General features: G+C 43.2%; 3 protein-coding genes and 1 pseudogene across 4 annotated transcripts; 2 read left to right on the top strand and 2 right to left on the bottom strand.

Moving 5' to 3' along the window:
• Positions 1–4597: 4597 nt before the first annotated feature.
• LOC102798929 (microfibril-associated glycoprotein 4-like) lies at positions 4598–18909 on the top strand. Its single transcript, XM_087845052.1, has 7 exons — positions 4598–4699; positions 8779–8832; positions 10148–10297; positions 11944–11979; positions 17838–17934; positions 18054–18221; positions 18445–18909. The coding sequence occupies exons 2-7, from the start codon at positions 8824–8826 to the stop codon at positions 18696–18698; spliced, it is 714 nt and encodes a 237-aa protein (XP_087701178.1). The 5' UTR covers positions 4598–4699; positions 8779–8823; the 3' UTR covers positions 18699–18909.
• A 3995-nt stretch (positions 18910–22904) lies between these two features.
• Positions 22905–26579, bottom strand: LOC148101868 (uncharacterized). Its single transcript, XM_087845208.1, has 5 exons — positions 26194–26579; positions 25186–26151; positions 24389–25107; positions 24165–24307; positions 22905–22924 (listed from the first exon to the last, which is right to left on the bottom strand). The coding sequence occupies exons 1-5, from the start codon at positions 26479–26481 to the stop codon at positions 22905–22907; spliced, it is 2136 nt and encodes a 711-aa protein (XP_087701334.1). The 5' UTR covers positions 26482–26579.
• A 5473-nt stretch (positions 26580–32052) lies between these two features.
• LOC102798631 (neoverrucotoxin subunit alpha-like) lies at positions 32053–39050 on the top strand (annotated as a pseudogene). Its single transcript, XR_015719434.1, has 5 exons — positions 32053–32350; positions 32907–33314; positions 34021–34110; positions 34614–36043; positions 38276–39050. The product of XR_015719434.1 is annotated as a neoverrucotoxin subunit alpha-like (transcript).
• A 3172-nt stretch (positions 39051–42222) lies between these two features.
• On the bottom strand, positions 42223–45204 carry LOC102798344 (hydroxycarboxylic acid receptor 2-like). Its single transcript, XM_006793381.3, has 3 exons — positions 45176–45204; positions 43861–44440; positions 42223–42976 (listed from the first exon to the last, which is right to left on the bottom strand). The coding sequence occupies exons 2-3, from the start codon at positions 44251–44253 to the stop codon at positions 42290–42292; spliced, it is 1080 nt and encodes a 359-aa protein (XP_006793444.1). The 5' UTR covers positions 44254–44440; positions 45176–45204; the 3' UTR covers positions 42223–42289.
• Positions 45205–60256: the final 15052 nt, after the last annotated feature.

The following is a 60256-nucleotide window of genomic DNA, read 5'->3' as shown; positions in this document are numbered from 1 at the left end:
TTTTCTGGATCCTGGGTTGGTGAGTTAAACAGAGTAAGAGACATCCTGGAAGAAATGCCCTCCATGGCGTTCTCCACCTGGTTATTCTGAGGTTCATCCAGCAGCAGAAAAATAAACAAGAAAAAACGACCAAGCCCAAGCTAAAGCAGAACTACCTTAGAAACAAAGAGCAAGAATGTATGCTTGAAACTAGGGATGCACCGATACCACTTTTTTGGAAACGAGTATGAGTACGAGTACTTGCATTTCAGTACTCGCCGATACCGAGTACTTAATAAAAACATGATTTAAATTTACAGGTAACAGCTTTAGTCCTATAATTTAACAAAAAAAACCCAAAAAAACAAGGGACTGGTTTGGAATTAAGAACATTTATTTAAAATGAAAAGCATGTTGTATGCAACATATTACAGAATAAATAATTATGAAAAAAAATTTAAACAGTGACAGTGCAACTCAAGTATTGTTTTCAGTTTATTGTAAACTCTGCCGCTTTGGACAACACAAGGGGCATTAATAAACATCTTTGCCATTTAGTGCACAATATTTGAATAAACTAACAACATCCACCAACATAGAACTGTGGCAATCAGTGCAACTGAGTTAGGTATTAACATCAAGTCTAAGATGACTCACTTAATGGAGAGAAAACGTTGTTCAGTTCACTGTGAATTCTTCCACAGCATGTCTTTATCCTGTCTTCCTTCTCTCACCCCAACCAATCACAGCAGATGGCCCCGCCCCTCCCTGAGCCTGGTTCTGTCGGAGGTTTCTTCCTGTTAAAAGTGAGTTTTTCCTTCCCACTGTCGCCAAAGTGCTTGCTCGTGATTGTTGGGTTTTTCTCTGCATGTATTATTGTAGGGTCTGCCTTACAATATAAAGCACCTTGAAGCTCCTGTTGTTGTGATTTGGTGCCATATAAATAAAATTGAATTGAGGTTAAAAAAATCTTCCTTTAAATTGTGCGGCTGTATCTATCCAAGTCTGTGTGTCTACTGTATTGTCTACAGTCATGCTGCATGTTCCTAATACAGTGAATGAAAATGTTTCATGAGTTCTGTGTGGACGTGGCAGCAGCAGTTTGTGTCTTTGTGTTTCTAAAAATAAAAGAAAAATACAGAAACCTTCAGTTCTGTTCATAATAAACCTCCCAGCATTTCCACAGGCTGTATGTAAAAAGCTGGAGTTCCACACATGATCAGAGAAAAACGCAGCAGCAAACACTGTGATCTGTGCTGAGCAACGCCCTCTGCTGAGCAAACAGTGGAACTACAAAAGGTGGTAAATGAAAAGCAGCTCAAAGCACGGCTTTAAAGAGATTCACTGAAACACACAACAGTGTCCACATCTGCACTTTATAACAACATAAAGCATCATTATAGGAATAAAACTTTATTTATAAAGCGTACACAACAAAGAGAAGGACACCAGGAACAAAACAAGCCAATCAATGGAACGACACTGTCACGATTTGCGAAGGCAGATCGTGTGGAGATGAGAGAATGAGGACCCAAACGCAGGCACAGATACAGGGGAAGGTTTTAACTGAAGGCGAGCCTTTATTTATGGCTGTACGAAAAGTCTACAACACAACAAGCGAAGGGGAACTGAGAAACACTAACAAAACCTGAACTGGGAGAAGCTATAAAAGGAACGTAAAAAACAATGCAAAACCTGTAAGTCGGGAACGCGGAAGCTGAGACATGAGAACACAGATGAACAGAAGATCCAATGATGGGAAGCACACACAATAAATACACAGAGAGGAACCATGGAAATTCACAACAGGAAGGAGACGCAGCTGAACCTTATTAGACCTGACGAGACAAAGAGGAAGAAAACCTCAAAACACTGAATGTGGGACACTCTAAAGTAAAACAGGAAACAACACGAACATAGAAACCAGGAACACTAGACACAAGGGAGGCACACAGACAAAATCTAAGGGCTGGAAAATCACAAAAGTATTAAAGGATAACCAATGAGTTAGAAATACAAAAGACAAAACCACGAAAAAACACAAAATCCCAGAATATTAAATAAACCAGAGAAAGAGCAAATGAAAGCACTCAGACACACAGGGCTTACACTAGCAGAGCACACAGCTGGAAAAGCTTTACAAGCTAACTATGAGTTCACACTAGATAAAGCTGCCTAAGGAAAGAAAGCTGGTTTGGATCAATGAAGCTGCAAAATATAAACAGTTCAAACTGTTCTGTGAAAAGAAATCAGATCAAACTGACATGATGTAACCTTGATACCAGCATGTTCACTGTTGTGCAACTCAGTCGAGTTTATTTCAAACAGGAAAAGTGCAACGAGGAAGAGATTTGGTCACACACACCCTGTCTGTCTGATACAATAAGTTCAACACAGCCAGGCTTTCTTTGTGTTAGCTGGCTTAACAAAACCTAAAATTTCAGTCAGACCTGACAAGTATCACAATGTTAGTTTTCAGATTTCTTTGCTTTCTGCTTCAGGATCAAGCTCCAACTACCCTAATCAGAGACATTAGAATAGGTGATAGAGAAAATAGAAAATAGGGTTATATGGTCTGATCACCACAAGCACAAAAATAAATACTTGAAGTCAAACTCAGATACTTGCTCTGGACCCAGTTATGGGTGCAGCATTAGTTACCGGGGTGATACAGCCAGGTAAGCAGAGAGCTGCCTTCATGTTCAGGGACCACAGCACTGCCACAATGACACTCTGGTGTTTCGAGTTATTTTGAGTATTACTTCATATAACAGATATTTCCTGGTTGGTTCCTTTATGATTATATTCTCAGTGTAATTTATATGTTTTCTTAGTTTTGCTGCCATCTGTGATCTGCTTTCTGTTGTGGTAAGTTATAGTTCCTATTTAATTCATTGAGTTTAAGTTTGACCTGCCTCCCCTGTGTTCCCCCAGAAGTTTCTGTCTCCATATAGGCTTTCCCTTTCATTGTTACTTCCTGGTTTCTTTTGATAGTCTTTTGTGAAGGAAGCCAAGATTAAGAAACTACAACTTTACATTAGAATGTGCAGACTCCACCCTTTCATAATCAGTGCATAGAGCTTGTTTGCTCCAGTCCACTGAACTCTTCAGGGAGTTTTTAGGACTTCCTGATAATAACGAATTACAGTCGTCCAGCCTGGAAGTAATAAATGCATGAACTAGTTTTTCAGATGGAAGAAAGCAGTCTTGTTTAATATGTGTGTTGAAGGACATGTCCTGGTCAAAAATGACTCCAAGGTTCCTCACAGTGTTACTGGAGGCCAAGGTAATGCCATCCAGAGGAAGAATCTGGTTAGATACCATATTTCTAAGATTTTCAGGGCCGAGTACAATAACCTCAGTTTGATCTGAATTAAGAAGCAGAACGTTAGCGGCCATCCAGGTCTTTATGTCTTTAAGACATTCCTGCAGTTTAACTCATTGGTGTGTGTTATCTGGCTTCATGGACAGATAGAGCTGGGTGTCATCTGCATAGCAGTGTAAATGTATGCTATGTCTTCTAATGATGCTGCCTAAGGGAAGCATGTATAATGTAAACAGAATTGGTCCTAGCACTGAACCCTGTGGAACTCCATAATTAACCTCAGTGTGTGGAGAGGACTCTCCATTTACATGCACAAACTGGAGTCTATTAGATAGAATTTAGAATTTACATTTTTACTATTAGAAAAAACCCTGAAACAAAAAAAACCCCTAAAAACCACAGAAAAACAACTAAAACATAAAAAAAAAATCACAAAGGAAGAACAATACAGTATCCTTAACAGCACCACCGCGAAGCCTTCACTCTGTTCACTTTCTCCTCTTCTGATTCACCTCTCACTTTGGGCTACCCCTGGCTAGAGAAACACAGCCCTCACATAGACAGGTCAGGGAGGAAAATCACTAGTTGGAGCCTTTTTTTGTCTGGCTTACTGCCTCACTGCTATAGGATAGGCCATGCCACAGTCAACTTTTATAACAAATGCCATTAAACGTATGTTACTCTTGGAGCCAATCTGCCTCAGTCGCGTATTCTCTAACCTGTGTAATCTTTCATGGTTGACTCCTTGGCGCTGTTGTCACATGTTAATCGTAATACCTCTGACCACCTCTTAAATTAAGGTTTCAAATCCATGAGGTTTGGTGGCAGGTTTAACAGATTTTAATATTCAACTCGGATAAGCTCAGCAATCAAGTATTTGCCGTAAGTTAAGACTTTAAAATTCAAATGATGGGTAATTTTCAAAGGCTCAAGTTTATTTCCTTTCAGAGGTTTCAGTCTCCTTAGACTTCAGCAGTACGTTTTCCAACAGGAGTCCGTAACAGAGGAGGACAGTAAGTAAGCAACACATTAAAACTACTAGAGGTACTAAACAGTATTAGCACACCAAGTAGTAAACAGTCTGACCATAAACAGAAAGGTTATTGTCCCTTAGTGGAAATTTCACGTATTGATGGTACTTGGCCATAACATTCCTGCATTGGTTAAAATCACAACCCACAGTACGTGAGTAGAGCACTTGTTTCTGTAGTCATGTTATCTCACTGTGGCAGAATGTAAACAGACCCTTGGACCTGCTAGCCTTGAACAGTGAAGGTACTGGAGTCACTTTTTTCTGAAGCTCTTCCAGTAAATGTAACCTCTGCCTCCCTGTCCCAGTTTGAGTCTGTGCTGCAGCTGGAAGCCTGGTGTGGAGCTCAGAAGAAATCTGCCAAAGTAAGAGCAAACTAGAAAAGCAGCTGCAGATGCTTTCCTTGAATTTGTTAATTTATCTGAACTCTCACTGTTATGAAGCAGCAGCTCAAAACACCGCTTCTCTTTTTACTCTTTTCATTTTAAACTGTTTGAAGAGCGTTTGACAAATTATTTAAATCAGCGTTTTGTCTGAGAAGATTTCGGTTATTATCCCAATAACAAGTTTTTCTTTGACTCCAGAAAATGTTTGTCGCTTTTCTGGATTTTCCTTTAACATGAAGAGTACAGACTGATAAAGAATTCCTTTAGTCAAAACTATGCTTACATTTAACAGTTATTGTAGAAAAAACAAACACACACTTTTCAGAGGTGTGTGTTGATCGTTCCATTTAAACAGCCAAATGGTAAATGGCCTGCATTTGTATAGCGCTTTTCTAGTCCTTAAGGACCCCAAAGCGCTTTACACTACATTCAGTCACACACACATTCACACACTGGGGATGGCAGCTACATTGTAGCCACAGCTGCCCTGGGGCGCACTGACAGAGGCGAGGCTGCCGGACACAGGCGCCACCGGGCCCTCTGAACACCACCAGTAGGCAAACATGGGGTTAGTATCTTGCCCAAGGATATTTGGCATGCAGCTAGGAGGCAGCCTGGGATCGAACCACCGACCTTCTGATTAGTGGCTGACCTGCTCTGCCACCTGAGCTACAGCCACCCCAGGAGCATCTCCTGATGAGATGTTGAGGAAAATCACCATGGAAGTTCACTGCAGTTAGCTAAAGCAATAGAAAGCCAAACTGGAGTGACTGTTTTCCGTGACACCATACGGCGCACACTGCAGAGGAATGGCATGCATGGGTATCGTCCATGAAGGAAGCCTCTCCTAAAGCCCATGCACAAAAAAGCACACCTAGAATTTGCTAGGGCCCATGCTGAAAAAGATGAAGCCTACTGGGACTCTACACTCTGGAGTGACGAGACAAAGATCACTGTTTTTGGAACTAATGGTTTCAAAACTGTATGGCGTCGTAAAGGTGAGGATTTCAACGAGAAATGCATTGTTCCTACAGTGAAACATGGTGGTGGCAGTGTCCTTATGTGGGGCTGCATGAGTGCTGCTGGTGCTGGGGAGCTGCATTTCATTGATGGTATCATGAACTCAACAATGTACTGCTCTATACTGAAGGAGAAGATGCTGCCATCACTCCGTGCACTTGGTCGTCACGCACTTTTCCAACACGACAATGATCCAAAACACACATCTAAAGCTACTGTTGCATTTCTGAGGAAGAACAGGGTGAAGGTGATTGAATGGCCAAGTATGTCTCCTGATCTGAACCCAATCGAACACCTGTGGGGAATTCTGAAGCGGCAAGTTGAGCATCACTCTCCATCCAGCATCCAGGCTCTAAAAGAGGTTGTTCTTGAAGAATGGAAAAAGATAGATGTTGCAGTATGTCGTAACTTGTTCATTCCATGCCTAGAAGATTCGATGCTGTCCTTGAAAATCATGGTGGTCATACAAAATACTAGATGTAGTCGTTTTTGTTGCAGGGTGTATTCATTTTTGCTTCAACCAATTTTAGTAAAACTGAAGATTTTGTGATCTAAGTTATATTATTAACCTTAATTTCATGATATGGAGTTAAACAAGTGTTCAATAAAACTCAGCCTTGTGAAAATTTTGGAAATTGTTCTTTTGTTCATTGAGCTACTGATTAAATTTGTGCTTCTTGAAGGGGGTCTACTTATTTATGCTGAGCACTGACACGTAGCATTGACTAAATGTTGTCCTAAAAATGAATAACTTAAAAAAGACGGGTTGAGATGCACTTACTAGTAGCTGTGGTCCTAACAAATAGTACTGTGCACCAATAGTTTTACCTATAATAACTCTGGCATACAAGTCACTCCGTAAAGGGAATGGCAGACCCGCATTTCTTATAGCAGCCCAAGACCCAGGAACATGCCTGGGAAGAGTCCCACTCATCTGTTCAAGAGAGGTGTACGAAAACGGGTCAGTCAGTTATCAAAGGTGATTTGCTGGAAGCAAATGTTGTAGGCAACCACTGTGAACAACAACCTGTAAGCAGAATAATTCAGGGAAACCTGTAACAAAACTCTATGACCAAGTTTACAGGCAAGATCATGCAGGTAATGTGAGCATAACAGCAGATCTGAGAATAGACCACAGCAATGATGGCCACTGCAGGTTATACATCCTTAATTTTAAGAGTGGCTGGAACCAACACCAGCCACCGCTGGAGAAAGAACCTTAAAAATAAAATAATCACATTAGTGTATATTAGCGACCGGTTGGGGTGAGAGAAGGAAGACAGGATAAAGACATACACAGAGAGAGCTAATACCAAGTGACAGAGTCACCCAAAGGAGAGGAATTTAGCTGGTGGGAAAGCTAGCAAAGATTACCAGGCCGTGCCCTCTATAAGGTGGTCGGGATGGAGGGGATGAGATCAGAATTAGTAGTCACACTATTCCAGGAGGCATTCTAATCAGAAGCCTGAACTCCTTGAACTGACTCCTTTCGATGTTGAGGAGCAGCGGCTACTACTAAGAGCCCTTTGTGAATGACTGACTGTCTCTAAGGTAGAAACCTGCCACCCTTCAGAGCAAGCTAATTTCCACCGCTTGTATACACGATCAAGTTTTGGGTCACTTGTAACTACAGCTGAGAAAGGGGACTGTGGCGAGGCGTGGTTGGTGGTGCCGCTGCAGGGGTGGCGAACACACCTGCAGGGCATCCCCAATCATGCGTCGCTGGGTTAAAGGTGTGCTGGGTCCTGGATTCCCGTGTGGTTGTTGTTGATGTGAAAAGCATAAATATGTTGTCTGGTCTGTTGTCGCTTCATTACAGGGACGTAGATCAAATCAACAGTGTCACTTTTATGCTCTATGCTTCATCTCGACAGAGCGGTACAACAGATGCATAACTGCAGATGCAGCCTTAGTGCATTAGTAAATCTTGCACTCCCTTCTCCCCTAACTCGTGAACAAAACCTTGAGATACTTAAACTCCTCCACCTGGGGCGGCAAATTCTCCCAGATCTGAAGTGGGCACTCCACCCTTTTCTGGCTTAGGGCCATGGCCTCAGACTTTTAGGTGCTAATTCTCATTTCCATTGCTTCACACTCAGCTGCAAACCAGTCCAGTGCAAGCTGGAGGCCAAGCTTTGATGAAGCCAACCACATTATCAGCAAAAAGCAGAGATGGGATTCTGAGGCCTGGTGAAGAGGTGGTCCAGCATTCCTCAAAGCCTTTGGCCACTTGGCTAAAGAAGTATTCTGTCCATTAAAACCTATGAACTGAGTCAGTGACAAATGGCAGACCTGGTGGAGTCCAATACCCAGAGGAAACAAGTGTGACAATCAAGGATGTGTTTAACATCCTCAGTGATGATTCATCCCCAGACTCTTCCTCTACAAAAAGCATGTGCGTGGGATTGAAGAGGTCCTGGAAGTATTCCTTCCACCACCCTGACTATAACCTCAGTTGAAGTCACAAGCACCCCACGCCCACTAAACACTGTGAGTAGAGGCCCGCTTTGCTCTCCTGAGTCACCTGACAGTTTGCCAGAATTGATTTTAGGCAGATTGAAATTCTTTTTCCATGGCTTCACCAAACTCCTTTTGGTTTTGCTTCCACCACTGACAGAGCTACATTCCACTTGGCGTGCCATTAGCCGTTAGCTAACTCTGAAGTCCCACAGGCTAACCAACCTTGGACTTTTTCAACTTAACAGCTTCTTTCACCTGCAGTGTCCACAATCTGCTTCAGTGATTACAACCAAAACAATCCTGTTGCGACAGCTGATCCATGCAGTCACCTCAGCAAATGGAGGTCCAGAGTTGACAGAAAATACTTTAGAAATGAAGTAAAACAAAGAGACCAGAATGAGTCTGGACTGATTTAGCAACATACCACTGAGTAGAGCTCCTGAGTAAGATATGTGTTCTGTTTTGCAGCCTTCATTTGAGGCTTTGTTATGGAGATCTGTCTCCATGCGCTAATGAACTACTTTAAACCACATTTTTGTATTGTATCAGTAATTATTGATTTCTGCTTATAAATACAGCTCAGAGTCATCAGATTTTCATCACATCAATTCAACAGAATTGCAATGACGAAGGTAAGTGAAATCTTAAAATTTCTGACTGAATATATATCAGTCCTATAGAGGTTTTGCAGACATGTGACCGCTTACAACTTGTCAGCCATTTTGGACATGTAATAATCCCAAAACTTAATGAAACATTATGTAGATGAGATAAACTATGAGTAAACAAATTAGTGTATATACACTCTCCGAGGAAGCAAAGCTGTCATGGTCCCAGGACCTCTAACCAGTGTTTTGTGTTCTCTTGTATTTTTGTCATTTGGTGTTACATTTTAGGTCCACTGTTTATTCTAAAGGTTCCTAGGTTATTCTGTTTAGATGTCGTTTATTAGATTTCCCCTCATCTTGATCTCCTCCATACCTGCTTCATGCCCTGGAGGACGGGGCTTTCCTCGCCTTTAAACAATAATTCTGATGCAAAAGAGCCAAACGGGACAGGAAAAAAAAAAAAAAAAAAAAAAAAATTTCGTGTCTTTTCCCGTGTCTCCCTCTGTGTATCTGAGTTCTTATGCCTTGTTTCCCCTTGCTTGTATTTTATTCCATGCCTTCCCAGCCCATTATGTCCGTGTTCTCCCCATGTTCTCTCCCCCTCCAGTCCGCGTCTCGGTGTACTTCCTGTTTTACTTTGATAGTCTCCCGTCGGTGTACGTCATGCTGTATTTGCTCCTGCCCTGTCTCACGATTATCAGTGTTCCCCGTGTGCTCCCACCCCCTCATTATCCTTCGGTGTATTTATGTTGGCGTCTCACTCAGTTCTGTGTTGCGTCCTCCCTCATAGTTGTGTGCTGTGTTTCCTTGTGCGTTAGCTTTAATATTTCCCAGTTTAGTTTTTGTTTTGCCGTTCTGTAAATGAAGCGTCATTTTGAGCTTAAGTTTTGTTTCCCGTGAGTTTGCATTTGGGTCCTCGCCTGGCAGCAGACAGCCGTTTCATGACAAAAACACTTTCCTGACTAGCATCTCGCTCGTACTTTGAGGCGACTGTTGTTGTGGTTTGGCGCTGTATAAATAAAACTGAATTGAATTGAAAATTGAAATTTTTTAGCCCCAGCTCTTGTCAGCGGTCCAGCATGTCTGATCTGCTGACAGTAACTAACTGTGACTCATGTAAGCTTTCTTATGTTAGAACCCTAACGTCAGTTCAGGAGTGATCACTACCGCTGATCATGTTCAATATGGCGGACAGCAGTTGAGCGACATGTGCATGATGTCACATGCAGAACCTCTATAGTTTGTCTGTGTGGCACCATCACAGTCTGACAGTCACAAACGTTACAGCTCTACATGAAGCTTTGACTGAAGTAAAATAAGAACACCTCCTCTGTTCCAGCTGCTGTCAGCCTTCATCCTGCTTCCTCTGCTGACCGGCTGTGAACCTTTCATCCTTCCACTGGACTGCAGCGATGTCTATACCCAAGACACCAGTCGAACCAGTGGAGTGTACACCATTTATCCCATTGGAGCCACGTCTGCTGTCCTGGTAGACTGGAGTTATTTACTCTAATGATAAGCTGATTTTTTAGTGTTGTCATTTTCAGACCATCATGACTCATCCAAAGATGCAGAATCAGAATCAGAAAGGGTTTCATTGCCAGATGTTGAGCAGGTTTACAACATTAGGAAATTGCTGCGGTACTTAGTGCAATATATTTTTATATGCTGTCATATAACGCTTAAATAGACATAAAATAAGAAAAAAGTGCTAAGTAGATAAATACATACATGAGTGCAGGTGGTGATCAGTGCAAACATGGAATGATGCAGTGAACACAGCGTAGTGTGTTAGTGGTGGGAACAGTCATACGGTTATTGTTCATGAGTCCAACAGCAGAGGGGAAGAAACTGTTCTTATGGCGAGAGGTTCTGGTGCGAATGGACCGGAGTCTCCTGCCTGAGCAGGTCAAACAGACTGTGTCCAGGGTGAGAAGGTCAGCTGAGATCCGAGCTGCACGCCCCAGTGTCCTGGAGGTGTACAGGTCCTGCAGAGATGGGAGTCTGCAGCCAATCACCTTCTCAGCAGAGCGCACAACACGCTGCAGTCTCTGTTTGTCCCTGATGGTGGCTCCAGCGTACCACACGGTGATGGAGGAGGTGAGGATGGACTCGATGACTGCAGTGTAGAATTGCATCATCGTCCGTGTTGGCAGGTTGAATTTCTTCAGCTGCCTCAGGAAGTACATCCTCTGCTGGGCTTTCTTTATGACGGAGGTGACGGTGGGCTCCCACTTCAGGTCCTGGGTGATGGTGGTACCCAGGAAGCGGAATGAGTCCACAGAGAAGATGCATTTTCTTTGTGTTTTCATTGATTCATTTGGTTCATTTGGTTCTTCTGGCCAAAAATGCACCAAAATCATTACATTTCATTCTCCAGACCAGTGGTTCCCAAACTTTTTTGTTAGGCCCCTCTTTGTTTTTCCCCCCCAACCAGCACAAACACATCCTCCAACCACGCACACCCACCATATTTAGTTTTCAAACTTCATTGCAGATTATTTTACACCTCAAACAATGTAAACAATGAAACAAATAAAAGTAAACAGCAATAAATTGAAGGTAGCAATAAAATAAACTACTACCTCTTTTAAATAACAGAACAACGTAACATCTTTACGGTGTAATTATTTTAGGTGTAGTTTTCTTTGTTTTTTGTTTTTTTACTGTGTGAGAATATTCAACATTGCTATCAACACATTTTTCAAAAAATGAGTTTAAAAACATAACAACTGTGGGATGCTGTTTGTTTGTTGTTGATTTTGATTTGGACAGCCCACTGCGTGTTCCCAATGCAGGGGAACCAAATTCCTACCTTGGCACCACCATTGTGCAGGTGAAGCCAACGGCAACATATGCTTAATCATGTGTTCTAGTCTTTGGCTGGAAGGAAGTTGGTTTGGAAGCATATTTGGCGATGGTTTATCTTCTGCTTTGCTTTTGTGTGGGAGCCCCACTGCTCTAGACAAGACCTCCTCCAGCCAACCTGCAGGATGTTCACTCACCACCAGGGGGCACTTTGATATAGTGTATCACATGTTAATATGCATTATTGTATGTGTATTATTATTGTATTTATCTTTCTCTATTTTCTAATGATTGTGTGTGTGTGTGTGTGTGTGTGTGTGTCTGCAGGTATACTGTGACATGGACTCACAAGGACAGTGGACGGTGAGTATCTGAACTCCCAGCTTCATGTCTGGTTGTCTGAAGTGCTTAGACTGCTTAGTGATGGTATGAGAGCCCAATAAGAATCGATAAGAGAATCAAAATGAAGGAATTCTTATGAATTCCCATCCCTACTTACTAGGAATGGACCAATCAGATATAAAGTATCAGTATGGGTCCAATCCTGAGCTAAATGATTGAATCGGATATCAGGGAGAAATAAAAAAAAGTAACCTGATCCATTAAGTATCAGGAAAGCACCTCACCAAACTTGCGACATGTTGTAACCCAGCTCATGATCTTAACACGTCAGAGCAGTATGCGTCACGTAATAGAGCAGCTGTTGTGTGTGAGACCTCTCAGCGGTCTGGAGTTCACACTGGAATCCTCACTAAACTGGCATTTCATCTACGAGCAAGCGATCCCAGAGAAGTAAAGCAGGTGTGCAAGTTCATCTCGAATGTTTGTAAAGCAATCCCACGTTAAGCTTAACAACCGATATATGGAGCTTGGACTTCTGTGCGTTGTCATTGCTTAGTCTGACCGTACAATGGATAGGCTCAAGTTTTACTTTGAAAAAAAACTGCAGGCTAAACAGTTTCATGGTTCAAAAAAAAAACTAAGAAAAACACTTTTTTTCATACTTGTGTTAAGTTTTGTATAGAAATTACACAAAATTCAGTCTCAGGTTAAATGTGATAGAAACAGCTCACACTGACACCCATCTTGTTAAAAGATGAGTGTCGTGAAGCTGTGTTTGCATTTATTTGCACTGCTTTCCACTCTGGATGTCTGTTTATGTTAAGCTTTAAGTATAAAGGGTCCATTATGCAAGGTTTTTTTTAAGTTGTTGAATATAAACATTATTTTGTGCTGATAGTGCATTTCATTTTTTCAGAACCAAAGAGTTTTTGAAATCTGTATAAAATTGTATTTTAATTTACTTTCTGAATATTACTTACATACTTAGATTTCTGCTTAAAGTTTAAATAAAAACTTCAGTATTGCTTAACTGCAAAATATTTTGGGTTTATTGTATTTTTTGCATACAAGTATAATAGAATAGCTTTAGTGTTTTGTATCTTAAATTTGAGTGTGAACGTATACAGAATGCAGCGAAATATTAAAAAACTGTTTTATTGATCTTAACATAGACTATATTGAATTCATATCGGTATCAGCAGATATCCAAATTTAAGATATCGGACATAAAAAAGTGGCATCATGCCATCTCTACCACTTACCCGTGCACACTGTTTGGACTGTGGGATGAAGCCGGAGTACCTGGAAAGAAAGTGGAGAACATGGATTAAAACCAGGAACGTCTTGCTGTGAGGCGACACTCCATCATGCCACCTTCAGCCTCTCATTTTATACTAAATATTTACTGATTCAGTTTTTTTAATTGATGTTTTTAACCCTAACCCCACTACACTATAAATATACATCGGCTAAACTTAATCAAAAACCAAAGGTAACAATTTGCATTGATGTTTTTCAGTAATCCCAACTCAGCCACTACTGAGTAAATCCAATGAGACATTTTTATAATTAGCCCAACTCAATTACTCTGCTGCAGACATGATTTACTTTTTCCTCTAAAAGCTTAATTAAGGTCAAGCAACGTAAGTTCAGTAAAAAGGGGTTTTTAGTAATATTAAGTGATTAAATTATTTCAATTTAAGTCATTCTAATGTTTTTTCCTACTAAAAAGTGTCCATGAACATTGTTACATAAATATTATTGTTAGTAACTTTTTTAAAACCACTTAAGCCCACGCCCCGGTACTGGGGGCAAAAAGGAGGAGATCACGGTTAATCGGTTATAACACGGGGTGAGAATTATAAGTCCAGACGTGTGGTATCCACAGAAACCTCTGAATCTCAGCTAAAATGTCATATAGGCAAGGCAAGGCAAGGCAAGTTTATTTGTATAGCACAATTCAACAACAAGGTGATTCAAAGTGCTTTACAGAGACATTAGAAACAAAAACAAATAAAAAGCAGGATTTAAAATTGATTAAAACAAGCAAACTAACTAACTAACTAATTAACAAACAAACAAACAAACAAAACAGTATATAAAATCAAAACAGATAAAATCAGAACAGTAGATAAAATCAGTAGTTAAAATGTAAGTTTTGAAATTTAAGCTTAAGTGTGGATTTGGTGCTTTATTCAAATGCAGCTGAGAACAGGTGAGTCTTCAACCTGGATTTAAATAAACTGAGTGTTTCAGCTGATCGGAGGCTTTCTGGGAGTTTGTTCCAGATATAAGGAGCATAAAAGCTGAGCCGTGTCTGGTTCTGACTCTGGGAACTGATAAAAGACCGGATCCAGATGACCTGAGGGATCTGGAAGGTTCATACTGTTCATACTAAACCATTTCTACAACCACCAAACACATCGAAAACAAGCCATGATTAAACGAGCAGTTACGTAAATGCGCAGAAGTCCGCTAAACAAACAAACTCAACCAGAAATTCTCCAGACTTCATGTAACAGGCTAAATATGGGCTGGTTAGCTTCCAGGGCTATCACTGACTCCACACACCAAGTTTCACCACAATCAGACCAAAATTCACTGAATGAGCCACAAAAGAAGACCACAAAAACACACAGCGGCTCAAATGCGCTAAGACAGAAATTGGCTTACCGCCCCGATTTCCTCTGTTATTTTCGCCGGTAGCCACGTGATTATCAGTAGTTACCATGCCTACCTAGCCGCATCAGAGCCGTTTCCGTCAACAACCTCCATTTTAGACCCACCTACAGACACGTGACTGGACAGACGCCAAATGCAGCAAATTTGGGCCCACGTGGGTTTTGGCATTGCAATGTCTGATTGGTTGAAGTGACGTGAACATGGCATTGTTACTTTGAATCTATTGGCTCAAACGATTAAAAAGAGGTGTCAATCGTGCAAATTGACCAAAAGAAACCAAAGTTACAGCCCCTCGGAGTTTAAAGGGCCAGAGACCAATTAAACGCTTCATGCGCTGCAGAAAAGGGCCATTACCATGTAAATGTGTGGTGAATTCTTCAAAAATATATTTTTAAAAAAGCATTTTTTTAGGCATGTTAATAAAATTTATTAATTTCTGCTCTTTAATACCTAAAAGAATCAACTGGCATGGTGTCCAATTGTGTGCCAAAATTGGACATTTTTGTACAACGTCTGGATATTCATGTATTGACAGGGCTGTATTTTTTCACTGTTTCACTTTAGAAACATAAATCTTTCCACAGATGATGTTTATATGTTGGTTACTGAATTTCTGGAATCAAATGTTAACTGAGGCATATTTTTAAAAGGGTTATATGCTAAAAATTAAAGTCTCAGTAACTTTGACACAGTAATATCTGCTTCAATATTTACACATTTGATGAAATCGCACAAGTGTTAGCTTTATTTTGATACCAAGATTGTAAGGACAGAGTTTGTAATTGCAGAGAAATAATCAATTAAATTTGGGCATTACATTTTTGAGCAGGAAGCTCAGAAACCCCCGTGGGGCTTAAGAGGTTAAATGTAGTTACAATAAATTACAAATAGCAATTCCATTGTTATATTAATCATGTTTCTTGCAAAAGCAGTGTTCAAAACAGACACGTCCATGTTAAAAAATATCTCACGCAAAATAAGAGAAAAAACAAGCCATACAAAAATGTCTGGGAGATCAAAATAAATACATGAACTCAAATTGTCATGGCTGTGTGCAGGCAGGCAGGAAGAGAGGACCCAAAATGCAGGACTCACAAAGGCAGAAGTAACTCAAAATACTGAGCTTTATTGCTGGGAAGAAACTGAACAAAAGACTAACTAGACTGGGAGAATGGAACAAACTAAACAGGTTGGCAGGCTGGCAAACAGAACACACAGTGAAAGAGAGACGCAGACACTCAATACAAGAGGTGAACAGAGCTAAGAGGAAACAGCTGGGAGACACAGCTGACGCTGATTACACTGATGAGAGAGGGAGAGCACAAAGCTGAGCGCACAGACCTACAAAGTAAAACAGGAAGTACACGACAGACAGAGAGATCAGACACAGAACTAAACAGATGCAGACTCATGAGCAGACAGAATAACACCATGGACAGACAGAAGGAGCACAGAGAAGAGGGAGCACAGAATAAACACTGGGAAACCAAATAACAAAACTTAAAAACAAGAACTCAGGAAGTACTGCCAAACTAGGAAGCTGAAATACTAGGACAGAAACCAAAACAAACAGTCATACTTTATAACAGAATCAAAAGTACAAAACCAAAAACACTGGGTCACCGATCCAGGACCGTGACACAAATACTTGCAGGCTTTTACCAACAAGTTGTCCTTGAGCCAGAAACTAAAACAATGTTAATGCAGAGGACAGAAAGTTCAAATTCCAAAAAGCTGCTGTTAAGCAAAAGCACACTGATGGCTTCATGTATTCTAGTTAGTTTTAAACTATCACCAATACACAGCACAACTTTACAAATAAATAACAGGGCAAACTTGCTCTTGAACTTGATTCCAGCCAAATGCTTCACATTGTTTATCTCCAAAAGTTGATTCTGTTCATCTGGATGTAGCGTTTTGTGGGAGAAACGTTTCATCATCATCAGGTGACGTCTTCAGTCTCAGCTGACTGCAGGTTTCAACCTTATAAACAGGACATTTGCATAATGACTGAAACCAGCCCACTGAAGGAACAATGGGCTGGGAGGTCAGTTCCTTAATCTTAATTATACAAATTCTCATGACCATTGATCAAAGACCACTGATCAATAGTCATGAGAATCAATGATCCCGCGCCGGTGGGAGCTCCAAGACTCTCCTAAGTAGCTCCCCCGACGAGCCCTGATCAGCGGTCCCCGGCCCGGTACCGGTCCGTGAGTCGTTTGGTACCGGGCCGCGAGAGTTGAGGCTCAGGTGTGAAATGTATAGTTTTCAGGGTTTTTATTGGTTTTCAGCGTTATTTTGTTATCGTTTTTATCGTTTACTTGGTTTTCCTGGGTCTTTTCACGTGTGTTATGAATAAATCTTCTTTTTTTTCGGTACCTGTACTAGTTTTATTTTGTTGTATTTATCCGCGACACATTAAAGGCCGGTCTGTGAAAATATTGTCGGGCATAAACCGGTCCGTGGCGCAAAAAAGTTGGAGACCGCTGCCCTAGCAGGGCCACACCCACCAGGCCTGAAGGCACCTGTAAACAAGTGTTCAGACACACCTGCACCCATACACACACCCACACACACACTCATATCTACAAACATGGAGAAGAGGGGCAGCAACACCAAAAATACATATAGCATAACAAGTCCATAAGTACTGACAGGCACAGGTCCCATAAATATTATATTTTAAAAGACAGTTTTAAAAAAAACAACACAGTTTCTTGTTTGTTTGTTTGTTTGTTTGTTTGTATTTAATGACAATGTGCTCAAATTATTTTGCTCCTGTGGAGATTTATCTATTTAAAGAGCAACATGGACATTTAAAAGACAGGACTTGTTTTTCTAATTATGTGTAAGAAAATAAATGCTACCAAAAAAACTGCACAGTCATGGCTTTTTCTTTTGTTTTTCTTTTTTCAGAATACAAAATTTTAAGGCAAACAATACTGAAAGAAAAATTCAAACCTTTTTAACTATGGTGTTTAACAAAAACAAGCAAGCAAACAAGAAATAAATAAATAAGCAGTTGTTAGAACTGCAGCTAAATAGTTTTCAGATGGCCCAACCGTCTAAACCCAAACAGAGACCTAGAATGTGCCTATCTCTGAAGAACTTTGGGTAAGCATCTGATGTTTACATGTGCTGTGACAATTTTCATAGCCCATATTTGACGAATACTTTTCCTGCCTCCTCCCCAGGTGTTCCAGAGGAGGTTGGACGGCTCGGTGAACTTCTACAGACCCTGGGATCAGTACAAGACGGGCTTTGGTAACGCTGCTGGAGAGTACTGGCTCGGTGAGGAATGGGTGCTGTTTATCAGTCATTAAGTTATCTGTTCATAAAGTAGAACCTCTTATGGGACTTCAGGGGAAGTGGTATAAAAACTTGATCAATGAGTTTATGATTCTCTCCAGGTTTGGAAAATGTCTTCTACCTGACGCAGAGAAAAAGGTACGAGCTGATGGTCAACATGGAAGATTTTGATGGAAACAAAGTGTTTGCTCATTACTCCTCGTTCTCCATCGATGGGGAGTCTGACGGCTACAGGCTGAATGTGTCTGGATTCACTAATGGAGGGGCAGGTGGGTGAATACATATTTAAGTAAGTTTAAAGTGACATTTTGTGCTGGATTCTTGTGGAGAGTCTGTAGGAACAGCAGGTCATGAATCAGTGCCTGGGGAAAGGAGCTCAAATACAGGAGGCTGGTCCAAAAATAGTCCATTTAGAACACTCCCAGTACACCTGCTGATCAGTCTGACTGGGATTAAAGGTAATGTTGGGATTGTTCATCTGTGTTTCTGTAGGAGATGCCCTGAGTTATCACAACGGACAGAAGTTCTCCACATTTGACAAAGACCAGGACAGCTGGCCAGGAAATTGTGCAAAATCATTTCTGGGGGGGTTCTGGTACAGCAGCTGTCACTATGCAAACCCTAACGGGGTTTATCATTGGGGGGCTGATGGTACTATCTATGCTGTTGGTGTGGAGTGGTACCAGTGGAAAGGTCATGATTACTCTCTGAAGACCATCAGCATGAAGATCCGTCCTGTGCAGTAAATCTGCAGGACAAACAAATCTGTGACATGAATATTTAACAACAGCAGTCAAAGCAAAGATCGCTTTCCTTTGATTACGAGAGAGAGAGAAAGATTAGAGATCTTTAAACCTGTTTATGTCCTGTAATGTTACATGATGTGATCTCCTCTGAAATGTTGTCATCAATAAAGCTGCACCAAAAAATTTGACTTTTTCTTTCGCCCCTCCTTTCTCTCTGAGCTTTTCCACCACTCCATCCCAGCAGACACTCAGTAAGAAGCAGGGTCTGTTTTCCTACCATCAGCTGCACTCGAGCTTTATCACAAGACTGAAATAATCCCTTCGTTTCTACTCTCAGTCTGAACCAGCTGCTGTTGCTCGCTGCCTGAAGGTATGAAGGTAAGAACCTGCTGCCCCAGGTTGGGGGGGGGCGTTAGAGGGGAGATTCGCCCAGGGCACCAAACAGGCTAGGGCCGCCACTGCAGCTGAGTGGGCTGAATAATTACACACACCCCACTTTGCAGTTATTTATTTGTAAAAATGTTTGGAATCATGAATGATTTTCGTTCCACTTCTCACGTGTTCACCACTTTGTGTTGGTCTTTCACGTGGAAGTCCAATAAAACTGATTCATGTTTGTGGCTGTAATGTGACAAAATGTGGGAAAGTTCAAGGGGGCCGAATACTTTTGCATCCACTGTATCTGCCAAAAACTTCAACCTGTTGAGTACGATTTGATGGTCAATGGTGTCGAAGGCTGCGCTGAGATCAAGCAAAATGATCACAGAACAATTTCCTGCATCAGAAGACGTTAATAGATTATTATAGACCCTTAAGAGAGCCGTCTCAGTGGAGTCCTGCTTTTTAAAGCCATATTGAAAAGGGTCAAAAATCTGTAATCTGCATAGTAAGGACCTGAACTGATTTTCTACAATTTTTTGACACCCCCTTTATAATTTGCTTATAAATGGAAATTTTGAAATAGGCCGATTATTACCAGTAGAGCTAGGATCTAGATCCAGTTTTTTCAATAGAGGAGTTACCTCTGCATGTTTAAAATAAGATTCAACACAGCCTTGTATCAGTGAACTGTTGATGATGGATAGCAATGTGGGGCCAATACTGGTGTCCCAGACAGGACAGACGGAGGTAATATATCTAAGGAGCACGATGAGCATTTCATTTGACCTGTTACTGTAGTTAAGTCATTGAGTGTGGTTGGAGAAAAAGAAGTAAATGACCCAAGAAACACGGGGACATCTTCATAAGGGGAAGCACTTGAGGAGATTTTGGATCGCACATTCATCACCATATTTACAAACAGCATATTGAAATGTTGGAGAAACAATGCTGTTGATAGTTTCAGTTAGTGTCGTGGTTCTGAGTCGGATAATCTATAGTTTATGCTTTGATTATTAATATCTTTTGTTTTGGTTAAATTCCTGTTATATCTTGTGGAGTTGTTTAGTTCTTTAGCACTGCTTTTATGCCTGTCAGCTGTGTCCCCTTGTCTAGTCTCCTCTTTGTGAATTGTGGTGCTTCCTGTTGTACTTTGAAGGTCCGTGTCTTATGTCATTGTGTTCTGTTTTGCTTCCTCCCTGTCTCTTTAATGAGGCTCAGCTGTGTCCCCCTCCTGTGTGCCATTCCCTTGTTTCCCTCTGTGTTGAGTTGTGACAGCTCAAAGAGATCATCTGGCTTAAGAATATCTTTTTTAAAATTACAGCTGTTCCACCTCCTCGTCCAGATATCCGAGGTGCACCGAGAAATGAACAGACATTTTGTTGACTCTGAAAATTATCCATAGCAGATTTGTTCGCCAACAATGCATGAAAGAAAACTGAATGGTGATGATGCCAAACAAAAGTGTAGCAAAAACACTTGCACAACATGTAAACAAACACACGAACAAAGGCAGAGGTACAGTCAAACACAAGCGCCATCTTGCCTGCAATTTATGCCAAGATTCCTAACAGAGGATTTTGCCAAAGAACCAAGAGGTCCAAGTGTCTCCTTTTTCCCAGACATGCATTTTTCTGATGCAGTGATCATTATTTCAGTTTTGTCTTGATTTAATTGAACTGCCTCCCAACCACCATTTAACACTGTCTAGTCACTTTAACAAACTGTGGAGTTTAGACATTTCATTTAAATGAAATGACGTGTACAACTGAATATCATCTCCATAGCAGTGATAAAAGAGACCCTTAAAGGTTGACAGAATCTGCCCAAGCAGATACAATAAAAACAGCAGAGGCCCCAAAACACTTGTGTGCACCTTCCTCCACCCTTTTATGCCACACTGTGACATAAAAGAGTCACATTATTCAATCTTTGAGTCACAGGCTGTCCTCCCTCTTCACCACAGCCATTTCAATGACAAAATCCACTAGCATGCGTCCTTCTGCATTTCTCTCCTTAACACCAGACCTACCCAACACCACCTCATCAGCTCTGTTCCTTCAAGTCCATTGAAGTCTGTGTCAGTCACCACTCTCTCCCGCCTGAGGACTGTCTCTTCCACTTCATCCAAGTTACTTCATAATTCCTCTCAGTTTCTTTTGGCACCTTGTTCACAAACAGCACTGGAGGCAGTCGTTGATAATCCAGGCCCGACCACGCCAGTATAGAGATCTCATTTGTGCTGATCTGCATGTTTGCACTGGACGCCCTTTCTGACCCAATCCCAATCCTCATTTATCGAGGCTTGGGACTAGGACTACACTAGGAGTACACTATCTTGTGGCTGGGTTAAATAAGTAATCAGGTGTGATCAATTAATATTTTAACATGTGAAGAGAATGGAATATACTTACTTTTGTAATCTAGTAATGCAACTGTGATTACATTAAACATGTTACTATCCAGTTCTGTGCTCATTACATTCTAATTCAGTTTCTTTTTACTTTCATTTAGCACTCACTCACATACATCACCAATGCCATAACCTGCCCCCAAATAACAGCTTTGCCCCTTTTCCATTAGCACTTACTCCGATTGACTCATCATAGCACGATGATATACCTGCCGTGGCTTTTAATCAGACTCGGGGACCATGACTTTGTTTTTCTAGTGATTTCCCACGTCGCTGGGTTTCAGAAATGTTGGTTTTGATTTCCATGAACGAGGCACTCTCATGGCTCATCATTGACGCCACTGACCAGCCAATCTCGGAACATTTGGAGCGATCACTTGGATTGCTGGTACCGGGTACTATGACCTAATGGAAAACCTTGTAACCGTCGCAAGATGATTTGAGTAGGTACTAATGGACTTGTATGTCACTGAGTCACACCAGTGGGAATGAGAATGGCCTGCAAAAAACAAACCTCTGTAAGACTCTGCAGTTTTAATTCATTGTCACCAGTGTTTATGACCTTCATTTCTTGGTGTAATAACAGTCAGATTGAACGTTTGTAATTGAAAATAATCTTGTAGCTCTGAAAATTTTTTTGGTGTATGATGACAAGGTGTCTTAACCACAATATAGTTTCATGTTGGATTGAAATTATACAAACTGCTTTCATATTTGGTTAAACTGCCTACGTGGAATTGCCAGAAGAAACTCAAGAAATTCAAGGAAACACAATCCAGGGAATTTTACAAACATGAATCCTTTCCCTATTTGCCGCAGATGAATGAACTCCATCAGACAAGCACAACACTGCATTTATTATTTAAATATAGTTGTTGTTGTTAAAATGATAACTTTGGGAGTTTCTGTTTTGTCTGTTCAGCCAGTGCCTTATAAAACAACATTAATTAATGTGGTTTAGGACTGAAGAAGCTTCTTGGATGAGAGGTGAAACGTCTTCAAGAAAGAAGTCCAGTCGCTTTCTTGCAAAGCTCCTTAGACAACATTGGTTAATATACAAAAATTAGACATCAGTAAAAACATTAACTGAAACATTTAAAGGTTATCTTTGATATTTAGAGTTCATATTTAACGTGGCTATAAAAAAGGCTTATAAAAATGGTAGAGGGGATTGCAAATTCAAAACAGTCTATTCTGAAGTACACGTTTGGACAGAACCAACTGCTGACATCACTGAGTTTTTCACAACATGATCCACGATTTTTAGCTTCCCAGTTCCTTTCAGGTTTTAAATCATACTCATTGCACGTCCTGCATCTTTTTGCCCAAGTTTACAGATCCGTGTTACATGCTGAGTAGGGTTAGGGTTACTCTGTTGTCTTACTTCCTCTTTTAGTTGGTAAAATGACCAACTGTCAGCTGACTGCAGCAAAATCTAGAACCGCATACCACGATGTTAGAGGAATGAGAGCAACACGAAACTGTGGTGACTTTGAGTAAAATGTCAGTGAAGCACCAAGACCTCAGGGCCCTTGTTAGAAGGAGCTTGTGACTCAACCTCAAAAGGGACTCACAGCTTAAGAGTGATTTAAGGAAGTTCCCAGAGCAACTCTGAACATATTTTTTTTCAATTCTGATCTTATGCTTTACTTATATTAACGATCAGAATGGACAGTGAAATGAACAGAGCTAATCACAGCATTCAGTTTGTTTATACATGGTGTACTGTAGTTACAAATTCAATCTAATGTTGTCAATGTTTACTCTGAGGACTCAAACACAGGACACAATGGAAAAGAATGGTGAGATTACACAACTAGATACTTCAACCACTCTTAACCTAACATTAGCTGTTCATAACACTTCCTACGTTGGAATAGACGTCAGCACGAACTATCGCATGTACGCCATTACCTGCCAGAAACTGGAAGTAACGCCATTTTCATGTAATTTTTAGGGCCTTATAAGCCTATACCTGTCACGGCTGGCGGGGTGAGCCGTGTGGTGTGGAGGAAAAGGAGGACCCAAAATGCAGACAGCCGATATGATGATATGAGTGAGGGTTTTATTTACAGTGCACAAATAACACAACTGAGGGCAGGACAGAACATAAACCTAAACTGGGTGAGCTAAACAACAAACCGGAGATCATACGAACGGGGTGAGTGGCAGAGAGACGCAGACGAGGAACAGGACACCATGAAACACAGACGAGCCGACAATGAACACAGACCGACACCCACTATATATACACACACACGGTAAACTGGTAATGGCAGACAGGCGGGGACACAGCTGGAACCAATGGACATAATGAGACACAACCCTACAAAGTAAAACAGGAAACACACAGACTGTTTTACAAAACAACACGGGGACATGAACAGAGCACCGAGGGAGACGCAGGTAGGGAAGATAAACACAACCAAACACCAACAACCAATACAAGATCAGAAATAAACTAGAAAGTGATAATCATCAACCGAAAGCGCTGGGTCACCGACCCAGGACCATGACAGTACCCCCCCTCCAAGGGCTGGCTCCAGACAGCCCAAAACAAAAACAGACGACCAACCCAGGGCGGGCGGCGGGGGGTCCAGGACGGAGGGACCACAACCAAACAAAAAACAAGCTCCAGTGGGCCAAACGAATTGTCCAAAACACATCACACACACTGGAGTTCCCGAACAGGGTCCCAAAACAAAGTTCAGGAGGCCGGCCCGGAGGCTGACAATTCAGGTCCAAAAGCCGACCGCGCGGGAGGCAGCGGCGGCGAAGTGGAAACAGTTCAGGCGGCCGACCGTGCGGACAGCAACGGGGAAACAGTTCAGGCGGCCGACCGTGCGGACAGCAACGGCGGCGAAACAAGTCAGGCGGCCGACCGTGCACACGGCAGCGGCGGCGACGGGGAAACAGTTCAGGCGGCCGACCGTGCGGACAGCAACGGCGGCGGCGACACAAGTCCGGAGGCCGGCCGCGCGGAAGGTAGCGGCGGCGTTTGGGAGGACGTCCATAGCGACGATGACGCCCAACAAGCGGCCTGGCAGATGACCGCCGATGTCGAGGCGGCAGTTTGGGACCTGAAGGTCGCGTGGCCCCTGCAGCACCAGACGAGGCGGAAGCTGAGGCTGGACCAGGCGAGGCGGAAGCTGAGGCTGGACCAGGCGAGGCGGAAGCTGAGGCTGGACCAGGCGAGGCGGATGCAGAGGCTGGACCAGACGAGGCGGATGCAGAGGCTGGACCAGACGAGGCGGATGCAGAGGCTGGACCAGGCGACGACGATGCAGAGGCTGGACCAGGCGACGACGATGCAGAGGCTGGACCAGGCGACGGCGTGGGTGAAGCCGGAGCTGGACCAGGCGACGGCGTGGGTGAAGCCGAGGCCGCAGCTGGCGAGGATGAAGACACGGAGGCCGCAGCTGGCGAGGGTGAAGACACGGAGGCCGCAGCTGGCGAGGGTGAAGACACGGAGGCCGCAGATGGCGAGGGTGAAGACACGGAGGCCGCAGCTGGCGAGGGTGAAGACACGGAGGCCGCAGATGGCGAGGGTGAAGACACGGAGGCTGCAGCTGGCGGCTGGACGGGCTCCTCGGGCCCTCCAGCTGACGAGGCAGGAAGCTGGCTGGGTTCTCCTGAACCTCCAGCTGACGAGTCTTGGGGCTGGACGGGCTCCTCGGGCCCTCCAGCGGACGAGACAGGCGGCTGGACGGGCTCCTCGGGCCCTCCAGCGGACGAGACAGGCGGCTGGACGGGCTCCTCGGGCCCTCCAGCGAGAACACTCTCAGGACCAGCGGGCACAGGGGCCCCTGGCGGGCGCAGAACAGAACCAGCAGGCGCGGAGACCTCTGGCGGGCGCAGAACAGAACCAGCAGGCGCGGAGACCTCTGGCAGGCGCAGAACAGAACCAGCAGGCGCACGGGCCTCTGGCAGGAACAGATCAGAACCAGCAGGCGCACGGGCCTCTGGCAGGAACGGATCAGAACCAGCAGGCGCACGGGCCTCTGGCAGGAACGGATCAGAACCAGCAGGCGCACGGGCCTCTGGCAGGAACGGATCAGAACCAGCAGGCACGGTGGCCTCTGGCAAACACAAAGCCGACTGCGGCTGCACCGAGCATTGACTCAGCTCAGGCAGCGACAGCCGGGTGCAGTCCTCAGCTGGCTTCTTAACCTCCAGGGGTCCAGAGTCTGCTGGGGGCTGAAACCCAGCCTCTGGGGAGGCCCTGGAGTGCATCTCAGTCTCACAACTGGCCAGCTCTTGAGGAACGTTTGCAGGATTGTTTGGTTTGTCTCTCTGCCTGGAACAGATGGGTGAACAATAGTTTCTTTCAGATTGAATTGGCCTAGCTGGTTGTACAGGAGGAGTTGGCGAAGATGATGGCATAGATGACTGGGCTAGTGGGGATACGGGGGGCCGAGCTGAATGCTGCTGTGCAGCTAAACGAGCTTGCGGCTGTGCAGCAGGCTCAAAAAACACAGCCCCGGTATAAACCGTCACTAGTTCTGGTGAAACAAAAAGAGTGTCTTGTCCACTCACCACAGCCTGTAGTGTTATAGTCCTAGTATCTGGCTGTGGGGTGACGCGCCGACGGTGCGATCGTCGCCTCCTCCCTGCGGACGGCTCCGGCGGGCCGGGCAAAACCTCCGGCGGGCCGGGCAAAACCTCCGGCGGGCCGGGCAAAACCTCCGGCGGGCCGGGCAAAACCTCCGGCGGGAGAAGCTGACGTGGCTGTTCCGGGGCGGCCGTAGTCCGCTGCTGCTGGACAAAGTCTGTGGATTCCCGAGCTTGCACCACCTCCCGGGCTTTATGCAGGTTGCGAATTAAGTCCGACAGTCCCTTGAACCGGCAGAGGTAGGAATTTCCCTCCAGGATCGCCTCGATGGCTTTTAACCCCACCACCTTCGCACTTGCGTTGGTGGTGTGGGTTACCCAGTCCATCAGGCGTTGGATGCGTGCGAGGTCGCTCTCCCCAGACAAAGCTGCTGGATCCATCTTGTGGTCGGCTCGTACTGTCACGGCTGGCGGGGTGAGCCGTGTGGTGTGGAGGAAAAGGAGGACCCAAAATGCAGACAGCCGATATGATGATATGAGTGAGGGTTTTATTTACAGTGCACAAATAACACAACTGAGGGCAGGACAGAACATAAACCTAAACTGGGTGAGCTAAACAACAAACCGGAGATCATACGAACGGGGTGAGTGGCAGAGAGACGCAGACGAGGAACAGGACACCATGAAACACAGACGAGCCGACAATGAACACAGACCGACACCCACTATATATACACACACACGGTAAACTGGTAATGGCAGACAGGCGGGGACACAGCTGGAACCAATGGACATAATGAGACACAACCCTACAAAGTAAAACAGGAAACACACAGACTGTTTTACAAAACAACACGGGGACATGAACAGAGCACCGAGGGAGACGCAGGTAGGGAAGATAAACACAACCAAACACCAACAACCAATACAAGATCAGAAATAAACTAGAAAGTGATAATCATCAACCGAAAGCGCTGGGTCTCCGACCCAGGACCATGACAATACTGGCGTTTTTAAAAGTCATGTTTGACTTTAGGCTTTTCTGTACAGATTCTGGGATGCTTAGAACTCAAATTGCACTGCTGGAAATAGTTTATTTTGATCCACATGCTGTTTTTGTTTTTTTGTTTTTTTGCAAATTTGCATTATAATATTTATTTTTGTTTTTCCTGAAGTATATAAAAATTGGTGTGTCTCAAAAATAAAACTATGAAGACACTCAAAATAAATTTCCTGTGGTGGGAAACTATTTTGTGCAACTTTTTTGTATTTACAGTTTTAAGGGGTTAAACCTCTTAAGTTTCTCTAACTAGAAGTATATGTATAAAAAACGACAAAAATTTTCTTTTCTTTTTTTTTGTAGTTTATTGCACTTTTTTGCAATTTATATAGTTACTATGGACTTAATGCATACGTATTATTAAAATTTGGGCTATAACAGTTGTATTGATGGATAGCAACTTGAAATGCTCCCAAAAATGGCACTAAAGTATGTAAAAATAGAAAGATAAGGCAGGATTCAGCCACCACTGATTCCTTGAAATCGGGAATCAGTGGTGGCTGGTAATTGAAAGAGGATTCAAATGTTTAAAGGCCAGTAGTCTGTTTGTCTGTTATCTGAGGATGGTAGCTATACGACAGACTCACTTCAGCTCCTAAAGCATATCAGAAAGCTTTCCATATGTGGTTTGCTGTATGACAAGCTTGGCTGTTCCTAGAGACTGGACTGTGTCCACTGGACTGGACTGGTGTTGAGGAATCAAAGCACTTTCTCATGTCTCATTCATCGAATCAAGCACACATTTATACAGCACTTTAAGCCATGCTAAGCGCTTTCTAACATCCAGAGTTCAATGGATGCATTGAGGGAAACTCAGTTTGGCATGCAGTATGGAGGAACCAATGATCAATTGACCAGCCTTAACCTCCTAGGACCTGGCATCCACATATGTGGACATCACATTTTGGGTTATTTAGACCAAAATACTCAATTTTGCTTTACAAGGGCCTGATATGCACTCATGAGGACATTATACTGCTTCTGTTCTATCTAAATTTAAACAAATATCCTCATATGTGGAGCTCATTTTTCTTAGAAACAAAAATTAGGTAAAAAAGAAAAAGATCTGGTAATTCTTTGTTTTTACATTCTTCAGGTCCCAATCAGCCCAACTATCAAGGAGATATAAAAATTGCATGCAGTGGAAGAGTTCGGGTCTTAGGAGGTTAAGATTGAGTGACTACTCACTCTACTACTCTTCCATTTGAAGCACAAACAGGAATAACATTGGTGGGAAAACATGCACTTGCATCAACCATACTTTAAACTTTTTTCTTACTTTTTTGTCTTTTACTTAGTATTGTAGAGTGTTAGTTTGTTTAAATCGTTTTCTCTCAAAGATTAGAGTTGAGAGAGTTTTTGTTCTCCTCATATACCGTATTTTTTGGACCATAAGGAGCACCAAACAAAACAGTCAGATAAGTCAAACTTCACTCAACTCATTCTTCTTGCTTCCTCCACTTCTGTACCATTGATTCATTAATGCTGAAAGCATCTTGCAGCTGCTCTATTCCCATGTTGTTGCAGTATAGGAATGACTAACCTCGTATTGTGGATGGATTATCTCAGTTGTTCTCCTGACTGAAGCTTAGTCCGTTTACAGCATCCTGCCATGCGATTGCATTTGTCTCTAACCATCGGGAACCTTCATGTTAACTTTTATTGAGTGGAAAAAAGTTAGCGTTCATCCTCCAGCTTCACTGTGTTTATGCTATGCTATGCTAACATAACCCAACAACAGTAACCCTACAAACTTCACTGCTGTTTAGTTTTCTGTCTTCATTTATGTTGGAAGTGATTGCAGAGCTGTACGTTTGAATTTTTTCAGAAATCTCTCAGTCAGAACATGCTATATTATATATGTATATATATATATATGGTATATTATCTTTAGGTAGAAACTAACAAGCTAACTTCCTGCTAACTTGTAACTCCCTTAAATGTAATAAATTGTGTTTTCATGGATGCCTGGATGTTACTTAATTAACTTAATTGTTACACCCGGTAAAGCAGCATTGCTGATCACTTTTTTAGTGTGAAAAGTCAACCTGAAAAATCATCTGAAATTGTGGGCTGGCCAAAAAACCTCTCAAACTCTTTGAGAAAACAAGCATGGGTTACAGCTTAATTTTTTGCCAGAACTGCCAGCCCAATTTAAAGTAAATTTTCTCAGCAAACTCACTACTTTAACAAAGCTAGAGTACTCTGAAGTGTAGTATTAAGAGAGCTGACCAAAAATTAAACCATACTATATAATAATTTCTTCAGTCTTTCATCAATTGGATCCCATTCCTATAAGACTGTTAAAACGTTGTACCATTAATTAATGCTTCAGTTCTAAATTGGAACAATTAATCTGTTAACAGGATATGTGCAACAACCTTTCACAGTGGCTGGCAAACAGGGAAATGAATCATGTCTGTGTTTTCCTGAATTTCAGTTTCTACCACGTTGGCAGCTTACTCAAAAGTGGAAGCCAGTTTTCACCATTTCAATTCAACATGAAACTTTAATGTGGTTAAGACCTCCAGTCACCATAGTCCAAAATGACTTGTTCAAGGCTACAAAGTTTTGCAAGTACAAGTGTTTCAGCTACAGTTGTGATTACACAAAGAAATGAATGGCTCGTGCACTGCAGCTTTAGAGCAGGCCATTATTATTCCCATTGGGGAGGCTCGGTAACAGAAGATGTGATTCAGGGGAAGGTTATTTGGTTTTGGGGAGATGAGTCAGCCATTCCCAACTTTTACATTGTACAGGGTTACTCTGAACCCTTTTTTGTACGTAAACAAAACCAGTAAGTGAAAGAAAAAGTAACAAGCAAGAGGTTCAAATGGGACCCAAACCAGGATCTCCATCTCAGGATCTCTGTCAGACATGGGTAAGACACAGAATCCAAGCAGAGGAAAAGGTGAGTCTAAAACTTAATAATTTAAGTTATATTAAAACTTTACTTTACAATATAAAATGCTTTTTGATAATTGTGACTGAGTCCTAAATAAATATAAACTGTAGCTGAAACTGAATTGAAATGTAGGCCTGGTTGATTGTAATATATTTGATGTAACCAAGACATGCATAATTGGATTACAAAAAAGTGAATGCATTCCACTCTCATTACATTTAAATATTACTTACATTGTCTCTTTAAAATATGACAGATGACAAATATTAAAATATTATTTATGATATATACACAACACTGATTTTTTATGAGATAAATTGCCCTGACCTGCTGTAAGTGCCAATTGTGGAAGATGAAATTCTCCCAAGATGCCGAAAGTAAAGACATTTAAAAAATATTATGTTAAAAGTTTTAGAACTGATTTATCATTTTTTACTCAAATAATGGTAAAAGAAATGCAGACTCTGAAATGTACTCAAAGTTAAAAGAAGTTTTTTCAGGGACATTGCCACCAGCTATTTTTTTTTTTGAAAGCTAAGTAAACCTCATGTTTTATTTATAATAAAATAATAATACAATGAAATATAAACATCATTTTTAAAAACTGAATGAACTGACAAAACTTAAATATCTTATTTGTAAAACACAAGCAGAGAAAAAACACTTCTTCTTTTATAAAGAAAAAAGGTTATTGCGTCCATTGTAGGCCACTGACTGCCTCCAAACCTAATTATCTTTGGCTATCATGGTTCATTTCCATGTAACCTAACACTGACCATGAGCCCCACAGCTGCTCTGCACCAGTCCAGTACTCCAAACGTACTGGTGCAACATGCCATAAGCTCCCTTTTTATACAACGTTTGAAGAACATGCAAGTTAATAAAGTTCACTCTCTTTTGTAGGATGTATCACAATATGAAAAAAAATAACTTCACATCTTGTACAGATCCAGTGTCTGACAAACTCTAAAAAGAATGAGGACCTAATATTTAAGCTTTAAATTTGGGGTTTATCAAATGTCACTGAGCAGTCCTTAACTTTAACATTTCTCTGTTCTGTCTTTCTTATCTTTCTCCATCTGTGAAGTTCTCGCTCATTCTTTTTTCTCCCTGTGAAACACACTAGCTGTTCGTTTAGCTAGCAGACACACAGTGCAGCAATCTGAACACAAATTCTTTTGTCTTGAACAGATTGTTTGCTGATATTTGTTGAGAAATGTTTTGAAATGTTTGTTGAATTTAAAATTATCTGTAACTTTAAAAAAAAGTTACTTCCTTTATGCTTGCTTCTCTTCTGTAGCACTAGCTTTATGCTGAAATATTGTACAAGTTATGGGCATCTGCTCAAAAATTACAGTTTTTGCCAATTTAATCCCTGATTATTGCACTATAAATGCTGTATAAATTGTTTTTTGTTGGGCTTTTTTTGCTTCTTAAATCTCATTGTGTGTTATAAACCCTGGAAATGGATAGACAATCAGGATTTTGTTTTATGTGTTATTTTTCCTGCCATTTAGGTTTAAATTGATTTGATGTCTAGAATTTGAATATGAATATGTTGAGTGACTAACAATTTCCCTCAAATGCATTAAACCAAAAGTAATGAGCCTGTTGTGAAAATTCAGAATGGAGATATGTATCAGCCACCCGGACAGCTGCAGCAACAATCGGTTTGCATAACCAAAGAATTTCTGCACAAACTGCCAGAAACCGTCTCAGGGAAGCTCATCTGCATGCTCGTCGTCCTCATCAGGGTCGTCATCGTAACCGACTTGAGCGGGCAAACACTCACATCGATTTGGCACGTTGGAGAGGCTTTCTGTTCACAGATGAGTTTTCACTGTTTAGGGCAGATAACAGGCAGCGTGTGTGGCGTCGTGTGCGTGAGTGGTTTGCTGATGTCAGCGTTGTGGATCGAGAGGCCCATGGTGGCGGTGGGATTCTGGCATGAGCAGGCGTATGCTATGGACAACGAACACAGGTGTATTTTCTTGATGGCATTTTACCGTACTGTGACAAGATCCTGAGGCCCATTGTTAAGCCATTCATGCACGACCATCACCTCATGCTGCAGCATGACAACGCACAGCCCCATATTGCAAGGATCTGTAGGCAATTCCTGGAAGCTGAAAACATCCCAGTTCTTGCATGGCCAGCATACTCACCAGACATGTCACCCAATGAGCATGTTTGGGATGCTCTGGATGGGTGTATAGGACAGCGTGTTCCAGTTCCTGCCAATATTCAGCAACTTCACACAACTATTGAAGAGGAGTGGACCCACATTCCACAGGCCACGATCAACAACCTGATCTACTCTATGCGACGGAGATGTGTTGCCCTGCGTGAGGCGAACTGACTGCTTTTCTGTCCCTCTTTGTTGTTGCATGCTGGAAAGTGGTTCTGACACTCACTAGTCCTCAACCTCCTTTCTATCACTTAGCGTACATTCTCAGCTTACTCCTCCTAGCATTCACTGCAATCCTCATCCATGTAGCGGAGGTGGCTGATGTTAGGTCCATTCTTTAGTCAGTATTAGTTGCCAGTCTTGTTGATGATCTGGCTTAAATGATTCAGACTAGGGATGCACCGATACCACTTTTTTGGAAACGAGTACGAGTACGAGTACGAGTACTTGCATTTCAGTACTTGCCAATACCGATACCGAGTACTTAATAAAAACACGATTTAAATTTACAGGTAACAGCTTTAGTCCTATAATTTAACAAACAAAAAACAAAAAACGAGGGACTAGTTTGGAATTAAGAACATTTATTTAAAATGAAAAGCATGTGGTATGCAACATATTACAGAATAAATAATTATGAAAAAAAATGTAAACAGTGAGCCTGAGGCTGGAGAGAGTCCTACAGCTCTGGAAAACCTCCTGTGTTGTACCAGTGCCAAAGACTTCACCCCCTAAGGACTTCAACAGCTACAGGCCGGTGGCTCTGACATCCCTCCTGATGAAGACCCTGGAGCGGCTGGTCCTGGCTCAGCTTCAGCGCCTGGTGAGCTCATCATTGGACCCACTTCAGTTTGCCTACCAGCCTGGCATTGGAGCGGATGATGCCGTCATTCACCTCCTACATCGTTCCCTCTCTCACCTGGAGACCGCTGGGAGCACTGTGAGAATCATGTTCTTTGATTTCTCCAGTGCCTTCAACACCATTCTTCCCACGGTCCTGAAGGACCGGCTGGAGAACTCTGGAGTGGACCATCACCTCACTACATGGATCCTGGACTACCTCACTGACCGACCACAGTATGTGAGGACTCAGGGCTGCGTGTCGGACAGGGTCGTCTGCAGTACGGGGGCCCCACAAGGGAACGGTTCTGGCTCCGTTCCTCTTCACCATCTACACTGCAGACTTCTCTCACAACTCCACCCAGTGCTTCCTGCAGGAGTTCTCTGACCACTTGCCAATAGTCGGCCTCATCACTGATGGGGACGACAGGGAGTACAGAGAACTGACCCATGGTTTCACCAGGTGGTGATCAGTTGACAGCTTAGCCCATCTCTTTACCCGAGTGTCCAAAACATATGGCCTTGGGTCTGGTGATACGATTACAAAATTGATCATCAAGCTGCAGCCTAGAGTGTCCTGGGGCCACGTGCACTTATGGACACTCTTATGTTCGAACATGGTGTTCTTTATGGTCAAACGGTGGTTTGCACAGAAGTCTAATGACAAAACATTGCTCGGTTCAGATCCAGGAGGCCGTTCCTCCCCATCATACCCATCCAGGTCTCTCTGCCATTGCCCACTTGAGCACTGAAGTCTCCCAGCAGGACAACAGAGTCCCCCAGGCGGGGCACCCAGCGAACATCACAAAACAGACATCAGTCATAGGTTAGGCTTTAGAGGGTTAAAGGCCTACAAACAAAAGCCTACAAACAACATAATTTCACATCCACGTTTTATATACAGACTGTGTTCAAAGTGGGTTTGATCACATAAAAGAAGCTGAGTGGTCACATTGTAATTATGACCACATGTTTTTATTCATGTAGGAGCATCATCTGTTTTGGAGGTGGCTGCTCTGGGTCAACCTTTCAGTTTAGGGATGCTCTATGATGCCCGGAGAGGGAAACTCATCCCAGGTAAAATGTGATTTGTTGTTCAAGCAATCAGCAGTATGGCCAGCAAAAACCTACACTAATTTGTTTCTTAAATGACCTATCTACTTATAGGGTAAGTAGATGATCAAAGAAATATTTATCATATCAGCAATGAAATATTGATGACCATTTAATGGAAATACTGTATGAAGAAAATAATAGTTTAAATGAAAAGGGTGAGCAAAAAAAAACCCTTTAAAGAACAGACAACCTTAAGATTAATTCATTTGGAAATCTCTGAAAGAACAGAATAGATTCTGTCTCAAAAAACATTAACAGAATAAAAACTTTGAAGCATGTTTTTTGCAGAGTAAAAACCATGAGATTTCTAACTCTCTAGAGCTTTATGAGTGTTACAGTTTCACTAAAACTGTTTTGAAATTGAGTTTTACATTTTTTAGTACATTTCAAATACAATTTTAATCTATTTCGTTTCTAAACTTTTTAAAGACTTTTTTCCATTTTGTGGATTTTGTGTCTTAAAGGTGTCACACTGTGGAATAATAAAACTCTGCAGAAGAAGCCAGTGGAGCATAATCAGCACAGCAGTGAATTTCACATCAATGCAACGGATTCCATTGAAAAAAAGTCATCACTGCTGGATGTTAATGGTTCTCTGAAGGCCAGTTTCCTGGGTGGGCTCATTGAAGTTGGAGGATCAGCCAAGTATCTGAATGATAGGAAGAAATCACATCATCAGTGTCGAGTCACACTTCATTACAAAGCTACCACTAAATTCAAACAGCTGATCTTGACTCCTGATGAAACCAAAAACTCTCAAGAAGCAAAAAATGTGAAACGTTTGGCGACACATATAGTCACAGGAATCCTTTATGGAGCAAATGCTTTCTTTGTATTTGACAGTGAGAAGTTAGATGATAGCAGCATTCAGGTAATCCAGGATAGCATACAAGCTATCCTAATAAAAAAGATCACCTCATTTAATGTTGACGGGAAAGTTGACATCAAGCTGAGTGATGAAGAAAAAGCTGTGACTGATAAATTCACCTGCAGGTTCTATGGAGACTTCATCCTTGAAAGCAACCCTGTAACATTTGAAGATGCAGTGAAGACATACATCCAACTTCCAAAACTACTGGGAGAAAACAGAGAAAACTGTGTTCCACTGAAGGTCACACTGATGCCTCTGAAGAAATTACATCCAAAAGCTGCTTACATGATAAGCAGTGGATTTATTAGTAAGGCTGAAGATACCTTACAGGAGCTTCATAACCTCGACATAAGATGCAATGATCTGCTGGAGGACAGAGTGGTGAGAAGCTTTCCACAGATACAAGAAAAGTTGAGTAAATTCAAGAAGCTCTGTCAGTATTTCAGATCTTCACTCCAGGAAACAATGGCAGAGAAACTTCCCTCCATCAGGGCAGGTGAGGAAGATGAGCAGAAATTAGTGAACGTGTTTGATGACAGAGACAAGTCACCGTTCAGTCAGGAGAGATTAACCAAGTGGATCAAAGATGAAGAGAGAGAAGTCACCATCATCAGGTACTTTGTAGACATGATGGAGGGAACAAAGATCATCTCAGATCAGTCTGAGCTGGACAGAGAGGTGTTTAAACCAGGAGTAGAGGAAGTTCTCTGCTTTGTTTTCACCTCCCTGAAATCCACTGACCCATATCTGCAGAACATGTCTGACTACTTGGAGAAAAAGGAACTGGAAGGTACTGATGGTAACACTCCACCTGCCCAGGACCAATGGTACCGCTCAGATGAAGTGATAAAGCAGATGACAGAAAAGGCAGAAGCAGTGAAAAACTGCAGCAGACTGTTTATAACAGCCATTCAAAATGACAAATACAAAGGAGGAAGCATCTACCACTACAGGAACACAAACCTGGTCACTGATGATTTCTCAGGACCTGATGTCACTGATGTGGAAGAGAACTGATCTGGTGTAAGTACTAACAAAATAATACTCTTTCATCTTAAAATTATCTGAACTGTTTAAAGTGAAATTATTCCCATTGATCCATCCATCCATCCATCTTCTTCTGCTTATCTGGGGCCGGGTCGCGGGGGCAGCAGCCCAAGCACAGAAGCCCAGACCTCCCTCCCCCCAGTCACCTCCTCCAGCTTGTCTGGGGGAACACCAAGGCGTTCACAGGCCAGCTGAGAGATATATTCTCTCCAGCGTGTCCTGGGTCTGCCCCAGGGCCTCCTCCTGGTGGGAGAACACCTCACGCAGGAGGCGCCCAGGAGGCATCCTTGTCAGATGCCCAAACCGCCTCAACTGGCTCCTTTCGATGTGGGGGAGCAGCAGCTCTACTGGCCAAACTTCTCACCCTATCTCTAATGGAGAGGCCAGCCACCCTTCAGAGGAAGCCCATTTCTGCCGCTTGTATCCTCAATCTCATTCTTTCGGTCACTACCCACAGCTTGGGATCATAGGTGTGGATGGGGACGTAGATCGACCAGTAAATTGAGAGCTTCGCTTTTACACTCAGCTCCCTCTTCACCACAACAGACCTGTACAGTGTCTGCATCACTGCAACCGCAGCAACAATCTGTCTGTCGATCTGTTGAGCTCCCTTCTCCTGTTACTCATGAACAAGACCCCGGGATACTTAAACTCCTCCACCTGGGTAAGAACTTGTCCATAAAGTCCATAAAAATTATGAACAGAATCTGTGAGAAAGGGCAGCCCTGGCAGAGCCCATCACCCACCAGGAACGAGTCAGACTTATTGCTATGCGGCCCAAGCTCTTGCAACAGTTGTATAAGGACTGAATGGCCCATAATAATGGGCAAGACATTCCATACTCCTGGAGCACCCCCAACAGGACACCCCAAGGGACACAGTTGAATGCTTTCTCCAAGTCCACAAAATACATGTAGTCTGGTTGGGCAAACTTCCATCCACCCTCAAGTATCCTTGAAAGGATAAAGAGCTGGTCCAGTGTTCCATGACCAGGATGAAAACCTCATTGTTCCTCCTGTATCTGAGGTTCGACTAGCAGAGGGACTCTCCTTTCCAGCACCCTGGCATAGACTTTCCCAGGGAGGCTGAAGATTGTGGGTCACCTGTAGTAGAATCACACCCTCTGGCTCCCTTCCCCTTTGGTGTCCACCATTGTGCTCAGAGGTTACCACCATGACAGGCACCAACCACCTTGTGTCCACAGCTCAGGGCAGCAGCTACGATAATGGAGAAGTTGAACATGGTCCATTCAAACTAAATGTCCCCAGTCTCCCTCAGAATGCTATTGAAGCTCTGCTGGAGAAGTGCATTGAAGATCTCGCGGACTAGGGCCTCTGCTAGGCATTCCCAGCACACCCTCACTGTACGTTTATCCAGGCCTGTCCAGCATCCTCCCCTGCCACCAGATTAATGTATTTCAGGACAGGAACTATTAAAGCAGTGCTGTCAGTGGATCAGTCTGATTGGTTTAGGTTCCTAAACATGTTGTTGCATTTATTGACAACAGTAACTTTCTGTTAATGAAGCCTTTTGGTGTTTAGGCTGAACTGTGATTCTGATCAGGTCTCAAAGGCAGCACAGTGTGAAACACAGAATCAGAGAAACATGCAGATAAAATCCATCATCACAAAACTCAGACAAGCTGAGGCTTGAGGACAGAGATCTGATGTGTTAAAAACAGACTGCAAATCTGCAGTGGACAGATTCAGTCAGTGACATCATCACGAATAATTGAATGAATGAATGAATTGCAGCACGGTGGCACGGTGGTTAGCACTGTTGCCGCACAGCAAGAAGGTCCTGAGTTCAATTCCACCATCAGGCCGGGGTCTTTCTGTGTGGAGTTTGCATGTTCTCCCCGTGTCTGCATGTTCTCCCCGTGTTTGCGTGGGTTCCCTCCGGGTACTCCGGCTTCCTCCCACAGTCCAAAGACATGCAGCTTGTGGGTATAGGTCAATTGATTAATCCAAATTGCCCATAGGTGTGAGTGCAGGAGTGAATGTGGGTGTGAATGGTTGTCTGTCCCTGTGTGTTGGCCCTGCGACAGACTGGCGACCTGTCCAAGATGTACCCCGCCTCTCGCCCTATGACAGCTGGGATAGGCTCCAGCACCCCCCGCGACCCTGAAAAGGATAAGCGGAAGCGAATGGATGGATGGATGAATTAATGAATTGAATGAATTTGATCAGGTCTCGTTATTTCCATCAGATGCCTGTGGTCTCACCGTGGATCCAAACACAGTAAACAACAACCTCATCCTGTCTAAAGGAAACAAGAAGGTGACAAACGGAGAGTGGCAGTCGTATCCCGACCATCCTGAGAGATTTGAATGTTATCCTCACATTCTGTGCAGAGAGGCTCTGACTGGGCGCCATTACTGGGAGGTAGAACTGAATATGAATAAAGGTGCAGATGCTGCTGCTGCTGTTTGCTACAGAAAATTAGAGAGAAAGGGAAAAGGTAGACTGACTGGGTTCAGGTGGAATAACACCTCCTGGTCTTTGGGCTTTAAATGGGACCCAGACCCAACTTACTATGCAGAGCATGATAGTATGACCACTAATCACCCACTTCCACCTTCTGGCTGCCCCAGACTGGGAGTGTTTCTGGATTGGCCTGCAGGGACTCTGTCCTACTACACAGTCTCATTTAATAAACTGAGTCACATTCACACCTTCAGGACCAAATTCTCTGAGCCTGTTGTTCCAGCCTTCAAGGTCTGCAGCAAAAACAGCTCCGTGTCGCTCTGTCTGTAAACTTGATGCCACATAATTCAGTTCAGCTTTTGACACCAGAGCTGTATAAATGTGCCATCATGTCGGTAACATTTAGTTATTTAATTTATGACAATCAATCAGCCTGTATGATCACAGCTAACAGACACTTAGAGCATCTTGATTGTTTTTGCTAGACATATTTGGATTTGTGTTCACATAAATGGGGCCCCACATTAACCTCCGAAGACCCGAACTCTTTCATTTTGCATGCATTTTTAATTCCTCTTTCCTATTTGGGACCTGATGAATGTAACAAAAAAAACCAAAAAAATAATAATTACCTTTTTTGTTTTACCTGATTTTTGTTTCTGAGAAAAGTGAGATCTACATATGAGGACATTAGTGATGGTAATTCTTTTTACTGAATCAAGTTTTAATGAGTCACTCACCAAAGTGAATCAGGTTTCTTGAGTCATTTGAGTCACTGAGTCAGTTGACCAGAGAGTGCAAAAATGTATATTTTCACTCAAACTTAATTTGTTTCTCTTTTAATGTAAATCCTACTGCTAAAATGAATGATTGTAAAATAAAACAACTATTTTCTTTAGAGCAAAAAAAATTCTAAAGGGAACATTTATTTATTTGTATTTTATTTTATTGGTATTTTCCTTAATTGTGTCAAATATATATTTTCTCATCTAAATGTCCACTGAGCTGTGAGCCAGGGGGCGGTAAAGTGCCTTAACATTGGTTGCCAACCAAGAAGAAGAAGAAGTAGCTGTGAAGTGACAGTGAGCCAGGAGGGAGGGGGTGAGTGAGTGATTCGCTTATGCTATGATTCAGCACAGCAAGGGAGGCGGTGAGTAACTCAAATGTGCTGTTAGCATGTTAGCTGAGAGATGCTACTGTGAACCGTGTGAAGTAGTCAGACTTGAATGTCAAGGAAGGTGGTAGGGAAGCAGACTATGCAGACATTTCAGGTTTCCAAGGTGAGCAATTTATTTACAGTGAACTTATTTTAATGTAACTTAACAAAACTTCCTCCCCAAATAAACTCTATTAACAAATCTCAACATAACATGGATCTGGTGACACAGCTCACCTCTGCTCTCTGCTGCATCTGGTAGAGACTGGCTTTAAATAGGCATCAATTTCCCTCCAATTGCCCAGCCAGTACCACTCACTCAACTGAGGGATCTAAAACTCTACACAGATGATCCAAAAACACAAAACCTCTACACACTTCTAATATGCACATTTACACAACTAAATGGCAGTATTAACGAAAGGAAAAACATTTAACAAATCCCTTTAAACCTTAACACAAACAAAAGGAAGCATCTCTATGGAAAAAGAAACCCCTCCACTTGGTTTGACCTGCTGATGTCATATGTGACCTCATCAGGACTTTAAAATGAGGAAATGCCGGCGGGCGTTTCCCCACACCTGACCCTTATGAGGACTGAAAAGACAAAGTAAGTATGAATAAATGACTTAATCTGAAACATGATAAAATATAAAGAAACATAACTTAGTATTTGTCTTAATTTGCAGAATGTTTGATTTGCCAGCAACAGAACGCTTACACAAACAAACCCGGGATAGTGAGTGAAGCAATGTTACTTGACAAATAGCAAATCATAGCAAATAAATAGAAACAGAATAATGTGTACAATGTGCAAAAAAAGGTCAACACATATGGGACAAATGGAGAGCATTGCAACTGCTCCTCCACGTTGTCACAAACCGAGGAGCTATTGTCTTGATGTGAGCTTCTACTCAGGGTTTTTTCTTCCAGTTCAGAGCAGGAATGTTTTTGTTAAAAAACTGGCTGTTGTTGTTTTTCCCCACAATTTTAATCATAAGCTAGATATATTTCTGCTAATGGAATTAGTTTGCTAACAGCAACAGGGATGAGTCAGTGAGTCAGTTGCGCTTGTGAATCATGATTCACGAGTCAGTAAAGTGATTCTCGAGTATTGAACGATTCGTTCACGAATCGAACATCACTAGAGGACATTTGTTTAAAACTTCGATAGAACAGTGGCACTATAATGTCCTAGTAAGTGGATATCAGGCCCTTGTAGAGCCATATATAGTATTCTGGTCTAGACAACCCAAAATGTGATGTCCACATATGTGGATGCCAGGTCGTAGGAGATTAAGGCCTCACCTGCAGATTTCCATGGTTTCCTGCATGAAGCAGCTTTTGTGTTGCGTTGTTTGAGCCTCAGATTGATTGAAGTGATCCTTTTCTCTTTTTGTCATTTATTCTTTCACTGATCCTGCAGTTTAATCCTGATTAAAGCCTTTAAATAGTTCATGATTTGTTAAGTCAAGCTTTTTTTTTCTTGGTGATGATTTGATGGGATTCAGATTTTTATTTGCATTTTTTTCTTCCTGAGATTAGAATGAGTGGAAGTTAAAATAATTTGTCTGATGTTTTCTTTTTAACTTGTTGCGTTTGATCAGATGATGAATTAGAAGACATTATTATATATTTGAAGAAGTTTTTATTGTTGTGGCTGACTTTTCATATATCATTCCAAAATAAATGGTCTGTGTTGATAGATTGATATTCAGACATTTGATTTGCACCACAAATTTTCCATGTAAATTTGTTTAATTTCAATAAAGTTAAGAAAAAACTAAACAAATAATTTGAATGCATTTATTTCATGTACCCTCATTTCTTAGATCTCTTAGATCAAGCGATCTTTTGCTTTTAGCCATACCTAGGTCGAGGCTGGTTCATAGAGGTGATCGAGCATGTGCAGTCGTAGCGCCTAAGCTGTGGAATAATTTACCCCTATACATCAGACAGGCTCCCACTGTCAATCTTTTTAAATCTTATCTTAAAACACATTTTTATTTACTGGCTTTTAATACAGCATAAGAGTTATTTGTTATTAGAGATGGCACGATACCACTTTTTTATTTCCGATACCGATATCATAAATTTGGATATCTGCCGATATCCGATATAGTGTATTTTTTAAAATACCTAAAAGAAATTTACTGAATATACCTTTAATTCAATTTAAACTGGTAAATTATAGAAACATTTTAAGCTGACTTATGCACAGAGACCAAAACAGTTTCAGTATCAGGCTGTAAACATATTTTCTTCTGCTGCAGTTTAGCATGGTACTCTATGGGGACTGGCTCACTGCTGGAGCCTCTGCTGGATGTCAGAGGAACTGCAGGTTTTGAGATCTCAGTGATGGTTTTTTATTTCTGTTTTTAATATAAGTTTTTTTTAATCAAAATAAAAAAATATAAAAAACAAAAGACAAGGCATAAAACTTACACTTAAAGAGTTCAACAGGAAAAATATTTCAAACTTGACTGAATATGTTTACACGGTTATGTGACAGATTTTCAGATTCATCATAAAACAAGCCAAAGATGTAACTTTATGCAAAATTATACAAAAATAAAGGAAATCAGAGCAGGGAAAAGGTTTCACTTCTTGGTTTAGTCTTTATTAGCACGGAGCAGTTTACTATTTCGCCTCGCTTCCTCTATCAGTCCTCATGCATTTCATCTCCTCCTGGGTGGTCGACTGAGTTCCTGAAGAAGACGTCTTGTTGTCCTCGGCGTCCTGCCCACAGCGCAGTGCACAGGGCAGCGCACCCACCAGGGCCTTCCTGAACATGGAGCTGGAGAAGATGTAGATGATGGGATCCAGGGCCGAGTTCAGGAAGTTCAAGCCCAGAGACACGATGCTGAGCTGGGTGAATCTGTAGAAGCTGGTGCAGTCCCACGGGCGGTACGAGCGGATGATCCACACTCCGATGGTTGTCACCGTGGTAGGCAGAAAGCATACCATGAATACTGCGACGATGGCGATGCACACTCGCATCGCCTTGCGCACTTTGTCGGGTTTGCCCATACGTCGTTCCTTCAGGAAGCTGGAGATCCGGATGGAGCAGAACAGCAGCATGGCCATCGGGAAGATGAACTCCAGCACGGTGAGGATGCGATGCATGGCCACCAGGATGATGATGGCTCGCGACGCCTCTTTGTAAGACGTGAAAAAGAAGCACTGGGTTGTGTTGCCGCTGCCCTTGATGTGGTTGTAAGCCAGCATAGGAACCCGGGGCGTGATGACCAGCAGCCAGACAAACAGTGACACGAACACCGCCTGTCGCTTGGTCATGCGGTTGAAGCGGTGGTGAGGATGGACCACCTGGAAGAAAACAGCACTGATGATACTGGTTCTGAAACTTCCACCTGAATACAATTATCTGGATAAACAAGTAGGAACTGTTGTTTCTGTTCTACATCATCTGGTTTGGGGTCTCCTCCAGTAGACACACAAAAAAATCAGATTTGGGACTAAATTACAAACTAGCTCAACATTTCTCTCGCCAGTTGGTAGACCCACACCTGAAGTTATTTTGGCACACCCTGCACCGTCACCTGATGGGTTTTTCCTTGGTTTTAGGGGCAGAAGAACATCAAAACATGTTCCTGTTTTCGGTATGTCTGGATAGTGCCAAAACTAAAGCAGCAGTTTCTGTTTAAATCATCTTTTGAATCTTGAAAATGTTTGATGGTGAAATTAATTGTGCGCCTGGCACTGATTGGCCAATCATCATTGTTCCTGCAGCATTATTGGACCATTTGTAAACAGGAAACCAGTTTTCATGTCATAGTGTCAGGTGATGGATGGATTCAAAGATCTCAATCAGGTAAAGTTCCTAACTTCCTAAAACAGTTTCAGTCTTCCTTCCTTCAGCTTAATTTATAAATGACTTGTAGAATATGATTACAGCTATTTATCCATTAATTTAGCTGAATGGGCTACTCTTTATACCGCTACCTAACCATACCAGCTGTTTACCCATGTTGGCTTACCTTTAGTTTTACCCAGTTATGTCATCAAGCTATTTACATCAAGCCATTACTACCAACTTTTCCCTGTTTGGAGCCCCATCAATAAAAACATTCAAAAATATTAGAAATGCAGTCAGAGGTTTGTTCTCTTCACCAGGAATGTGGCCCAACGAGGTGCAACAAAAAACTTTGTTAAGCATTTTTACAACTCCATCACCACGAGGACTCTCTCACCTTAAAGTAGCGATAAATTGCCACCACGGTCATGAGTGCGATGCTCGCCGAGCGGTTGGAAAACATCAGGAAGAGGTTGATCCGACACATGCCGTCTCCAAACACCCAGTGACTCCTGAGCAAAGCGTCGATCCGCAGAGGTAGACTCACTAGAGCGAGGAAGTCTGCGATAACCAGGTTGAAGAGGAAGAGGCTGTTGGGGTTCCACGCCTTCAGTTTGAAGCAGAAGATCCACAGAGCGACCAGGTTTCCCAGCAGCCCCAGAATGACGTCGATGATGAGGACGGGTGGCATGATCTTACCTTCCAGCCCAATACCGACAGGTGGGCAGCCACCATCGGCAGTGGGGGTGGTGTGGTTTGAGGCGGTGGTGAAGTTTGGCTCGGAGGTCATTTTGGTGACTCGGGCAGAAAATTCTTGAAGTTTATTGAGGATTATTCTTAAGTTTGACTGTTAAAAATATCTGTGGGTTTGGTGGTTAAATCTGAGCGAGGGGGGAAAGTCTGTGTGACCACACCTTGGAAAGTTTCCAAACTCTTGAAATTTGAAGCTTCCTCTTTTCACGTTCTTCCTTTTTTTCCTGTTTTAAAACAGCAGAATTTAGATTTTTATCAAAGATGACATGAATCACTTCCACTCTTTCACAAGTCCTGGACATGCTGGGATCCAAAATATAATTAAACAATATTAAACAAACAGAAGAAAGACCTAAAATATGTTTAATTAAGTCAAAATACTTTCTTTTACAGTGAAACAACAAATGACAAAGTTCACAAGTTAGAGTCAAATGTCAATCAAATACATTCTCACGTCTGTGATATTCTTGTCAATATTCTTGATATTTATAATTGACTGATTTGTTTATTTTAGTGCAATTTCTTAAATTTGTAAACAATGTAACATATTATTTAAATAGCTGAGTCTGTTTCTGTTACTGTCTTGTAACCCACACAGTTTCCTTAAGGATTAATAAAGTATTCTGATTATGATTTAACAAAGAAGTGTGTGTGTGTTATTGTGCCATATAATATTCAATCAACATGAAGTTTTAATGGCCTGAAGTTCCCAGCTACAGGATTCAGTTATTAAATTACAATAAACACAGATAGCTCTATCATAGCATCACAGCTGTTCCAGGAAAAATAAACATTTTTAAAAACATGCATGGAAGGTTATTTATTTTTAGTTTACATGTGGCACTTTTAAGGAGTTTACACTGAGAATATATGTCAGCACACGCGGATTAAACAGGCCTGTGGATGTTTCCACATCTGATCCAGAGAATCAGAGGAGATTAGATGAATCCAGTACTCACCAGTCCCGACGTGAGACGTTCATTCATAAAGTGTCTGAGGAGGAATGATCTTTGTCGGGTATTTATGTCTCCCGCGGGAGGATCTTCCTCGTCAGCCCGTTGCCCCACAGAGGCTGGTACAGAGTGTGAACGAAGTCAGAGTCAAAAACATTTCACAACACATTTCACAAACTGAGGGGCCGAGGAAAACTACTGAGCCCAGAGTGCTACCAGTAACATGACATACTTTAGCACCAGCATTTACCTGGTTATACAAATATTTAGATTTTACAGGGAATCCTTTCCAGGCGTCCCAGTTACTGAAAACTTTACAGCCTGTTCTGCTTTTCACTGCTTTACTGCTCTTTATTATTCTCTGAGACTCCACCAGAGCTGCTTTCCATGATTCTGACCTCATGATGTTCTTATAAAGTTAGATATATATTAAAAAGCTTTGTTTATACGTGAGCTTTATCAGCGTTTAAGACCACGAGCACTTCCTTGACCCGTGAATCTGCACTCATAAACAGTCCAGTTTGTTAATAGTTTGCTTGGTTACCATGGAACCAGGTAACGAACAGACCTCTGTGGTTTTAGCTCGCGCATTTCTGGGTCAGAGGTCGTCACATTTACTGATATTCTCGCCGGCCAATGTCTTTGATGCGTCATTGCTGACGACCTGAGGGTGAAACTTGTTTCCTTCTGTGGGGACAAACACGATGAAGAATGAGGAAGTGTCGAAAGCTCGGTGTTTCTGTTGAGCTGTGGGTTGGCCGGATCCACAGAGGTGTGGAGTTTCTAAGACTGTTTTCTCCTGCCTTACACTTCCTGTGACTCACACAGATGAGTGTTTGATAAATATCAGCTAAACTTTAGAGATGAACCCTGACAGCTCAGAACTGGAAATATTTCATTAAAGAAGGAACTAAAAACTCACCAGCACCAGAGATTAATAATAATAATAATATTCAGAGTTTAGCTGAAAATAAAAGACGACTCAGCTGCTGCTCAAACAGAAACTGATAATAAAGCTGCAAAATCATAAAGGAAAGATGGTGAAGCTCTAAAACACTCGTGTCTTTTTCTGTCTCAATGAACTCGCCTGTAAAGAGCAGCATTAAAAATGACTCCAAGCTTTCAGTCTCAGTGAAAACAAAGACGCTGGACGTTAAAGAGTTCATAACAAATCTGAAATTTAAGCACGTCATAATTAATTATTATTTATTTAACCAGGAAAGACCCACTGAGATTTAAAATCGTATTTACAAGGTGACCGGAAAAAAACTAAATTTACAAATTATGAAACATCATTGATCACAAAAATCTAAATAAAAAGTTCAACAGTGTCACCAAATAATTCAACAAACAACACATTTGCATGCAGATCTTTGAGTGTTTAAAATATTAAGCATTGGTTTAAACAGACTCAGAGAAACAAGATCCTTGTAAAGGATTTATATCTAAGATCTGCTGCAGATCCTTTATAAATGAGAATATCCTAATGGTTTAATGTTCCCACTGATAAGACTTCACTCAAAAGACAAATCTGGATTTCGGTTTCACTTTTTTTTCCAACTTGTCATGGTCCAGGGTCCCAGCGTTCTCAGTTCTCTGGTGTTTTTGTCATTTCGTCCACTTTGTTAGTCTAAGGTTATTCTGTAGTACCTCGGTTGTTCTGTTGAGCTTTTCCTCCTTGTGTCTTTGCCCTCTGAGCATCTGTTTGTGCTTATGTGAGTTCTTGTGCCTTGTTTCCCCTCCTTGTGTTTTACCTCGCCATGTTTATCTGTTTCCCAGCCCGTCATGTCTGCTCTCTCTCTCCCTCGTGTTCCCTCGCTTCCTCTCGTCTGCCGCTCCTCCTGTCCTGCATCATGTTCCTCTGTTTCCTGTTTTATTGTGAAGGGCTCCTGTTTCCATGTTCGTCACGTTCATGACACCAACTGTTTGATATGAGACTTGGAGGGAGGAGAGAGAATCACCAGTTAAGAGTTAGATACCAAATCAATCTTCCAACCGTGAAGAGCTGTGATAGATGGAAAAGTCAAAGAATTTAATTTAGTGTTGGAAACAACATGTATTTAGTTTTTTGCATTGAAAAGTAATTTTGAACTGCACAAGTATTAAATGATTGTTGGAGCTGAGGTGTGGAATACATCACAGTGTCATCGGCATAAAAATGGAAATTAGTGTTCGATACTCCTTGATCAACATTAACATATCCGGTGAATAATAATGGCCCCGGGACTGAACCCTGGGGAACACCTTTAATCACATCAAGGAAGCAAGATCAAAAAATGATCAGACCTCAAAAAGATGTAGATAATGGGCAGTTACAATGTAATAATAACTTAGAGCTTGGTTTTTAATTTTTTTTAATATATTTGTAGCAATGACACAGTGTGTTACATACATTATATCCATCCATCCATCTTCTTCCGCTTATCCGGGGCCGGGTCGCGGGGGCAGCTGCCCAAGCAGAGAAGCCCAGACCTCCCTCTCCCCAGCCGCCTCCTCCAGCTTATCCGGGGGAACACCAAGGCGTTCTCTCCAGCGTGTCCTGGGTCTGCCCCGGGGCCTCCTCCTGGTGGGACATGCCCAGAACACCTCACCCAGGAGGCGCCCAGGAGGCATCCTTGTCAGATGCCCGAACCACCTCAGCTGACTCCTTTCGATGTGGAGCAGCAGCAGCTCTACTCTGAGCCCCTCCCGGATGGCCGAACTTCTTACCCTATCTCTAAGGGAGAGGCCAGCCACCCTTCGGAGGAAGCTCATTTCCGCCGCTTGTATCCGCGATCTCGTTCTTTCGGTCACTGCCCACAGCTCGTGACCATTGGTGAGGGTAGGGACGTAGATCGACCTGTAAATTGAGAGCTTCGCTTTTACACTCAGCTCTCTCTCCTCCACAATAGACCGGTACCAATCCTTCTGTCAATCTCCTGCTCCCTTCTGTCACTCTTCAACAAGACCCTGAGATACTTGAACTCCTCCACTCGTCCCGGGACAAGACCCTGACCCGGAGTGGGCACTCCACCCTTTTCCGGCTGAGGACCATGGCCTCAGATTTGTAGGTGCTGATCCTCATTCCCGCTGCTTCACACTCGGCTGCGAACCGTTCCAGTGCAAGCTGGAGGCCCTCACCCGATGAAGCCAACAGAACCACATCATCCGCAAAAAGCAGAGATGAGATTCTGAGGCCACCTAATTGAAAGCCCTCCGCCACTTGGCTGCACCTAGAAATCCTGTCCATAAAAATTATGAACAGAATCGGTGACAAAGGGCACCCTGGCTTCAATGCTAAGTTCTTTGTCAGTGATAAATGTGTTGAGTCATGGATTATACCTAAATATGAAAAAAGTCCATCTTGGGCAACAAACTACATACATTTAAAAGGAGAAGTCCAGTCTTTGCTTTAAAGTCATGATGTGAGTATCAGGCTCAGCAGAGTCGCGGTTCATCAGCTGGGAATGAGACAGTAAGCACGCCTGACACTTTGGTTTGATGTAAGCAGCTCGCACTGCTGATATTACAGCTGAAGGAAGCTAACGAGTACTGGGCCTAGATTTCAGCTGCAGTGGTGTGAAGAGTTCAAACTTTGTGATGACGTATGAACCAGGAGACCATCCTAACCAGTCTCCAAATGTGAGCCTGAACTGAACTTCCTGCCTTACAGGTGATCTTCACCCACAGAGGCTCCATTTCAACACATTTAATCTCCTGTTTAATGCTCTCATCCTGCAGCTGAAGGAAACTTTAAAGTTTGGTGTGTGTGTGTGTGTGTGTGTGTGACGGGTATCAGCACGGATTAGTGAGTAAAGGTAAGCGTGTCTCTCCCTGTCTAGGCGGATTTCCATTCCTCTCCTCTCTGTGCGGTCACACACACCGTCCCGGTTTGAACCGCCGCCGCCGTCTCTTCTCATCTCATCGTCTCCTCCTCTCAGGCGCCCGTCTCGCTCCTGTTTTTTTTCTTTGTGTGTGTGTTTGTGTGAGCGCTCTTGTTTGTCTGAGGCCATCGTGCGATGCCATTCCTCCCCCAAGACGCTGAGCGATTCGATGGGCTGTCTCTACTCTACTGGTAAGCTAATTCTTCCTCTGCTCCTCCTCCTCCTCCTCCTCCATCCTCTCTCTCTCTCTCTTTGTTTTAATGGAGAAACTTGTCTCCTGTACATGCTTCAGTGCTTTTGTTTTTCTGCCTCGTTCTCGCTCTCTGCTCATGTGGGTCGCAGATTTCAGAGGTGAAGCAGGTTTACAGGCTGTTTGGCGCCAGATGCCGCGGAGTTTAAGTCCACATGCTTGTACGCAGTTCTGGGTCAGAGACGCTTTAAAGGACAGTGCAGCGCTCGCTGCTCCACACGGATTTCCATTCTTATTCTATTGTTTTGCCTTCCACCAGATTTTAGTGGCACATACTTTTTTTACTCCAGTGCTCTGATTTACTCGTGTTGCCCCTGAAGGTCACACATTTCAGATAAAACAGTGCTGTCGTCGGGTGAAAGAGCAGAATGAACTCTTAGCTTATGAGAACCAAAGTTTGGCTGCAAGTACAGATGATTTAATCCTGTAATTTAATTTTAATTTTTTTACTCTTGTGAATTTTGTCTGTGGTTGTTACTCGTCTTTGCATCGCTTTGCTTTCGATAGGCCAAGTTAGAACTGCACAGTTTAACAAAACGTGCACAGCCGAGAAGCTCAAACCAGAGAATTTATTCTAAAATGAACAAACTAATAGCTGCACGGACTCTGAGATTATGGGCTCCTACTATAAAATAGTCCATCTCTGACCACCATCTCTCAGGTCACAGACCTACAACTTAACACGTCATCAGCCCTCCAATTGTAGGAAAACTTGATTGATTGTAGGAAAACAATCATATCATCTGTAGTTGTGGAAGGATAATTTAAATTAAAGGCATTAAAAGTTGACATAGGGTCAGGAATTAGTCTGGACCTCCTGCTGGTCTACCTCCACAGTGGGGTGAAGAGAGGTACAGGGATCAGCACACTCACGTGCCTCAGGATCAGTCCTTATGTAATGTTTTTCTACTCTAACTGATCCTTACTACCTCTCTCACGCACATTTGAATCGATGCTTTGTCTAAAACATGCAGGCACACATTCACAGTCACAGTCCGATGAGTCCATCAGGGTTCAGTGTCTGGTACTTTGGCATGCAGACTGGAGCATTGAGGGATCAAACCACCAAACCCTGAGTGACCCTGATGAAAAGACATCCAGTGACAGTCGTTCCATGGTTTCACCTACAGAACGCTTTGGTTTTGCCTCCTCTGGATGAATGTTATAAACCTCCGTTATTTTAGCTGGACCTGAAATAAACAACAACCACGTTCTGGGTTTAGAAAGAGATAAAAATCCACGGCTGCAAAGGGACCTGCTGCTGATGGGCAGACTAGCCAGGTTAGGCGTAAACACATGCGTAGATATCACCTGGATATCACCATCAGATTGCCTGATGGTTTATTGCAGGAATGTATTCAACAGCAACACGTTGATAGTTTCTGTGTCATCTCATCAGTCTATCAGGGGGTTGTGGAGGAGTTTTGCTCCACTCTTCTTTGCGGCGTTGCTTCATTTCATTGAGTTTTGCAGCATTCATTCATGCACAGCTCTCTGAGCTCTGCAGCAGCTCCATTCTTTTCTTTTTCAGTTGTTCTGTTGGAGATCTGCTGCGGTCCTGTTGATGACCCAGTTTTGGTCCAAGTTTCAGCTGGACCTTACACTGGCTCTAGATTACTTTGGTATACAGAGAAGTTTACGGTGCACTCAGATCATCATCCCTCCACCACCGTGCTCATGGTCGTATGAGGTTTGGTTTCATCCAAGCATGCTGCTGTGCATTGAGGACAAACAACTCCACTCTGGTCTTGTTCGCTGCAGAAGTCTTTGCTTTGTTCAGACACAGCTTTACAGATGTAAAGAACTTCTGCTGCAGTTCTGTGAAAACCTTCTGCTTCAGTCATCTGAGCATCTTTAACCTCCTAGGACCTGGCCTCCACATATGTGGACATCACATTTTGGGTTGTCTAGACCAAAATACTAAATTTTGCTCTACAAGGACCTACGAGGACATTACACTGCCTCTGTTTTATCAAAATTTAAAACAAATATCCTCATATGTGGCTCTCATTTTTCTTAGAAACAAAAATCAGTTAAAAATAAATTTGGTGATTCTTTGTTTTTACATTCATCAGGTCCCAATATGCCCAAATATCAAAGAGAAATTAAAAATGCTGCCATGGAAGAGTTCAGGAGGTTAAGCAGCTCTAATGTAGATTCACTGTTATTATACACACCATGTTAGGACCAGTGTTAGGGCTACAGAACTGCTTTAACTCTCCATGGCACAGATTCAACAAGGTGCTGGAAACATATTGAAGTGTTGAATGTTGGAGAAATCAAAACAGGAACTGCAGTTTTACGAGTGTTATGAAGTATTCAGCTCAACTGTATTAAACAGCATAGAATAGAATAGAATTCAACTTTATTGTCATTGCACATGCACAGGTACAGGGCAACGAAATGCAGTTTGCATCCATCCAGAAGTGCTTTAGTGATATAGATATATTACAATATATATTAGCAATAATATAGATATGTGAGTATATTACAGAAATGGGTCTATTATGGTATGTTATAATGTACACGGTATGAAGTATGTTAGGAATATTCTATAACTATAAGTATGTACAGGCTGTAGTGAGTACAAGCTATGTACAGCTATGTACAGGCTATGAACAGGATATAAATATGAAATAAAAAACTATACAGAAATCTGAGATATACAGTTATACAGAAATGTGAACTATGCAAGTTATAAACAGTTGTAGGATTGTAGGATTAAAAATTATCGTATGATTATTTACACAGAACTATACAGTAGTGCAGTTAAGATAAGTGAGATATGTGGATAATTTCTACAGAGGCTATATAAAGTGCTAGTGATTGTGAATGGTGGTTCAGTCCATGTTATTATTGTGTGTTTGAGGGTACGGTTGTCCATTGTGTGTGTGTAGGTGGTTGTGGGTGTGTGTATGTCCAGTCCATGAGTTTAACGTGGGTCAGATGTCAGGAGGCAGAGTTCAGGAGTCTGACAGCTGTGGGGAAGAAGCTGTTCCGGTACCTGGTGGTCTTAGTCCGGAGGCTCCTGTAGCGCCTCCCAGAGGGCAGGAGGGTGAAGAGTCCATGTGATGGGTGACTGGGGTCTTTGATGATTTTCCCAGCCCTTTTCAGACACCGCTTCCTGTAGATGTCCTTTATGGCAGGAAGTGGTGCTCCGGCGATGCGCTGGGCAGTTTTCACGACCCTCTGCAACGCCTTCCGGTCCGAGGCAGAGCAGTTCCCATACCAGACTGTTATACAGTTGGTCAGGATGCTCTCGATGGTACAGCGATAGAAGTTCACCAGGATGTCTGAGGACAGGTGGTTTTTCCTCAGAGTCCTCAAGAAGAAGAGGCGCTGGTGAGCCTTCTTGACCAGCTTGGAGCAGTTGGTCGTCCAGATGAGATCCTCGGAGATGTGGACTCCCAGGAACTTGAAGCTGCTCACACGCTCCACAGCCGTCCCCTTAATGTGGATGGGTGGATGTGGGTCAGCATTCCTCCTGTAGTCCACGATGAGCTCCTTGGTCTTCTCTGTGTTAAGCAGCAGGTTGTTTCTGTCGCACCACTCAGCCAGACGATCCACCTCCTCCCTGTAGGCGGCCTCATCGTTGTCACTGATGAGGCCAATCACCGTGGTGTCATCTGCAAACTTAATGATGGTGTTGGAACCATCAGCAGGTCTGCAGTCGTGGGTGAAGAGGGAGTAGAGGAAAGGGCTCATCACGCAGCCTTGTGGTACACCGGTGTTCATTGTGATTGTAGATGAGCAGTGGTTATCCAGCCGGACATGTTGGGGGCGGTTGGTCAGGAAGTCCAGTAACCATTTGCAGATGAGGGAACTGATGCCCAGGTCTGTCAGTTTTCTGATGAGTTGTGAGGGGTGGATTGTATTGAATGCTGAACTGAAGTCTATAAACAGCATTCTGGCGTATGTGTTGTTGTTGTCCAGGTGTGAGAGAACAGAGTGCAGTGCGATGGAGACTGCATCCTCTGTGCTCCTGTTCTGGCGGTATGCGAATTGGTGGGGGTCCAGGGTGGGGGGAGACAGGATTTGAAGTGTGCTAGGACCAGCTGCTCTAAGCACTTAGTGATGATGGGGGTGAGTGCTACTGGGCGGTAGTCATTGAGGCAAGATGGGTTGGAGTTTTTGGGTATCGGGACGATGGAGGTGGATTTGAAGCAGGCCGGTACCACAGCGTGGGCCAAGGACAGGTTGAATATGTCTGCGAGCACTCCTGCAAGCTCCCCAGAACACGCTCTGAGAACACGCCCGGGGATGCCATCAGGACCTGCAGCCTTGTGGACATTGATCCTGCTCAGCACCGCTCCTACATCGGTGGGGGAGAGAGTCAGAGGTTGGTGGTCTGGCGTCATGTCTGTTTTGGTTGTGGTTGTGGGGTTCCCTCGCTCAAAACGAGCATAAAAGTTGTTGAGCTCGTTGAGGAAGGAGACATCAGAGGATGCGGGGGAGGGTTTGGTGGTCCTGTAGTCTGTAATGGTCTGGAGTCCTTGCCACATGCGTCGGGGGTTGGAGTTGGAGAAGTGTTCTTCTACCTTCTTTTTGTAGTGGTGTTTGGCTTTTTTGATGCCCTTCTTTAGATTAGCCCTGGCTGTACTGTAGGCGTGTGCATCTCCTGACCTAAAGGCAGTGTTGCGGGCCTTCAGGAGGAGACGAACATCCCGGTTCATCCAAGGCTTCTGGTTGGGGTACATGGTGATCCGTTTCTGGGTGGTGACACTGTCTGTGGTTTCGGAGATGTAATCCAGTACAGATGAGGCGTACTGGTCCAGGTCTGTGTGGGTGAACATATTCCAGTCTGTGTTTTTAAATCTGTCCTGGAGCACTGCGTCTGTCCCCTCTGGCCACACTTTAATTGTCCTCACAGCAGGTTTCACACGTTGGATGAGTGGTGAATACCGAGGTGTGAGGAACAGGGAGAGATGGTCCGATTGTCCAATGTGGGGGAGGGGTGTTGCTTTGTAGGCTCCAGCCAGGTTGGAATACACATGGTCTAAAGTCTTGTCTCCTCTGGTGTGGCAGGAGACATGTTGGTGGAATCTGGGGAGGACTGTCTTTAAGTTGGTGTGGTTGAAGTCGCCAGCAACAATAAAAGCAGCCTCGGGGTGTTTATTCTGGTGTTTGTTAATGGCTGCAGAAAGTTCTTTCATGGCCAACCTAGCATTAGCGTCGGGGGGTATATACACTGCAGTGAGTATGATCGAAGTGAGTTCTCTGGGGAGATAATAAGGTCTGCATTTGACCATTAAAAACTCCGCATTAGGTGAGCAGTGACTCTCAGTAGTAGTGGAGTTCATGCACCAAGCATTGTTAATATAAATGCACAAACCTCCACCTCCACCATGACTCCTGGTAATCAAACAAACACACTCCATGATAAGCATCCCTTACTTCTTTTTATGTACTGGCTATGAATGAGACATGGAAGTGAAACGTGAGCCAGCAGTTCGGGTTTCCTGCACAGCTTCCTGTGTCTGGTAATAATCTGTCAGCGTATGGATGCATCCCCATCACTCATGCTGGGGAACACATCTGCTGCGCTTCACCGCAGGGAGTCTCCTCTTTGTGTTCCCCCTCTCGTGCTTTTATTTGACACTTGAACACACAGAGAAAGACGGCAAACAGACAGGAGCAGATTAAATATGCAAACACCAAACAGTAATCCTCACGCGCTGCAGCTCTCTGCACATTTGCATAGCTCACGGATCAGCGTGCATTTCATCAGTTTAGACTAAAGAAAAGAGGTTATCTGTTCATTTGGCTGCACAGATATTTAACACAACACTGAAAGCAAACATTCAAACCTGAACTCACTTCCTTCTCTTCCTTCATTTTCATGTGATCCTCTCTTTGCTGGAACATTTGAATGAAATTAAATCCTGGCTTTCAAAGCTCTTGGGGCAGGTGGGGTGACGCTCAAGCAGCAACTTCAACGGCTGAAAAATGAAGTGGAATGAGACAGAAACTGCAGTTCTTTTAATGTCCACATAAAGGATGTTCAGCTTTAAATGTCCAACTTTACAGCAGAAGTTACGTATGAACTTAAACCTTATTGTCCAGCTGAGTTTATTTCCCCAAACTTTAGAGGAGACTTCACTAAGTGGAATTAGTCTGTGTGATGAAATCAAACAGTGCAAGGATGCAGCTAATCAAGAGGAAGACAAATAAGGATTCGGCTGTTTTTACCTTTCAGTTCTCAGTCCTCATTGGTTTTTGGATTAAAAGAAGCATTTTGCTAATGTGACATCTCAGATACAAGTTGGTGTAACTCTCCAGCTGGTTGCTGCAGAGAGGTGCATGGTGCTGCTTTGGTCTCTAGCAGAATCAGCATCACCTGTTGTTCACGTGGAAGAATGATTCACCAAGTGCTAGTGACACTGTGAAAATGCTGACTGGAGACCTTTCACCTTCAAAGTAAAAGTTCCACCTTTGCTGGTTTGCACTGCATGTTTTAAAGTTACACTTTTGCTCAGAGTGTAAATGTTAATATTTTGCAGAAAGGTCTGCATCTTCCATTAAAAACTTCAGCTGATCGCAGCCGTCTGCCTGTGATCAAAGCAGTTGCAAGGAGGTTTTTGGTGCAGCAACCTCTATGCAACCGATCTCACCCAGCAAGCCTCCTAAAACCATCCACAACCACTGCGGGAACACACGTTTTTCCCAAGTGACCGGAGGTTCCAGGGGTGTAGTCTACTCCTCTGTAGGCCTTAACAAGTGGACAAAGAGCTGATGATGACTGTGAAGGAAAAACTAGAAGACTTTAACCTACCATCAGGTAAAACACTCAGTCATCTGTGCCTGTGGACAAAGTGGGCTCAGTTAATGTTAAAACTTTGTCAGATGTTGGAACATCTGAAATATGTGCCTCACTTTAGAAGTGAGTGTCATGATCCTGGGCCATGTTGGCCTAACCCTAACCCTGATGTCCAGGAAGATCCACTTCCTGCCTGCCACACAGCCGAATCATGACAGTGAGGGTAAAAGACGTTTTCAGGTGGAGAATACGTGACCAGGCTTCTCTTTAGATATAATTTTATTGTACATGGAATCAATCGCTTTAAACCAGCAACATTAAACTGGTGAAAGTTCCATTATTTCATTAATGACCAGTTACTAACAATAGAAAAAGGTCAGTTAAAACTGTGACACATGGATCTGTTTAATATCTACATAACAGCACAAAACCTCAGGGACATCTCTTTCAGTTTCATTGATGCAGCCAGTAAACTATACTGCAGGTTTAAGTGGAAGGTTTGTTTCTTCTGCAGGTAAAGCTACAGATGAGGTGCGTAGGTGTAGGCCATGGTGGTCTGGAGGCTCTGCAGCGGTGTTAGCGTGTCCTCGCTGGCGCCCGGCCTCTGTGGGATGTTAATCATTTGCGACAGGTCGTGCAGATTATCAGGTATTAAGTGATCAGTTTAATTGCTCCCTTGTGTCCCAGCAGTTGGCTTCGCTGCACATTGTCAGCTGCTGTCGTCTGTTTGTGGGCCTGGGGGAGCTGCTGCTGTCAGGTTACTGATGTTGAAAGGTACGTTTGTTTTACGTGTAGTAGACAAACTCACGATAATGACTCTTCATCGCTGAGCCGGGGGCAGGCGGAAGCCAAAGGTTATGCAGAGTGATCAGATCTGGCAGCGTCTTGCTGTACTGATCCAGGCTTACAGTGAATGCATCAAATACCCAAGTGAGTCTGAGCATTTAGATCTGAGTTCATGCGTGCACTGATGTATTTGACAGAAGAGATTCTCATTGGCCAAAAGAAAAATCCAACTATAAATTAATTATAATGGAAATCTATAAATGGAATAAAACGAGACTCCACACCATCTTTAGGACACAGAATTTCACTGTGCACAAAAACTGGAGCTGTTAGCCGTAAAGCAGCCATATGATTGGACATTTTAACATGACTGAGTGGCTTTTTTTTTTTTTGCCTGTCCCGTTTGGCTCTTTTGCATCAGAATTATTGTCTAAAGGCGAAGAAAGATGCCCAACGGATTTACTTTACCAAATGGACCATCCCAGCCTTGCCGTAATGGTCTATTTGATTCACCTTTTATTGTTTATTTTATTTATTTTTACTTGTTAAATACCGGACCGACTGGGGAAAAGAAAGGGGAGAAAGAAAGAGTGAAAGAAAAACAGCGGAGAAGAGGGACGGGGATAAAGGGCAAAAAACGGAAAAAAAACAAACAAAATAAGCAGAAAAAAAATACATATATCAATCACCTGGATCACCTGTTGGAAAAAGAAAAAAAAGAAAACAAGCAGAAGAAAACGAGAGTAATACAATAAACAACATCACGATGATATATGGGAATATAACAGTAAATACTAAATATTAAACATTATTGTGCAGCACGTAAGATCGACAGCACAGTGTGCTTTGAGGTAGGAGCCAAAAAGGGTGTAGTTTGTGTGTGTGAGCACCCGTGTGTACACCTGTGAGCATGGACGCGCTTGTTTTAAAAGGTTCCTTCATGTAATGATCTGCTAGAGGGTGTGGGGGGGCCACAGCCCCGTCCTCCAGGGCATGAAGCAGGTATGGAGGAGATCAAGACTCCAGACATCCAGAGGCCCTCAGAACACAAGAGACCAAGGAAGACCAACAGAGGGGCAGCTGCACCACTGTCCCAGAAAGAGCTGAGGAGAGTCCCAGATGAGGGGTCACTCAGCAGCCGCGGAGCAGAAGCCGTGACGTGACGTGCCCGTGAGCTCCGCCGGCAGCCAGCTGTGCCAGAGTGACCGAGCCCCAGGCCGAGAGGCCGAGGGCACCCCACCCCCGAAGTGGCCCGAGCGAGCCCCAGGCTCCAGGCCCCGATAAGCAGCCATCAAGGAGTGAGCCAGTGTGTACCTGGACGCCCACCCCCGGACACAAAGAGCCACCAACGCACCGATGTCTGAGGGCATCTGCCACTGGCAGGGGGAGTGGTGGGGGGAGATAGGCCTCCACACCTTGGAGGGCCTGAGATGTCCCCAGAGAGGTGGCGTCTGATACCCGACCTGACATATAGACACAGACATACAGGCACACACAGATACAAACATCCATTCCCACCCTCATGCTCTCATATGCAATTACTCAACACTCAACCAACGTGGAGACAGACATAAAGAGACACTGTACACACAATCACACTCCCCAAGCGTACTCTAAGAACCGGGTCTAGGTACCCTTGCATCTAAAACCCAGGAGGGCATGGAGCTACCTGCCAGAGAGCAGCAGGTAAGCGCATAGCCCCTCCTGATAGCCCTCAGTGTCTACGTGTATTTAAAATTGAGAGGTGAGCAACGACGCCAGGGGTGAGGTTGTACACCCTGATGGTCTTTTGGAGTCCATGTAGCGTGCCCACCCCCAAGGTCCTATATGTATGTGTTATGAGAGTGTGAGTAATGTGAATGTCTAAGTTGTGAGATAAAATTGAGGCACAGGCAGCCAGAAGGGGACAGAGGGGGGGATGCCTCCCCTGCACTCTGGTGACACACCTTTACCCCAAGGCCCTGCATGTGTGGGTGATTGTGGTGGAGTGGGAAGAGGGAGGCAGCTGGAGATGGGGAGGGAAGGAAGGGAGGGATGAGTGACCCCTCCCTGGGGCCAGCTCCCCCGCTGACCCCAGTAGGCACCCCCATACTCTGCAACCCACCAGGGAAAGGGGGGGCCAGGCCCATCTGACCCTGGCGCAGGGTTCCGCGCCAGGGCCGGGCCCCCATACACCCACCCGCCCACAACCCCGGCAACACACCAACTGGGACCCAAGCCCCCAAGGCCCAGCCAGGGCCCCAGCCCAGAGACGGAGCACCCTCAGAACCTCACGCCCATCCTGGACCCACCCAGGGGCAGCCAGGCTACCAGGTCAGTACACGCAGCCACGAGGAAACCGTCACCTAAGAGCCAACAGAGCCCTTAATAGGCCATGACTGCAACCCCGGGTTGAGCCCTCCAAGGAAGATGCTCCTGGGGAACCCCCCGATGCCCTAAGCCTGTCCCTACCCCCACACCAATCACAACAGCGAAGGTGGGACTAAACTATGACCCCCCACCCCCACTAGGTGATGGAGCTGATCAAAGGAGCCCAGAGCAATTGATCTGATGTGGTGGCAGAGGCTGTATCAAGACTAATGTAATCTATTAGATAATTTCTATATTGGTTAGAATTAAGATTATTTTTATTTTTCCAGTTCATGAGGACTGTTTTCTTGGCTATGCATAGGGCAGTGAAAACCATATGGGCTATATTCTTATCTGTAGTGACATTATCTAAGCTGCCCAACAAACACACTAAAGGGGAAGTTGGAACGTTACATTTCAGACACTTCGATAAGTCTTCACATATCTCGCGCCAAAACTTCTGAACTGGTGGACAGAACCAAAGCGCGTGGATATAGTTGTCCGGTGAATTGGTTTGACAGTGTGAGCAGTTGTTGGTAGACGTAAAGCCCATCTTGAACATCCGATGACCTGTATAGTGCACTCTATGTAGTATTTTGTATTGAATTAATTGAAGACTGGGATTTCTAATTAAATGAAAGGTTTTTAAGCAAATCTGAGACCAGAAGTTTTTCAATTCAATCACCCCAGAGATATTGGTTTGTGAGTTTTGGAGAAAAAGTAACACATCATCCACATAAAGGCTGATTTTATGTTCCACGTTCTTGCATTTTATGCCCTTAATTACTGTATTCTGTCTAATTGCTGCTGCTAGTGGTTCAATAAAAATTGCAAACAGTGACGGGGAGAGTGGGCATCCCTGCCTGGTGCCCCTCAGGAGACAGAAGCTGGAGGATGTTTGGTCATTTGTTTTGACACAAGCTGTTGGGGAATTATATAATATTTTTAACCAGTTAATGAAAGAGGATCCAAAACCAAATTTGTGTAAAGTTGCAAATAGAAATTTCCAGTTAACTCTGTCAAACGCTTTTTCTGCATCTAAAGAAAATATTGTAGTTTCGATGTTTCTACTGTATGAGTAG

Source organism: Neolamprologus brichardi, chromosome 8, assembly GCF_056152115.1.
Source record: "Neolamprologus brichardi isolate AB-2024 chromosome 8, ASM5615211v1, whole genome shotgun sequence".
NCBI lineage: Eukaryota > Metazoa > Chordata > Actinopteri > Cichliformes > Cichlidae > Neolamprologus > Neolamprologus brichardi.
The sequence above is the reverse complement of the archived record's forward strand: the minus strand, read 5'-3'. Positions and strand labels throughout refer to the sequence as shown.

What these genes read in the sequence shown, in the direction of transcription:
- LOC102798929 (XM_087845052.1), top strand. An exon ending in TGCTGGAGAGTACTGGCTCG is followed by an intron (nt 17,935 to 18,053) that starts GTGAGGAATGGG and finishes GATTCTCTCCAG; the next exon opens with GTTTGGAAAATGTCTTCTAC. An exon ending in ATTCACTAATGGAGGGGCAG is followed by an intron (nt 18,222 to 18,444) that starts GTGGGTGAATAC and finishes GTGTTTCTGTAG; the next exon opens with GAGATGCCCTGAGTTATCAC.
- LOC148101868 (XM_087845208.1), bottom strand. Translation starts at nt 26,481, where the DNA reads ATGGATCCAGCAGCTTTGTCTGGGGAGAGCGACCTCGCACGCATCCAA. An exon ending in GAACTGTTTCCCCGTCGCCG is followed by an intron (nt 24,308 to 24,388) that starts CCGCTGCCGTGT and finishes TGAACTGTTTCC; the next exon opens with CCGTTGCTGTCCGCACGGTC. An exon ending in GACCCTGTTCGGGAACTCCA is followed by an intron (nt 22,925 to 24,164) that starts GTGTGTGTGATG and finishes ATGCGGTTCTAG; the next exon opens with ATTTTGCTGCAGTCAGCTGA.
- LOC102798344 (XM_006793381.3), bottom strand. Translation starts at nt 44,253, where the DNA reads ATGACCTCCGAGCCAAACTTCACCACCGCCTCAAACCACACCACCCCC. An exon ending in CAATTTATCGCTACTTTAAG is followed by an intron (nt 42,977 to 43,860) that starts GTGAGAGAGTCC and finishes GTTTTCTTCCAG; the next exon opens with GTGGTCCATCCTCACCACCG.